This window comes from Chiloscyllium punctatum, chromosome 27, assembly GCF_047496795.1.
Source record: "Chiloscyllium punctatum isolate Juve2018m chromosome 27, sChiPun1.3, whole genome shotgun sequence".
NCBI classification, from domain to species: domain Eukaryota; kingdom Metazoa; phylum Chordata; class Chondrichthyes; order Orectolobiformes; family Hemiscylliidae; genus Chiloscyllium; species Chiloscyllium punctatum.
The window spans coordinates 20,091,906-20,163,994 of record NC_092765.1 but is presented as its reverse complement, the minus strand read 5'-3'; the positions used below and the strand labels follow the sequence as shown (position 1 = coordinate 20,163,994).

The following is a 72,089-nucleotide window of genomic DNA, read 5'->3' as shown; positions in this document are numbered from 1 at the left end:
GTCAGAGTATTGAGTACAGGAGTTGGGAGGTCATGTTGCGGCTGTGCAGGACATTGGTTAGGCCACTGTTGGAATATTGCATGCAATTCTGGTCTTCTTTCTATTGGAAAGATGTTGTGAAACTTGAAAGGGTTCAGAAAAGATTTACAAGGATGTTGCCAAGGTTGGAGGATTTTAGCTATAGGGAGAGGCTGAACAAGCTGGGACTGTTTTCCCTGGAGCGTTGGAGGCTGAGGAGTGACCTTATAGAGGTTTGTAAAATTATGAGGGGCATGGATAGGGTAAATAGGCAAAGTCTTTTCCCTGGGGTCGGGGAATCCAGAACTAGAGGGCATAGGTTTAGGGTGAGAGGGCAAAGATATAAAAGAGACCTACAGGCAACTTTTTCACACAGAGTTTGGTACGTGTATGGAATGAGCTGCCAGAGGATGTGGTGGAGGCTGGTACAATTACAACATTTAAGAGGCATTTGGATGGGTATTTGAATAGGAGTGTTTGGAGGGATATGGGCTAGGTGCTGGCAGGTGGGACTAGATTGGGTTGGGATATCTGGTCAGTATGGACGGGCTGGACCAAAGGGTCTGTTTCCATGCTGTACATCTCTATGACTCTATGATTCTAAGTTAGGTCCGATATTCTTCAGCTGCAACATTACTCCAGAATAAAATTTCAGAAATGTAAGGTCTGGGTCACTTGAACGTGAATGCCACGTGCCTGGTCTTCAGTAGGCAGTGGTTTTCCCAGTTCATCCAAGGTTTCTGGTTAGGTAACATAAAGATTGACCTCTTTTTCACGCAGTCCTCTAAGCACTTGCTAATGTTCCACATGTCAGCAAAAACCTGGATATTATGCAGGTCTTGCTACATTTGGACTTGGATTGCTTCAGTATCTGAGGAGTCACTAATGGTGCAAAATATTGAGCAATCACCAGTGAACATCTCCACTGCTGATCTTATGATGGGGCAAGTCATTAATGAAGCAGCTAAAGATGGTTGGGCCTTGGAAAATATCCTGAAGAGTTTCTGCAACGATGTCCTGAAGTTGAAATGACTGACCTCCAACAACCAGTTGGGTTTGGAGTGATAAGAGAAAGTGGGAAAAAGTATGCAGACAATAATAAGAGTGGTAGAATACCTTTAATGTAGCAAAAATCTCATCGAACACCTCATCCTGGTGATCACTTTCCAGACATATTTTATGTGAAAATTTGAGTTGAGGTTAATATTATAATACTTAGACATTATGTAATATTCCAAAGTTAACTTGAATTTTGAGAACTCCAAAAGTAATTACAAAAGTAATGATAATTTGTTTGGAATAAAGTAATTTCAAATGTTCAGATGTGTTACTGTAAGATAGAATAACCCAACTTAATGATTCTGTTTCATAAAGTTGCAACCGCATGAGACAAAATAACATGTTCCATCAAAAATAAATCCCTCATATAAAGTCCCAGTTAATACTTGAACATCTACACTTTTGTCATTTTTACTGTTGGCAAGTCATCATAATCTAAAAGAGCTGCCATATTCTGTAAGTTAATCTGATTCAAATAAAGCTTTTACGATAAAGCTTTCATAATATTTCATATGCAAATCTTGAAATCAAGCTTAAAATGTATTTAAAATGATCTTCACATCCACTTCTAAGTAACATGAAGACACGCTTCGCTTGGGAAGGGAAAATACCGTATGTCTTTAAACAACAAAGTAAATACTGATGAAATTTAGCAGGCACTGACATGCTGAACTAAATGCCTTGCATTTATATTGTACCTTTCACAAATTCAAGCTCTTCAAAGATGCTTTAAAGTTAATGAAGTATAAACAGAGTAGGAACCATAGAGTCCATTTTGTGTACAGTAAAATCCCACAAGAAATAATGTGATCATGACCAGATAATCTCTGTCATTTATCAATCAACATTTAAAAATCAGATCATAGGGCCGACTGCCTGCCCCTCTTCCACGGTTACGTTAGAACCCGGGTGTCCTTAGAGAAGGAGCACGCGGTGTCCACCAACACCCTGGAGTTGTTCAGGGAGAGGTGGGCACCGCAGGCAGTGGAGTGCATTATTTCTCCCTCCAACTCTATTTTGATTTAGTCCCTACCCTCCCCTTCACTGTTTTGATCACACAGCATTGCCCTGTGGTTTGAAGGGCAGTGCTTGTCACTGGCCACTCGGGTGTTTTCCTATCTTCCTGGTGGTGGAAATTGAATAAAGACTCGTGCACTTTGTGTCTTTCACTGTGTCTCACACCTGCACACACACACATTGGGTGTTGGGGAAAAAAATAAGCACTACCGCAGTTAGGCGGTAGTGTGGGGGGGGAAGAAAAAAAGAAAAAAAATCAACAAAAAAAAAGAAAAAGAATCAGTTCATTTAATCAGCATTGTATTGCTATTTGTAGGAGCTCACTGTGCACATATTGACTGCTCCGATACCTACAATATAGCATTGACCTTTACGGAGATAAGACTTTACGCTTTAAGATCTGGATATTTTCGTACCTTTTGGTTCTTCTTTTTATTTCTTCTATTGTGTACTTACCTTAAAATTTTTAATGTTTGCGATGACTCAAGGAATACCAGGTGTGAAACCCTACAAAGCCTGTGGAGAATCACCAATTAATCTCCTTATAGAGCTCCTTGACTATGAGTTCCCTTGGTAATTGGCAATGGCCTGCCCAGCTGGACCTCATCACACCCTTTATAAAGCAAACACAACTTTGGGCCTCTGGTGAGAAGTGAGGGCAGATCAGAGGACCTCCTCATGGGTCCACTTCTGGGCCTGATCAGGCTGACTATAAGTAAGTCGAAGCAGTAGGCTGTGGAGGTGGTCATATCTGCCAACTGTCTGTCCCTCTTCTGCAGTTACGTTCATACCTGGCTGTCCTTGGAGAGGAAGCATGCATTGTCTATCAATGTTCTTGATACTGTTAGAGAGAGATGGGCACTGTAGGAAATACAGGCTTAATTTCCACCTCCAATTCTATTTGGTTTAGCTTCTTCCCTCTCTGAGGTAAAAACAATGACTGCAGATGCTGGAAAGCAAATACTGGATTAGTGGTGCTGGAAGAGCACAGCAGTTCAGGCAGCATCCAACGAGCAGCGAAATCGACGTTTCGGGCAAATGCCCTTCATCAGGAAGCCCTTCATCCCTCTCTCCCTACCTTCCCTCACCTTTGACAGTTTGCATTGCCTGTAATGGGCATTGAATATGAATATATAGTTGGTTCCATGGGTGCCTTGCTCGTTGTGGTTCGTAGTTAGAAAAAACATCATGGTGAAAAAGCTATTTGGTGTAAGAGAACTTCTGGATATATTAAAAAAAAGAAAAAAGCAGATCCATCTTTCAATACAACTGTTTATTTTGTGGCATTATGGAGTCCATGGAACATGTCCATGTTGAGTGATTGCACCCCCATTTTTAGTTATTTGAAAATTTTTTTGTGTTTTTTGTTGCACTTCAGCCCTATGCTTCTGATCTTTGGGCACCCGATGTGGAGGGGTGTAGGCAGTTGGGTGGATCGCCTCACGTGTCTGCTGCTGGGCTTTTTTTAATTTCAAAATATACTTTATTCATGTAAATAAATCTTTGGTACTTGTACAATTTTCCATGTCGTTCATAGTTATATACATTGCATGTCTTAACATTACAAAGAACAAATTGAATTAATCAAATTCACAGTTATCCTATTAACAGTTACCTTTATTAACTATCCAGTCTCTTGGTATTTGGCTGTGGCTTCAGCAGAACCCACCTACTGAGTGGGTGCCCTGTTATATGAAAGCAAATGAAACTTCTTTAACCCCCAGTTTATGGGGTTACCATTGTCCATTTGACTGTCCTGTCTCTGGGGTGGCTGTCTACATCCCCAAGGTAAGCACGAACTGCTGGACCTTCGTTGGGCTAGGTAGCTATCCAGCTCCTCACTGGGGTCATTTACCCGTTCTGGTGTCATTGAGCCAAGGCAAGGGTCCTCACTGTCCAGTTCTGTGTCTGACAATGGGACTGTCAGAGGATCACAGCTCTCGGTTGCCTGTAGTTGTGGGGCAGTGGGTACCCACTGGTTCTCACTGGGTGGAGGGTGGACTTCGGGGGGTCCGTTGTTTCCTGGTTGGGAAGAAATGCCCTCCTCTTTACCGACGGCGCTCTGCTGGGCTTGGCCAGGCTGGCTATAAGCAGGTCCAAGCAGCAGGCTGTGGAGGTGGTCATATCTGCGGACCGTCTGTCCCTCTTTCCCAGTTACGTTCAAGTCAGGGTAAGCTTGGGAGCACACGATGTCCAACAATGCTCTTGTTGCTATGGAGGGGTTGGAACCATGGGGGATACAATATTTTATTTCCCTCTCCTAGTCCATTTTGATTTAGTCCCATTCCATTGTCCCTCCCTCTCCTTCACTTTTGATGTTTTGCATTGCCTGTAACAGACTTTGCATGTAAATATCCACTTGTCTGGGGCGGGTGTTTTGTTAATGGTGGTTGATATTTTAAAAACAAAATAAAAGTCACAATGATTTGGTGGTAGGAAAGCCGTTCGGTTGTGTGTGATTACAGTTTCAGAAAGATAAGAAAAGAAAAAAAGAGAAAATAAGTGAAAATAAAGTAGATCTATCCTCCTCCAGCTCCATTTTGATTTATCCCCCTCCTGCTCTCCCTCACCTTTGATAGTTTGCACTGTCTGCAATGGCAGTCTTATTACATTTATGCAAATGGCCAGGGAGACCCTGGGGGTGCAAGTACATGCAGATTTCACAGGGCCATTTATTGGCTCCATATAATTGACATGCATTCACAATAGACCAACATACACTGATTGCCTCTGTTGCCATGAAGAATTACATCACCAGAAAAAAACTCCACCAATGCTTGAGTACACATGGTATACCCAAGGTTCTTGTAACAGACAACAGTATCTATTTATCAGTGGATTTTCAGACCTTTATGAAGACAAACAAGATTAGGCGTATCTGCATGGGACCTTACTATCCATCCTCAAATAATCTGGTTGGGCAGGCAGTTCAGGTATTCAAAAATAGCATTAGAAAACAGACTACAGGTTCTTTAGAAACAAACCCTGTACTTTCCTCTTCAACTATAGTTCAACATTGCTTGCGGTGACAGGACTAGCCCTGGCGGAACTATTGATGGGCTGCCGCCTTTGGATTAGGCTTAACTTGATTTTCCCAAACTTGGGCATCAACTTTGAATTAAAACATGAAGCCCAAAGAAAGGGCCATGATAGGCATAGGCCAGATAGAGACTTTAAACCGGGAGATATGGTCCACGTGAGCAACTTTGTTGTTGGCTCTCCATGGTTTCCAGGAGTTATCTTTATAAAAAAGGACCAACATCGTACGGTTAAATCAGTGGAAAAAGACTGCAAAAAACACATCAGCCACTTCTGTCAGTGGAACTCTTCATAGGGGCAATTGTTTAATCAGAAACATCAGTATCGGCATCCAAGTGCCAATTTGTAGATGGGAAACTAACCCTGCAAGCCAATTCTGAGGATAATAAGGATTCAGACTTCGAGACAGAGACAGAGGCAATGAAGACTCAGTTGAAGGTCACCACTGAAGATAAGCCCCTGCAGTGGCTCTTTGATAGGTTCACAGAGCAGGTGTTCACCTGCTACTTATATTTATAACATGCCACCTGACCAGACCCGGGATGTGGGTAAGATTAGAGTGATGCTGGAAAAGCATAGCAGGTCAGGCAGTATCCGAGTAGCAGGAAAATCGACATTTTGGGCAAAAACCCTTCATCAAGATACCCATGGGGAATTACTAATTAATCTCCTTGTGTAGCTCATAGAGTATGAGTTTCTTTGGTAATAGTCAATGGGCCATCAAGCTGGAACTCATCACCTGAGACCATTATAAAGCGTAATAACATTGGTTATGGTAATTTGCACTCTCTTTTTAGGTATTTGAAAAATCTTTTTGTTTTGTTTTTGGTTGCACTTCAGTGCCACGCTCCTGATCTTTGAGCACCTTTGGGCGGCATGGTGGCTCAGTGATTAGTACTGCTGCCTCACAGCACCAGGGTCCCAGGTTCGATTCCAGCCTTAGGTGACTGTCTGTGTGGAGTTTGCACATTCTCCCCATGTCTGCATGGGTTTCCTCTGGGTGCTCCAGTTTCCTCCTACAGTCCAAAGATGTGCAGGTCAGGTGAATTGGCCATGCTAAATTGCCCATAGTGTTGGGTACATTAATCAGAGGGAAATGGGTCTGGGTGGGTTTCTCTTCGGAGGGTCAGTGTTGACTTGTTGGGCCGAAGGGCCTGTTTCCACACTGTAGAGAATCTAATCTAATCACCCAGTACAGAGGGGTGTGGGAATATTGGAGGGCATCCTCATTGATCTGCTCCTGGGCCAGGCCAGGCTGGCTATAAACAGGTTCAGGCAGCAGGCTGTGTGCCCCTCTTCTGTGGTTATGTTCGAGCCTGTGTGTGCTTGGAGAGGGAGCACATGGTGTCTAACAATGCTCTTGATGTCTTTTGAGAGAGGTGGGCACCACAGGAGATAGAGTGTTTTATTTCCCCCTCCAACTCCATTTTGATTTAGTTCCCAACCCATTCACTTTTTCTTTTAATGTTAGCATTGCCTTCAACAGGCTTTGCTTGTTCATATACAATTAGCTGCACAGGTGTTTTCCTGGTGGTGGAAAAAAAGTATAATAAAGCCTATTCACAATGGTGTCTTTTTCTAAAGAAAAGAGAATTAACATCCCTGAACAGATCGATTAGAAAAATGGGTTGAATAAAAATATTTTAAAATTTTTAAAGCAATCCCAAAGATGGAAGCATGGCTGAGCAGTCTAAAGTGCTGGATTAAGCTCCAGTCTTTGGAGGTTTGGGGTCAAATCCTACAGTTCCCAGTAGTGCTAGTGGTTTGTCACACTGGATCTTTCTAACATTCTTGTGGTCAGTGGTAGTATGCCTTCCTTTGAGCCAGGAGACCTGGTTTCAAGTCCAATCTGTTCCAGAAGCATGTAATAACATTGCTGAGCATATTGTTTAGAAAATAGGTTAAAAACAATCAATTAAAGTAGATCCAGCACGCCCATCAATGCCTTAGATGCTTTCTGATAGAGGAGGGCAATGCAGGTAATATAGTGCCTTATTTTCACCTTCAATTCCATTTTTACTTAGATGCTTTCCTCTCCTCCTACCTCCCCCTCACTTTTGATGGCTTGCATTACCCACAATGGACTTTGCATGTAAACACTTAATTGGTTACATGGGTAATTACTGACGGTAGTTAAAAAAAAGCAAAATGCAAAAAAAAGTCAGTGATTTTGGTAGTGGGAAAGTCACTCAGTTGTGCATAATAGCATTTCAGAGTACATAAAAAACAATAAAGCACACCCAAATTGTGTGATAACACTTGGATATATTAGAAAAAGACTCAATTGCTCCTGATGGATTTTGTTTGTAAATATTTATTGACTATACGGGTAATTACTAGTGGCAGTTGGTAGTTTACTAAAATGTGGTGATTTATTTTGCCTCATAGAGTTATAGAGTCAAACAGCACGGAAACAGTTTGATCCAACTGGTCCATGCCGAACATAATCCCAAACTAAACTAGTCCCATCTGCTTACTCCTGGTCCCTATCCCTCTGAACCTTTCCCATTTATGTACTTATCCAAATGTTTTAAACATTGTAATTGTATCCATACCTGTCACTTCCTCACACAAACCACATTCTCTGTGAAAAATTTGCCCCTCATGTCTTTTTAAAATCTCTCTCCTCTCACCTTAAAAATGTACCTTCTACTCTTGAAATCCCCCATCCCGGAGAATAGACAACTACTATTAACTCTATCAATACCTCTCATTATTTTCTGAACTTCTATCAGGTTATCTCTCAACCTCCTACATTTTGATGGTGAGAAAGTCACTCAGTTGTGATATGAGGGGCAAACATTTTAGGCAGAGGGTGGTTCGCATTTGGAATGAACTCCCTGAGGAAGTCGTGGATATGGATACAATTACAATGTTTAAAAGATATTTGGATAAGTACATGAATAGGAAAGGTTCAGGGGGATATGGGCCAGGAGCAGGCAGGTGGGACTAGTTTAGTTTGAGATTATGTTTGGCATGGACTAGTTGGACTGAAGGGTCTGTTTTTGTGCTATATGACTCTGTGATAGCACTTCTGGGTAATCAGAAAAAAAAATCAGATCCAGGGATTGATCCACTGTGTAAACTGTTCACAATGAGTATCAAATTACTTGCTTTCAAACTATTGAGCAATCATTGCAAACCATGGTCTTAAGACATATCTTTTCTCATTTCACAATAAAAAACAAAAATAAAGAAACAAAATCTTGACACCATTAAGCATGTTTCAGTGACCCCTGATGGAAAGGAAATTTGCATGGCCTTCTAGATTGGACTGGCTCAACAACCTCTTACATTTTTATAAGACCTTTAAAGTAGTAAAATGACTTCACAGAAGCATCATTTTACAAAGTTCAACATTGAGCAACATAAGGAGGTGTCAGGACAGAGGATCAAAAGCTTGGTCAGAAAGATAACTTTCAAAGAATATTATAAAGGAGAAGAGAGGTAGAGATGTTCCAGATCTTGGGGCTCCTAATGATGAACAATGGAAAGAAGGGATGGACAATAGGACAGAATTGGAGGGAGTCACAGATCACAGGGATGCAGGGTTGGAGGAGGCTATATGATTAAGGACAGGCAATTCAAATCCTTCAAAAATGAAGAATTTGAAAATGAGAATGTTAAAATCAGATGGTACTAGATGGGTTGCAAATGAAAGACAGAAAATGGAGGATGGTATATGCTAGGGTAGTAACAACAAAGTTATGGCAGGTGCCTGTGGGAATGTCAGCCAGAAAACATTGGACTAATTCAGTTTAACAAAGACATGGATGAGAATTTTATCTATCTATGTGCTAAAGTTGTGGCTGAGCTGAGTATAGACACAGATGACATGTTGCCGCCAGTTGATTTATCAGCCAGCATTTAACATCCAAGTTCACATGTGCCATGTGGCTCTTCAGACTGAGTACAAGTGAATTGGTTGTTCCTGTAAATCCAGCAAAAAGTTGTACTTTCAGGAAAGGGATGGAGGAAATAGGGGAAGAGAAAACAGGAAATAAATCTGCTATACCTTCCACCTCGAAACATTGCCATTATGATGTGGAGAAAAGACTTAGCATTGATAGTGACTAAAGGTCAGAGCCAACAGTAAAATACTTCATCATAACAAAGACAACTGCAATGCAACCACATAGTTTGTATAAATTTCAGGATAAAGGAAAATAGGAATAGGCCATTCAGACGCATGACCCTGATGTTCTAATCATGGCTGATCATCTACTACAACACCATTTTCCTGTGTTAACTCCATATCCCCTGATGTCATTAGTAACTAGAAATCTATCAGTCTCTACTTTGAACTTAATGACTAAGCCTCTCTGGTAAGGAATTCTAGAGATTTGCAACTGCTAAGTGAAGATAGTTTCCTTGACTCAGTCCTAAATGGCCTGCCCCTCATTCTGAGATTGCATCCATTGGTTCTAGACCCCACTGCCAGGTAACATCATTTCTGTATCAATCATTTCTAGCACTTCAGGAACTTTGTAAATTTCTATGCGACCACCTCTAATTCTTCTAAATTTCAGAGAATTAGCCTCCTCAATCTCTCAATATGCGACAATCCCTTCATCCCATAATTGATTGCACTTTCTCTAGCACAAATTTTCCTTCAGCAAGGGGACCAGAACTGCACGCAATGCTCCAGGTGTGGTCTCATTAACATTCTATACAAGTGAAGCACAACATTTTTGCTCCTGTGCTCAAATACTCTGACTAATAAGGCTAACATAAACATCTACCTTCTGAACAACTTGCTGCACCTGATGCTAGTTCTCAGTTATTTGATCAAGAATATCTAGGTCGCTTTGGATATCAACTCTTTCTAATCACCCACCGTTTAAGAAATGCTCTGCTCCTTCAATCAAAGTGGAACTAACTCATACTCATCTACATTGTACTCCATCTGCCATGCAATTGCCCGCTTACAGTCTTTCTAAATTCTTTCAAATCCTCTTTGCATCCTCCACACAACTAATTTTCATATCAAGTTTTGTCAACTGCAAACTATGCTAGAAAAATTATATTATGATTAGTATTGGTGTCCATTGATATAGGTTGTGAACAACTGGGATCCAAGCACTGATCCCTGAGATAAGCCACTGGTCTCTTCCTGCCTACCTACATGAGAATGTATTCTACTCTGTTTTTTGCCTGTTAATTAATCTTCAATCCCACGTGCTTTAATTTTGTATAGTAATCTCCTCTGTTAGACCATATTATAAGCCTTCAGTAAACCCAAATACACCACGTCTACTTGTTGTCAAATGTCAACACAGCTAGTAATCTCCTTAAGAAATGCTAAATGGTTTGTCAAACATAACTTCTCTTTGTAAATCCTTGTTGACTCTGTTCAATCTTATAATTATTTGCTGAATGTCCTGGACTAACATTCCTTCATAACAGATCCTAGCATTTTGCTGATTATTGATGGCAGGCTAACAGGTCTGTCATCCTTGGTTTTCCACCTTCCTCCTTTCTTAATAGGGTGTAACCTTTCAAACTGCAGATACCATTGCAGAATTTTTAGACTTCTGAAACATGATCACAAATGCATCCATTATCTTTGTTGCTAACTCCTTCAATATTCTACGATGAATATAAAAAGGTCCCAGGGATTTATCACACTTGTCCAATATTACTCTTTCTTGCTAATACTAATTTCTTTCAATTTCACAATCTCACTTGATTCTTGCATTTCAGTTATTTCAGGGAAAGCCCACATTTGTTTTTACTAATCATTTCCTTTTTTCATACCTATTGAAGCTTTTACAATCATTTTTATATTTCTTGCTAGTTTACACTCATATTTATTCTCTCTTTCTTTATCAATTACTATATTTAAAATAGCTTGTATCCTAGATGGTTCCTTAACATATTGCTCCAGAAAACCATTTTGAACAGATTCTGGGAATTCTCACTCCAAATCATTGGTGCTCATTAGATTTACCCAGTCTATATGTAGACTAAAAACATTCATGCTTACTGGATTTCCCTTGCTGTGTGCACCTCCAATTTCCTGTTTTTACTGTGCTGTACATTACCACTACTGTTTGGTGGCCTATAAGTCACTCCTACCAGTAATTGTGGCCCTTTGCTGCTTCTTAGGTTCACCCAAACAGATCATACATCCTTTTCTCGGACCAATGCAAAGATCCAACCCCTTATTATCACCAACACCCACCTCCTTTTCTTTTTTGCCCATCCTTGCCAAATGTCAATACCATTTCATATTCAGTTCGCAATCCTGTACACCCTACAGTCACATCTCTAATGGAAAATAAATCACATCCATTTAGTTCTGTTTATAGCTATCAATTCACTTACCTTGTCACCTTTGTGCATTCAGATTAGAGTGCCTTTAATTCTGCTTTTCTTAAGACTATTTGTAATATGACCCTGACCAATTCTCAGATTGGTTTCTACTGTTTTCCACTTTCGTTTATAGATTTTCTACTTCCCTTAACCAGCTTTTTCTTCTATTTAAATGACCTCTCAAGTTTCCATTTCCCTAACAAGCTGAGTGAAAGAAACTAAAAATAGCTTCTCCACAGCAGTGACATAACAGTGACAATACAACATCACAAAGCAGTTTCAACTGATCTTCTAGAACATTACAAACTGCAAAATTAATGTTCTGATTATAAATTATAACTGCAGAGAAAGTGACAGATAAAACACGTTCACAGCCTGGTATGGTTATGTATTAAGAAAATTGGGATAGAATTCAGCCTCTCTGTCTTCTTACACGATTTAATTAGATCATGACTTATCAGTACCTTAATTCTCAACTCCCTGTTTTGGTTCCACAGCCTATAATACCCTTAAATTGACAAAAATCAAGCTGTACAGCAACAGAACAGAGTGTTCCCGTGATGCACAGGCTGGTATCACATCCCCAACTGGTCTAAAAATCCAGTTCCAATTATTTTGCGAATGCAAATAATTATTTGAATAATTATTTTGTGAATGCAAATTCCCAGAGCCCAGGCAATCTCCTTATTTATTGAGTTTGAGGCAACTGGTCTGCCTTTAGTGTGTAGAGGGCACAATGGATCAGTGTTCATGCGATACCCGCTGTCAGTACCCAAATGCCCCTGCGAAAGCAAATGATCCTACCAACAGACTGAATTACAGGAGAAAATTAAATGATTCAGAATGATGCCCTGTGCAGAATCCAGTCCCTTCAAAACCACCAGTCTCAATACTGCAATCCACAAATTGGATTCTAACTCCAACCCCAAACTTCGAAACCCCACTAGCATTTTAGAACTAGACAAAGCTTCCCGAGCTTTATATAGGAGGAGCCCGGGTCTGAACAGGTGCCACAAAATATGTTGGATGAAGCTAAAACCTGAAAAACTTGCTATACTAATTGGTAATGTACAAGGATACATAATGTCCAGGATAGATGTCTTGAAGAGCTATAAAGTTGAGAAACGTTACATAGGGAGGGATGAAACTATTGGGGGATTTGAAAACAAGAATAATAATTTGAAAATTGGGTTTCTTAAGTGGTAGCTATTTTAGGTTACTGCACTTTAACACTGTGTTTTCAAGTTGCAATAAAGGCTTGAGTGAAACAATCAAAGCTGACACTCTGGTACTGTACTGAAGGAACACTGCATCATTGGAGGTAGCATCCTCTGGCTGAAGTTTTATACCACGACCCCATGGTACAATTTTGAAGAAGAATAGGAGAGTTATTCCTTGTGTCCTGACTAACTTTTAGCTCTCAGTCAACATTAAAAAATCAGATTATCTAGTTTTATCACATTGCTGTTTATGAGTGTTTACTGTAGACATATTGGCTGTTGTGTTCCTTACTTTACAATGGTGACCACATTTCAAAAGATGTTTCATTGACTGTCAAGTGCTCTGATACATACAATGGAATGAGAAACCTCACAAAGACTCCTCTCAATGCAAACAGACACTGACAATGTAGTGCAATATTGACTCCAATGTGCTAGTGCAGCCTTTAGATATTTGAGGAACAGAATGTACGAAGTCAGAGACCTCAAACCCAGCACAAATCTCATGATCTACAGACCAGCCAAGGTTGTCCTCACCCTCCTGTATGCATCAAAAACAGCATCAATTGCACATGCAAATCAATCTGCACTATGACCATTGCCTTGTGCAGCAGGCTCTCCTATCAAGATGACGGGTGCTTGCCACTTTGTTCCTAGACCAATTCAACTGTAACCATTAAATAGCTTCACTTTGATATAAATTGTGAATACAATTATGAAGAAGTTTGAAAAACTTTGTGCAGGGAATTTCTACATGACTTAGTTAGATTAATCAGTGTTATTGGGACTTAATCTCAGAGTCATGATTAAGAGCCCCATATTAGGTGATGAATTGTTTCCTTAATATAAAAGTAATTTAAGTAAATATTGAATGTTTAATACTTTCTTTATTAAGTGTTCTTCAACTAAACATCATTCTTTACAATTCTCCATATTTTGAGCAGATTAAATGAGATTCACAATTCCCACTGAATTTGCTGATGATACTTCTGTATCATTCATTGAATCATCTAAAGTATGATTTATAGAGGAAACAGCTGACAAATCATAGGCAGAGTGGATTGACGAATGTGCAAGCAGTTAGGGACTGGTTGGGCCTAAAAATAGGTAACTTGAACTTCATTGCAGACAGCTGCTATTCTGTCACTGACACTGCATCTGTGTATGTCTTTATAAATTTTACTGATAAACACACTTTATCATTCCAACTGTGTTGTAACAGGTAGATTCACAACAATGAAATCAGCTTGTCATATATAACAGATGGTACAATGGGATAAAAACATTTGAGTAAAAAAGGTATGGTTGAATTTAAAATATGGCTGGGCTGTGTGAAGATAAAATCCAATACCAGGGTCCTGTGCTTGAATAAGGGGGACTATGATAGAATGAGGAGAACCTGGTTAAAATAGATTGGAAATAGAGACTTTATGTTGCGACAGTTGGCGAGCAGTGGAGGAACTTCAAAGAAATTTTTAAAAGTGCTTCACAAAAGTAAATTCTGGTGAGAAGGAAGAAGGTTTGTTTTTCAGACTGGAGGCCTGTGACCAGTGGAGTGCCACAAGGATCGGTGCTGGGTTCTCTACTTTTTGTTATTTACATAAATGATTTGGATGTGAGCATAAGAGGTACAATTAGTAAGTTTTCGGATGACCCCAAAATTGGAGGAGTAGTGGACAGAGAAGAGGGTTACCTCAGATTACAACAGGATCTTGGCCCCAGATGGGCCAATGGGCCGAGAAGTGGTGGATAGAGTTTAATTCAGATAAATGTGAGGTGCTGCATTTTGGGAAAGCAAATCTTAGCAGGACTTATACACTTAATGGTAAGGTCGTAGGGAGTGTTGCTGAACAAAGAGATCTTGGAATGCAGGTTCATAGCTCCATGAAAGTGGAGTCGCAGGTAGATAGGATAGTGAAGAAGGCGTTTGGTATGCTTTCCTTTATTGGTCAGAGTATTGAGTACAGGAGTTGGGAGGTCATGTTGCAACTGTACAGGACATTGGTTAGGCCACTGTTGGAATATTGCATGCAATTCTGGTCTCCTTCCTATCATAAAGATGTTGTGAAACTTGAAAGGGTTCAGAAAAGATTTACAAGGATGTTGCCAGGGCTGGATGATTTGAACTATAAGGAGAGGCTGAACAGGCTGGAGCTGTTTTCCCTGGAGCATCAGAGGCTGAGGGGTGACCTGATAGAGGTTTACAAAATTATGAAGGGCATGGATAGGATAAATAGGCAAAATCTTTTCCCTGGAGTTGGGGAGCCCAGAACTAGAGGGCATAGGTTTAGGGTGAGAGGGGAAAGATATAAAAGGGACCTAAGGGGCAACTTTTACACGCAGAGGATAGTACTTGTATGGAACGAGCTGCCAGAGGAAGTGGTGGAAGCTAGTACAATTGCAATATTTAAAAGGCACTTGGATTGGTATATGGATAGGAAGGGTTTGGAGGGATATGGGCTGAGTGCTGGCAGGTGGGACTAGATTGAGTTGGGATATCTGGTCAGCATGGACAGGTTGGACCGAAGGGTCTATTTCCATGCTGTACATCTCTATGACTCTATGACTCTATGACTGTAAGAGGAGGGGTAATCTGCCATGGGTGTCCAAAGAAATAAGGCAAGCTATCAAATTGAAAGAGGAGGCATATAAAGTGGTCAAAAACAGCAGGAATCTCGAAGTTTGGGAAATTTTTAAAGGTCAACAGAAAGCCACAAAAAGAGCTGTAAAGAAGAGTAAGATAGTGTATGAGAAAAAATAATACAGAATGTAAAGGCAGATAGTAAAAGATCCTATAAATACATAAAACAAAGAAGAGTGGCTAAAGTAAATGTTGGTCCTTTAGAGGATGAGAATGGGCAGATAATTATGGGATATGATGAAATGGCTGAGACATTGAACAGGTGCTTTGCATCAGTCTTCACAGTGGAGGATATTAATAACATGCCAGTAAGTGACAAAGAGACGAAGGAAACAATTATTAATATGGAGGAGCTAGTGTTGGGTAAGCTAATGCAGCTAAGGATAGATAAGTCTCCTGGTCCTGATAGAATGCATCTTGGGGTACAAAAAGAGATGGCGGGAGAAATAGCAGGTGAACTGGCGGTAATGTTCCAAAATTCGCTGGACTCTAGGCAGTCCCAGCAAATTAGAAAATAGCAAATGTAATGCCACTGTTTAAAAAGGTAAGTAGACAAAAGATGGGGAATTATAGACCGGTGAGTTTAACCTCTGTAGTGGGGAAGATGCTTGAGTCTATTATCAAGGAAGAAATAGCAGCGCATCTCGAAAGAAATTGTCCCATTGTACAGACACAGCATGGGTTCATTAAGGGCAGGTCATGCTTCATAAATCTTTTGGAATTCTATGAAGACATTTCAAGCAAGGTGGACAACGGGGACCCAGTGGATGTGATGTATCTAGATTTCCAAAAGGCCTTTAACAAGGTATGCACATGAGGCTGCTACATAAGATAAGGATGCATGGTGTTAGGGGTAGAGTATTAGCCTGGATAGAGGATTGGCTGACTGACAGGAAGAAAAGAGTGCAGATAAAGGAGTGCTATGCTGGCTGGCAACCAGTGACCAGTGGTGTGCCTCAGGGATCAGTGTTTTGACCACAATTATTTACAATTTATATAGATGATTTGGAGTTGGGACCACGTGTACGGTGCCAACATTTGCTGATGACATTAAGATGAGTGGCAGAGCAAAGTGTGTAGAGGACTGTGAAACTTTGCAGAGGAACATAGATACTTTGAGTGAGTGGGCAAAGGTCTGGCAGAAGGAAAACAATGTTAGTAAATGTGAAGTCATATAATTAGGTAGGTGTAACTACAAAATTGATTATTACTTGAATGGTAAAAAGTTGCAGCATGCTGATTTGCAGAGGGACCTGGGTGTCCTTGTGCACGAATCACAGAAGGTTGGTCTGCAGGTACAACAAGTAATTAGGAAGGCAAATGGAATTTTGTCCTTCATTGCCAAAAGGTTTGAGTTTAAAAATAGAGAGGTAATGTTACAGCTGTACAAGGTGCTGGCGAGGCCACATCTGGAGTACTGTGTGTAGATTTGGTTTCCTTACTTGAGAAAGGATGTACTGGCACTGGAGGGGGTGCAGAGGAGGTTCACTAGATAGATTCCAGAGTTGAGGGGATTGGCTTATGAGAAGAGGCTGAGCAGACTGGGATTATATTAATTGGAATTCAGAAGAACGAGGGGGGAATCTTATGGAAACATAAAATTATGAAGGGAATCGATAAAATAGAAAAAGATAGGATGTTTCCATGAGTAGGTGAAACTAGGATAAGAGGACATGGCCTCAAGATTAGATGAAGCAGGTTTAGAACTGAACTGAGAAGGAGCTTCTTCACCATAAGGTTGTTAATCTATGGAATTCCTTGCCCAAGGAAGTAGTTGATGCTACTTCAGTAATCGCTTTTAAAGCTAAGTTAGATACTTTTTTTGAAAAATAAAGGAATTAAGGGATATGGTGAAAATGCAAATAAGTGTATCTGAGTGGTGGAGGAGGCTCGAAGGGCTGAATGGCCTATCCTGCTCCTAGTTCTTATGTTCTTATCTCTTCAGTGTAGCAGTATTTAATCTGTAAAGTCTATTTACAAACTGTAAGTCCACAACAATTAGCCAGAGGCTTCCCAAAGTGTTGGTTGTGACTCCAACTGGGTCGGTAAGCTGATATTTTGGTTTTACAAGTTCCAAGGCAGCATAGGGAGTCCCCTCACTATGCTCCCACACACCAATGGATGGCAATATTTTTTAAGACTCAAAATGAGGTCATAGTGGCAGAAATTTTAGGAGCATGGAGGATACTTACGCATTAATATTCAGCAACTCATGGTCTTTCTTGCATTCAGTTCATCCTAAAAAGATGAAAACAACGAAGACAGCACAGTTGTCTGTGCCTGAAATATACTCCAAACTCAAAAGCTAATAACAGACAACTTTCAAATTGATGGTAATGAAAAAGAATAATGGTTAATAGATTCTAACAAAAATAAAACTGAAAGGCATAAACTAACTATACAATGCTAGCCTATTGATTATATCAACAGTTTCAGCCCTGTCCCAATTGCTGTCCCTTTTGAGACATTTTTAATCAAACCCTTTAAGAAATGCTACGTCACACATCTGGAGCAGGTGGGACTTGAATCCAGGCCTCCTGGCCTAGAGATAGGGATACTACAACTGCAACACGACCACAGGAGCCTCTGCTCACCATTTACAAATATGTCTTTTTTTTCTTTTTCTATCCAACGATACTTTTGCACACTTCTCAATCTTTTCTTCCACCACCAAATCCCCTGAGTTACTATTCACTTTTTATATAATTTATCAGTTAACTGCCATCAGCTGTTTCCTGTACATTCTTAATTGAACAGGTTAGACCTAAGGGTCTGTTTCCGGGCTGTATGACTCTATGTGCCACATTAACACTTCCCTATTTTTCTTTAAATAATACTTAATATTCAAGCAATCCTTAAACTAATGAAAAGAGAAATAAACATTTTATGTTCTATCTCTTGCATTATAATACAAGCAGCCTTGAATATTCCATCATCATTCTTGAAAGAAAAATAGCATGTTTAGTTATGAAGCATAGAGTCATAGAGTCATAGAGATGTACAGCATGGAAACCGACCCTTTGATCCAATCCATCCATTTCGACCAGATATTCCAACTCAATCTAGTCCCACCTGCTAGCACCTGGCCTGTATCCCTCCAAACCCTTCCTATTCATATATCCATCCAAATGCCTCTTAAATGTTGCAATTGTACCAGCCTCCACCACTTCCTCTGGCAGTTCATTCCATACACGTACCAAACTCTGTGTGAAAAAGTTGCCCCTTAGGTCTCTTTTCTATCTTTCCCCTCTCACCCTAAACCTATGCCCTCTAATTCTGGACTCCCCAACCCCAGGGAAAAGACTTTGTCTATTTATCCTATCCATGCCCCTCATAATTTTGTAAACCTCTATAAGGTCACCCCTCAGCCTCCGACGCTCCAGGAAAAACAGCCCCAGCCGTTCAGCCTCTCCCTATAGCTCAAATCTTCCAACCCTGGCAACATCCTTGTAAATCTTTTCTGAACCCTTTCATGTTTCACAACATCTTTCCAATAGGAAGGAGACCAGAATTGCATGCAATATTCCAACAGTGGTCTAACCAATGTCCTGTACAGCCACAACATGATGTCCCAACTCCTGTACTCAATACTCTGACCAATAAAAGAAAGCATACCAAATGCCTTCTTCATTATCCTATCTACCTGCGACTCCACTTTCAAGGAGCTATGAACCTGCACTCCAAGGTCTCTTTGTTCAGCAACACTCCCTATGACCTTACCATTAAGTCCTGCTAAGATTTGCTTTCCCAAAATGCAGCACCTCGCATTTATCTGAATTAAACCCCATCTGCCACTTCTCAGCCCATTGGCCCATCTGGGGCCAAGAACCTGTTGTACTCTGAGGTAATCTTTTACATTACACCTCCAATTTTGGTGTCATCCGCAAATTTACTAACTGTACCTCTTATGCTCGTATCCAAATCATTTATGTAGATAACAAAAAGTAGAGAACCCAGCACCGATCCTTGTGGCACTCCACTGGTCACAGGCCTCCAGTCTAAAAAACAACCCTCCACCACCACCCTCTGTCTTCTAGCTTTGAACCAGTTCTGTATCCAAATGGCTAGTTCTCCCTGTATTCCATGAGATCTAACCTTGCTAACCAGTCTCCCATGAGGAACCTTGTCGAACGCCTTACTGAAGTCCATATAGATCACATCTACTGCTTTGCCCTCATCAATCCTCTTTGTTAATTCCTCAAAAAACTCAATCAAGTTTTTGAGACATGATTTCCCACGCACAAAGCCATGTTGACTATCCCTAATCAGTCCTTGCCTTTCCAAATACATGTACATCCTGTCCCTCAGGATTCCCTCCAACAACTTGCCCAACACCGAGGTCAGGCTCACTGGTCTATAGTTCCCTGGCTTGTCCTTACCACCCTTCTTAAACAGTGGCACCATGTTTGCCAACCTCCAGTCTTCCAGCACCTCACCTGTGACTATCGATAATACAAATATCTCAGCAAGAGGCCCAGCAATCACTTCTCTAGCTTCCCACAGAGTTCTAGAGTACACCTGATCAGGTCCTGAGGATTTATCCACCTTTACGCATTTCAAGACATCCAGCACTTCTTCCTCTGTAATATGGACGTTTTGCAAGATGTCACCATCTATTTCCCAACAGTCTATATCTTCCATATCCTTTTCCACATAAATACTGATGCAAAATACTCGTTTAGTATCTCCCCAATTTTGTGTGGCTCCATACAGAGGCCGCCTTGCTGATATTTGAGGGGCCCTATTCTCTCCCTAGTTACCTATTTGTCCTTAAAGTATTTGTAAAAACTCTTTGGATTCTCCTTAACTCAATTTGCCAAAGCTATCTCATGTCCCCGTTTTGCCCTCCTGAATTCCCTCTTAAGTATACTGCTACTAAGGATTCACTCGATCTATCCTGTCTGTACCTGACATATGCTTCCTTCTTTTTCTTAACCAAACCCTCAATTTCTTTAGTCATCCAGCATTCCCTATACCTACCAGTCTTTCCTTTCACCCTAACAGGAATATACTTTCTCTGGATTCTAGTTAACACATTTGTGAAGGCTTCGCATTTTCCAGCTATCCTTCTATCTGCGAACATCTGCGCCCAATCAGCTTTTGAAAGCAATCCAAACAAAAAATAATTTTCTGTGTTCTTATAACACAGACTTCCTTCTTTGAGGACATCTGGTATTTTCTTAGGGCAGAAATTTCTTCTTCTAAAAGCATCTGAGAATTAGTAACGAGTTTACCCATTGTACTTAGAAATCATTTTCTTTCAATATTCCTTGCATGCTAGCAAGGTCAATTCTCAAACTTGGTTCTGTAACACAATTTGCTGAATGAACATTGCCCCAAAGAAAATTATTACTCACCTACTCTTACATTAGCAATTAAGGATTTTTTAGAATTCCTTGATTAGTAGGAGGGAAGGTTTAATTCAATTGAAATTTTTACAAAAAGGAAACAAGAGAGCAGAGATACAGGAGAGAAAAGAGGTGAATGTTGTCAAAAGTATGACAGGAAAGTGTAGAAAATATATCCAAAAGAGTGCAGCAGAATAGAACCAGAGGAGGTAAGAGTCGTAAAAAGTTAAAGCTTCAAGCCGTTTATCTAAACGCACACAACATTTGTATCAATTTGTACATGAGTTGCCTGTACAAAAAGAAATAAATTATTATGACTTGTTGTCGATTAAAGAGATGTGGTTACCTGCTGACTAAGACTGAGAACTCAATATTCAAGGGTATTTGATGTTGTGGAAGAATAGGCAAAAAGAAAGAAGTGTTGGGGTAACTTTGTTAATAAAGGAGTCATGAGTGGTGAGTAGTGATGGAGACGTAGTAGATTGCAATGTGGAATTAGTTTGAATGGAAATAAGGAAGAGAAAGGGAAAGAAATCACAAGTGAGGTCCATGTATGGTTCACAAAGTGCCGTATAATTGTAGAAAAATGTGTAAATCAGCAAATAATAGAGTCATGTCAGAAGCCCACCTTCATTATCATGTGTCATTTTAATCTGTATATTGACTGGACAAATCAGGTTCTTGAGGTTGATATGAAAGACGAATTTCTAGAGAGCATCAGGGATTGCTTTTAGAGCAGTATGTTGCAGAACCTATACAGGAACAGATTAATCTAGATATGGTAATGTGTAATGAGGTAGGATTAGTAAGAGACATCATGATTAAGAATCCTCTAGTGGGTAGCAATGTCAACATGTTAGAATTTCAAAATAAGTTTGAGGGAGAGCAACTTGGGTCTCAAACCAGTAAATTCAACTTGAATAAGGGGAAATATAGTGGTATGAAGGAAAGTTATCTAAAGCGGGAAAATAGTCTATGGGAAAAATCTAGATGAGCAGTAATAGACATTTAAGCAGGTATTTCATAACACACAGCCGAAATTTATTCTGGTCAAGAAGAAAGTCTTGATGAAACGATCACCTATCTATACCAAACGCCATCACGGAAGGCATTAAATCAAAAACTAAAGCATATAAAATGACAGAAACTAGTGGTCGGTAAGAGGTTTAAAAGCTAATAAAGCATGATTATTAAAAGCTAATAAATCAGGAGAAAATTGATTGTGTAAGCAAATTGGCAAGAAATATAAACACAAACAACAAGAGCTTCTACAGTATATGAAAAGAAAGAGTGGCCAAAGTAAATAAGGGACCCTTACAGGATGCAACAAAGGAATTAATGAGAGGAAATGACAGATAATTTAAATGAATATTTTGTATCAGTCTTCACAATGAAGGACATTATAAACATCCCAATGATATTAGATAACCAAGGTGCTAATGAGAGGATAAATCTTGTAGTAGTTTCCATCAGATGGGACAAAGTATTTTATAAATTAATGGGACTAAAGGCATCAAGTTGCCAGGCCTGCATTCAAAGATTTTAAAAGAAGTGGCTGCAGAGAGAGTGAAGGCATTGGCTGAACTATTCCAGAACTCACTGGATTCTGGGAGGATTCCAACACTCAAGAAAGGAGGGAAACAGAAAGCATGAAACTATGGGCCAGGGAGCCTAACACCTGTTGTTGGGAAAATGTTTCCATTGTTAAGGAAGAAATAGCAGAACATTTAGAAAGGTTTAACACAATTAAACAGAGTCAACATGATTTTGTGAAAGGGAAATCATGCAAATCTGCATAATATAACAAGCAGAGTTGATAAAGGTGAACCAGTAGATATAGAACATTTGGATTTCCAGATGGTACTTGACAAAGTGCCACATAAAAGGTTATTGCACAAGAAATGAATACATGGCATTGGGGTTAATTTATTAACATAGGTCGAGGATTGATGACACAGAAGATAGAGAGTCAAATTAATGGGTTTTTTTTACTATGGAAAGTCTTAACCTGTGGAGTGACACAAGTCACTCCTGAATTGTCTGTGTGGAGCTTTCACATTCTCCCTGTGTCTGCATGGGTTTCCTCTGGGTGCTCCAGTTTCCTCCCACAGTCCAAAGATGTGCAGGTCAGGTGAATTGGCCATGCTAAATTGCCCATAGTGTTAGATGCATTGGTTAGAGTGAAATGGGTCTGGGTGGTTACTCTTCAGAGGGTCGGTGTGGATTGGTTGGGCCGAAGGGCCTGTTTCCACACTGTAGGGAATCTAATTTAAAGTCTCAGTCTTAAAATCTCAATTATTTAGTATACATATTAATGACTTTGAGGAGTGGGAAAATGGAATGTATTCAAGTTTACTGATGATACAAAAACAGATAGTTTGGCATGTTGAGGTAAGGACATAAGGGATCTGTGGGAGTGGGGTAAGAGGTTGCATTATAGATAGATTGAGTGAGTGGGTAAAATCTTGGCAGATGGAATCAAAGGTAAGAAAGTGTGAGGTCATGCACTTTGCTAAGAAAAATTAAAAGGCAGACTATCATTTAAATAATTACAAAAGGTTACCCTTGAATATTGAGTTCTCAGTCTTGGTCACCATATAACCACATCTCTTTAATAGCCAACAAGTCATAGTAATTTATTTCTATTTGTACGGCAACTCATGTATCTTGATACAAATGTTGTGTGCATTTAGATAAACGGCTTGAAGCTTTAATTTTTTACGACTCTTACCTCTTCTGGTTCTAATTTCTGCTGCACTCTTCTGCATATATTTTCTACACTTTCCTGTCATACTTTTAACATTTGTCTGGTACAGCAAGTACTTAAGAAGTTAAATGGTATTTTAGCCTTTATTGCTTAGGGTTGGTATTTAAAAATAGAGACAACATGTTACAATTGTGCAGGATGTTGGTGAGGCTGCTGAGGGTGCTGTATACAATTTTCATCCCTGTATTTAAGAAAGGATGTACAAGCATTAGATACAGTTTAAAAGAGATATACCAAGCTGCTTCCTGAGATGAACGAATTGTGTTATCAAGAACAGCTGAATAGGTTACATCTTTATTGATTATAATTTAGAAGACGGAGGGGTATTCTTATTAAAATATATAAGATTCTGAAGGCACGTGAGAGGACAAACATTAGGAAGGTTTTTCCATTAATGATGGGAAATCTTAAACTAGGGGACATAGCTACAGAATAAGGGGACACTCATTTAAAACTGAAATTCAGAGGGTAGTATTGTCTGGAATTCTCTATCTCAGAGAGATATGGAGACAAGATTGTTGAAAGTATTTAAAGAGGAGATAAATAGATTTTTGAAATATCAAGGAGTTGAGATTGATCCTGAACTGGCATGGAAGAGGATTTGAGGTCCGACTAGATCAGCTATGATCTTGTTGAATGGTAGGGCAAGCTTTGGGGACCAAATGGCCTATCCCTGCCTCCATATCTTATGTTTCCTTTTTACAAGATTTCATTCAAAATATTAGCCACCCGTTATCTCTTGTTCAGCTAGTGCCGGCAGCCACGATACTTTTAACTACCCTTTTCCTTTATTTTCTTAGTTTCCCAGGCTAATGGGCAATATTGTTATGGACCAGGCCAGACTCCCTCAAAATATTTCAAGAAGGTAGCGTAGACCTAACCTTTTTTTATTTTAAAAGCAGATGTGAAGTGGATATTCCAGGTGTGATGCAGCTGGTCAAACCACTCGGCTTTAAGTAAAACAGAATTTATTTAATCACTGCAGTTGAAGCACGCATGAAAGAAAACAGAACTTAGAATAACTTAACAATTTAAAAACTCAACCGACTTGATACCACAACTTAAATAAGGAGCTGTCCTAATTCCTATAACATCCCATGAACACACCCCTTGGTAAAAGGCAAATTCAAACACAGGTTCTTACAGGCAGCAGGAAACAAATTCCAAAGAGATTTCAAAGAGAAAGCCAGTCAGGAACCATCTGCTGAAGCTTGGAACCTTTCTGCACTGGAAGCAGCTTCTCTGCTAAAATTAAACCAAACTAGAAAAAACCCAAACTGGGAGAACTGGTCACTTTCCTGCCATTGTTAAACTAGGCTCTTTCCAAGAAATTTCAGCACCTCTGCCTTTCTGACCTCTCCTAAAAAAAGTTCAAGGACAAAATAACCACATTCCAACCTTCTAGACGACCCAAGGCTGAAAAACTGACTGTCTCTGAATTTAATTTACTCAATCTTTTATTTGCTCTCAGAATCTTCCCACAACAAAAAAATCATCAATGCGCATCACAAAGATGCTTGCTAGTTTCTCCTTGTGATACCAGTGAAAGATGGCTGGGTCTATGTTTAACTGAACACAATTCACTTTCAGCATGATTGACTTAAATGAGAAATAACACACCCTATTCGACCCCATGACTCATGCTTAATTTCCATAGTTCCTCTTCTATGTTGCCAGCTTCCTTAGGTGGCTTCAAAAAAAACTTCCCTTTGAAATGTTTCCCTTGCAAAAATGTAGCTTTTGCTACATTTAATTTACTTTCCTAGGAATACTTCTCTAAAATACCGAAGAAAAGTTAAAGGTTTACTTTTCCTGCAGCAGGGCAATCAACTTTAATATTTTGGTCTCCATGTCTTTCTTTGAAACTCTGAACCACTAATGTATCATTAGCCTTACACATCCCACAGGAAGCTTTTTTTTCTGAACAATCCAACTGGATGATAAAACTAATTGACCCCTATCTAACATCTCAGCACATAGACCAAATTCTTTCTGACTTCCTAACATTTTTTTGTTTAGCATCCTTTATCCACTTAATTTTCAACATATTTACAAAAACTTCTTGCTCATAAGGACTTCTTCTTGTTTAACTATGACCTCTACTCAGTTTCTCATCTCAGTCTGGATAGCCATTATCATTTTATCTCCTCCTATGATCTAAGTTCCTTTCACAAGCTTCTGATCTTTCACTCAAGATCCACTTTTATTTATTCAGTCATGGCACTTGGGTGTTGCTGGCAGGCCAACATATATTGCTCAACCCTTGTTGACCTTAAGAAAGTGTGGTGAGTTGCCTTCTTGAACTGCCTCAGTCCACATGCTGTAAGATGACCCATAATGCCCTTAAGCAGGGAATTCTATGATTTTGAACCAGACACAGTAAAGGAACTACAACACATTTCCAAGTCAAGCTGAGGTGAGTGGATTCGAGGGAAGTTTGCAGGTGGTGGTATTCCCATGTATGTGCTGCCTTTGCCTTTCTAGATGGAGGTAGTTGTAGGTTTGGGAGGTGCTGTCCAAGGATCTTTGGTGAATTTCTGCAGCATGTCTTGTAATTACTACACACTGCTGCTAATGAGTGTCACAGTGGAGGGAATAAATGCTTGTGGATAGTGCCAATCAAGTGGCTATTTTGACCTGGATGGTGTCAAGTTTCTTGAATGTAGTTGGACCTGAACCTATCCAGGCAAGTGGGGAGTATTCCATCATTCTTTTAACTTGTGCCTTGTAGATGGTGGACAGGCTATGGGGAGTCAGGAGGTGTATTACTTGCCACTGTATTACCTGTTTTTGTGGCCACTATGTTTAAATGGTGAGTCCACTTGAGGTTCTTGTCAATGGTAACCCCCAGGATATTGACAATCAGGGATTCAGTGATGGCAACACCATTGAATGTCAAGAGGTAGTAGTCAGATGTTGGAGATGGTCATTGCCTGGCGTTGTGGTATGAATGTTATTTACCACTTATTGGCTCAAGCCTGGATATTGTCCAGATCTTGTTGCACTTGAACATTAACTGCTTCAGTAGCTGAGAAGTTGTGAATGGTGCTGAGCATTGTGTAATGGGGGCACGGTGGCTCAGTGCTTAACACGGCTGCCTCACAATGCCAAGAATTCAGATTCGATTCCAGCCTCAGGCAACTATCTGTGTGGAGTTTGCACATGCTCCCTGCGTTTGTAAGGGTTTCCTCCAGGTGCTCCGGTTTCCTCCCACAATCCAAAAATGTGGATGTTAGGTGAATTGGCCATGCTAAATTGCCCATAGTGTTCAGAGATGTGTAGGTTGGGTGCATTAGTCAGGGGTAAATATAGGGTAGGGGAATGTGTCTGATTGGGTTACTCTTTGGGCCTCTGCTCTTTGTAGTTTTTATAAATGACTTGGATGAGGAGGTTGAGGGGTGGGTTAGTAAATTTGCAGATGGCACAAAGGCTGGAGGTGCTGCTGATAGTTTCAAGGGCTACTGCAGGCTGCAACGCAACACAGACAGGATGCAGAGCTGGGCTGGGAAATGGCAGGTGGAGTTCAACCTGGATAAATGTGAAGTGATGCATTTTGGAAGGTTGAACTGGAATGCTGAATAAATGATTAAAGACAGGATTCTTGGCAGTGTGGAGGAACAGAGGGATCTTGGTGTGCAAGTACATAGATCCTTCAAAGTTGCCACCCAATTGGTTAGGGTTGTTAAGAAAGCATACGGTGTTTTGGCATTCATTAACAGGGGGATCGAGATTAAGAGCTGTGAGGTTTTGCTACAGCTCTACAAGACCACACTTGGAATATTGTGTCCAGTCCTGGTCGCCCTAGTACAGGAAAGATACAGAGGCTTTGGAGTGGGTGCAAAGAAGGTTTACCAGGATGCTGCCTGGACTAGAGGTTGAATAAGCTCGGACTTTTCTCTCTGGAGAGAAGGAGGAAGAAAGGTAACCTGATTGAGGTATACAAGAGGAATGGATAGGGGCAATAGCCAGAGACTTTCCCCAGGGCAGGATTGATTGGTACAGGGGGTCATAGTTTTAAGATATAAGGAGAAAGGTATAGAGGGGATGTCAGAGGAAGGTTCTTTATGCAGAGAGTTGTGAATGCATGGAATGTGTTGCCAGCGGTGGTGGTGGAAGCAGAGTCATTCGGGCCATTTATGCGACTGCTGGACATGCACATGAAGCGCAGTGAGCTGAGGGGTGTGTAGGTTAAGTTATTTTATTTTACATTAAGATTAACCCTCAGCACAACATCGTGGGCCAAAAGGTCTGTTCTGTGCTGTAATTTTCTATGTTCTATCTATCACTACCTATAACCTTCCATAAACTTTTATACTCTTGCTGGCCTTCTCTATTATAATATACCATGTTCCCTGAATTAAAATGTATTTCTGATGGCGTTATATGATGCCACAAGGCTCAGTAAATTTTGTTTGAATCCTCAGTCTTAATGAATACCTTTCTGTCAGTATATATGTATGGTTTGATTAAAACCATATTCTAGATATTCCTGAGATTCATTTGTCTGTTACAGTCCCCTCCCCTTCCCTGTTCACTATCATAGCTGCCAGAAGTGTCTCGATCTTCGCTTCTTGTAGGTGTAATTGTTTCATATTGATTCTTGCAGCCACATCAGAATGGTCATAATATTTGATAAAAGCTGAATCCTCCTTTTTTTTATGCTATTGCTAAATGTCCCATTTGAGCCCTGAAGGTTGCTGGAGTGAGTTTTCCAAGACCTTTTTAAGGTTTCTGACAGCAGTTCCAGCTTTTCTTACTCCAGTTAACATTAGGAGTTTATCCATGTTCAATGCTCTACATAGGTTATTTGTTTTCAATCTTTGATAGAGTCTGTTAATTTTTATTATACATTTTCCAATGGAATGACCATTTATCATAAATTTATCATAATCTGACAATGCCTTATGTGCAGTTTTTAGATCATCTTGCTCATAAATTCATCCATAAATTTCAATAGATTTGAACAATTCTTGGTCAATGCTGCATTGTTGAGCCTTTAACCCTGTAAATATTTTACACCACATCCTGCATACAGTAGGAGGTGATAGTGCCACTCCAGATCTTGCCTTATCCTTGGTAAAAACATAAACCATATATGCATATCCATGTCATTTTTCATTGATTGTAATGTTCAGCTTCACAGAAGATTGGTGGCAAATCATATCCTGAGACTTTACACTTGGCTTCAGTCATTTTTGTCCACAGTAACTCCCAATTAAATCTCTTCCCTGAAAGGAATATTAGCTTCCAATCTCTACATTTAAGCAAATATCTTCTGCTACCCTTGTTCATATATTCTAATAAAAATACACTAAAATACATGGACATTGTTTCTGCAGAGTTTATTGACTTATACCAGTGCAATAATTCTCTCTCCCTCTCCCAGCAGTTTCCCTTTTTATACTCAACAGCCATCACTTGTTACCTTTGAACCTTCGTTACTTGCGATATTAACATAATCCAGCCTGATATAAACCTAATTATTTCTTTTATATGTAACTGTTAAAGAAGCTGTGTTAATATGTCTATTATCTTCCACCTGTTGGGTTACAGTCCTTTCTGTAAAACTGCAATTTCAGCAAGTAATTCTTTGGTATTCTGCCACATTGATAAAATAATACTGTTACTTGTTGATACCATTGTACACTAATAAGATTTGCCTTGAAGTATGATCTACTGTACTGTTCAACAACATCTGTTATGATCTGTAACTTTGTGGCATTTTGCAGCTTTGTATGATTATTGACTTGTAAAGAAATAATGACCTTGCATTTACATTGCTGCTTTCACAATCTTGGTACGTTTAAACTGTTTTAAAGCTAAGAAAGTAGTTTTGAACCTTGATCCCTACAGTGTTACAAAGAAACTGCTTAGTTATTGCTTTATATCGGTAGTTCCTCCTCCAAACAGGTGTCATATGGTTAAATACACTTCCTGGTGGCCAAGAATGCAGATACATCTATGCCCAAACCAATCAGTTGATCAGTGAAAGCCCATGCACAATACATGTACATGCTCAAAGATAATCCAGTCACCATTTTTTTGTAGACCTTCCAGACTAGCCCATTGGAGAGAAAATTGCTCAGTTGCCTATCATTTATTGGACTGAAAAGATTTGAAATTCTTGGATTCCCTGATCACTGGGTTGGGAAGATCAGTCGCTCACCACCTGGATTGGTGCTATCTCATATGTGATGCTAAATCAAATCTTGTTTTACGGACCTGATTGTAAATTCTACACAAAGTCACTGATGGAACAGTAAAATAAGGCATTAGTTTTGAAATGTTCTTGCTTGACCTGTTGTTACCTGATTCTCCTCAAATTTTGAAATAAAGATGTATTGGTTTACAATCTTTGATGCATTCCCCCAGCACTTGTGATGGATATGTTTATGGAAAAGTGGTTTCCTACTTATGCAAGGTAGGAACTATAAAGGGGAAAAACGATCTCAGTAATCAAAATGAATATTCCTTCATTGTATCAATATTTAAATTATAAGGCCAATTTACAAATGATAAGCCCACACTGATTGGAAGGATTTCAAGCACAGAAAAAGAAATTAACGTTTAACAACTTATTATTTCTCTTACGTTCAGCTCTCCCTGATGGTTGCAAATTGGTAAGTAGCATAGATATCTCTGCCCAAAATATATGGACATCTTAAGTCCAACAACTTTGAAATTAATAATGCAAATGAATAATGGCTAATTATTTTATGGTTGATGTAAGCAGGAACTCATTATAGACAAATACGTAGGTTGTAAGTGGTGAGGCCTTTCGCATCTTTTACTTACAGTGCTTATGAAATTAATGTTAATTTTGCTTTGAGCAAAACCTCAGAGGTTCACAGGCTATGTCCTGTGACTCTTCACACTAGACCAATGCAAGACGATATCAAGTTCCGAGCATCACCAGTGTTGGGTACTTTAAAATTAATCATACAAAGTCAGGCTGAGATTAATAAATTTGTGTCTTCCTGCTAAATATGGTTAGATGTGTAAGTGCATAGGAGTAAATTAAAAGCATGTCAGTCAATCACATTCATACCTCCAACTCTAGGGCTGGTTCATTTGTTTAACCAGCTGTTTATTATTCTCTGGACTTTTATCACATATGAACAACACAAATGTACTTAGTAAATATCACTTAACTTAGAGACATAGCGCCATACATTATATAGCACAAAAACAGACTCTTCTGTACAACTGGTCCACACCGACCAGTATCCTAAACTGATCTGGTCTAATTTGCCAATATTTGGCTCATATCCCTCTAAACCCTCCCTATTCGTGTACCCATCAGATGCCTTTTAAATGTTGTAATTGTATTCACCTCTATCAAGTCCTCTGGCAACCAGTTCCCTACACTCACCACCCTCTGTGTGAAAATGTTACCCCTCAGGCCCCTTTTATATCTTTCCTCTCTCACCCCAAATCTATGCCCTTTAGTTCTGGACTCCCCCACCCCAGGAAAAAGACGTTGTCTATTTATCCTATCCATGCTCCTCATGATTTTGTAAACCTCTATAAGGTCACCCTTCAGCCTCCGACGCTCCAGGGAAAAAAGGCCCAGCCCATTCAGCCTCTCACTGTAGCTCAAATCCTCCAATCCCAGCAACACCCTTGTAAGTCTTTTCTGAACCCTTTCAAGTTTAACAACACCTTTCCTATCGCAAAAACTGTGTGGACTGGGCCTATATTCCAGGGAGTTTAGAATAATGGGAGTTTATCTGAGTGAAATGTAATTTTATTGAGGATTCTGGGAGTGATTCCCTTGTCTGGGGATTCCCAAACAGAGGGGGTTCCAGTCCTAGGATTTGGGTTCTCTAGATATTTATCAGAAATTGACGCATACATCTTTCACATTCTCTCTGTCAGTCCCTTATACAACAGTTTTTACCTACTCAATGGAATAAAAAAGATTGCAAGGAAGTTTATAAAAAAGCAGACACTGGAATATGCCCTCTAAATTTACTGAAGGTTTTATTAATATGTTGCACAGTACTTTTAAACAGAGTGTATATTGATATTTACTGCACCAGGAAACAATACATTTCTCTATAGGACAACATGGATTCAGCTATACCATCCAGCGAAACATTCACCCCTCCTTTCTTCCAATGTTCAACTACCTGCTGGGTACAATTCCACATACATTGCTTCAGAGATCACAAAGCCTCAACCATGAAGGGCATTGCATCCGATGCTGTCCATATTCAATATTTATACACTGATTATCTGAGGCAAAACCTCTATTCCACGTAAACAAGAGTTTTAGAGGCCAAAGTTAGTACCACTATTTCTTTTGAAGCAACCAAACACAGATTAGACAGCAAATCTAGAATCATTACAATCTTCACGACACAAAATACTCTCACTCACCTTGTACTATATTCTATAGTTACACGTGCATCTATACTAATTTATATATGCATACATTGTGCAAAAAAGCATATAAAATATTTTCATTTGTTCAGCATATAACAAACATTTCCAACATAAAATGAATTACTTCAAAATGCAGTGACTTTAGTATGTATGCAAACACATTAACCATTTTCCATGCAGTTAGGTGTCTTAATAGCATAATGGGAAGAACAAGTCCTTGTTCTATCTTGCACTAGATGACAGAAGAAACACTAAAATTAGTAGTATTCCCAGCTCCTCTTCAAATTGCAATATCTGTCCTCACATCCTGCTATATGTGGCCTGGGATTCTGCATCAAAATCCAAAGCAAGGCACCTTCAACAATGCAGCACTCCTTGGGGAATCAGCCTGGATTATATTATCAAGATCTTGGGTGCGTCTTCTGATTTAAGAGCTAGTGTTCCACAATTTACCATGAATTATGCTGAGAAGGTATACTGCAAGGACTCACCAGAGTACAAAATCTTATTCATATTGAAACATCACAATAATTGTAATTTAGTTCAAAATTAAATAAATTGTTCAGTATCACTGTACTTTCATATTGAATGTGCAGTATTTACAATTGGGAGTGATTCTCAAGCAGCTTCATCCATTTTTCAGTTAGGATTATGACTCTGAAAGAACAGAAAATGCATTCAGTTTTACAAGTTGTACATGGAAGGAATGTGATAGCAACCGATCACAGGGTTTCTCCACTTATCGTCAGCTTTATGAACAGGAATATATCACAATTAGGGCCACCAACTTCCCAGGATTATGAAGAGATCTCCAGTAATTGATCAGTAGGTTCCTGCACATTGTTGCAAGCAATCCTTGAGAATAATCACAGGGACATTAAAAGAAAGTGCTCCCCACCTTCAATTTTGACCACTTTAGTCAATGAGTTATAAAAATTTTAAGAGATGAGGAAGAATGCTTCCCAGAGTGGGAAACAATGTTAGACTGTTAGGTAACCAATGGAGGAAGTAAAAGTGTGGGGTCATTAAAGGTAGGAGGCCATGGGATGAAATTTCCAAGAATTACATCCAATTATAGTTGGCAACCCAAGAGGACATAGTACAAACAAATCACTTCCTATTCCCACCTACAGTACCCTGAATATATAACGATTGCCAACTCCATCCAAAGCAATGCTTAAACTGTTACACAGTGAGTGCAAGTTTTCACTGCAACACATAGGGTCATTCATGCAAGAAACCCACTCAACACCCAGTCATGTATTGTGCCTCTATGTTCCAAGCTGCTGAAAACTATATACATTTCCCTGAGATCTTAACCTTTCCTCAAGCAAACATCAGGCAGCTGACAGATGGCAAGATACATGTTTACAGCTAGGCAGGAGTTCTGCTGCAACACAACTCGTGATGTGTCTTTCTATACTGACCATTTTTTCTCCGCTGATAATTTCCCAGATATGCCAGTTTCCAAGCAACTTATTACAAACTGACAAATATAACGTATCACACATTGAAGAAAAGGATTAGCTTAGAGGTTGACCCATGAAAGGAACAGATGTTGTCCAGGAAAATTTTGATAGCGAGATCAACTTTAGAAATGTCAGCATCAGGATGATACGCAGAAATGAGACAGCGCGATGTTGGCACCGGCCCTAGACAAGTAATCCAAGGGTAAATGCCCTGAGAACACAGATACAAATCCTATCATAGCAGAAATTATCTGATCATAGAGATTAAATTCTGTGAATTGTGAAGATAACATCAGTAATGATGAACTTGGCAATTATCATTCATGATTATAAAAACTCATCAGTTTCATTGATGTCTGGTTAGGGAAGGAAATCTACCATCCTTAGTTAGTCTATACAACATGTTATTCCAGACCCACAGAAATGCAATTGATCTTAATTGTTTCCAAAATGATGGTGTTTCTTCCCCCACCCCTCTCCACTGGCGCAGGAATTATTTAAATTGGCTACCCCCAGCCTTGCAATGAGCAATCAATTTGTATTCCTCTCTGCTCTGGGAAACATCCCTGGTAATAGGAATTCATCAAAGAGCTGACTCAACATGACTTGTACTATTTTAGATTAGATTACATTACAGTGTGGAAACAGGCACTTCGGCCCAACAAGTCCACACTGACCCGCCACCCACCCATACCCCTACATTTACCCCTTACCTAACACTACGGGCAATTCACATGACCTGCACATCTTTGGACTGTGGGACTAAACCGGAGCACCTGGAGGAAACCCACACAGACACGGGAAGAACATGCAAACTCGACACAGTCAGTCGCCTGAGGTGGGAATTGAACCCCGGTCTCTGGTGCTGTGAGGCAGCAGTGCTAACCACTGTGCCACCGTGCCACCACCTTGACCTCCATGCACATAATCACACGACACTGAAAATTCACACCTTTGTCCTTTTGAAACAAGAAGCATCAGCAAAATGACCACCTCCCCATGACATTCAATGGAGTCATAATTGTCAAATTCTTCACCTGAGAGATATATTGACCAGAAACAACTGGACCAGCTACATAAATGTTATGCTAATTGGGCAGTGTTAGAAAATGGGGTCCACTTTAAAACTATGACCTCTTAGTGTTCCATACTTAAAGTTTCCTGTATAGCATGAGATTTCATTTAGACATGTTACCGTAGCAACTAGTCTTCTACAAATGTAAACATCACCATATAATGTGTACAGTGATTTTGAAAATAATGAGATTTTGTTCATGGAGGAAATGAAAATTGAGTTTTAAATGGAAGTGCACAAGGGGACAATGATCATCCTAACAAGATGAATAATTATCCCATGGACATAAAGATAACTAATCAGTATTTCAACCTTGATAAAAGCTAATATGTTTCACGTAGGAAAAGAATAGAGAAGGTTATGGGCCTTCCAACATAAAATGAATTATATCAAAATGCAGTGACTTAAGCTAAAATGAATGAGTATAACAGACAGATAGTAGCTCTATGTGGTCAACAATGAAAAGTTGCTTGCATCTGTGAGCTACCACCGACAGGTCAGAGAAGAAGATAGCCTCTGAAAGGGAATGATGCTTCTTGTGGCCTTTCTGGAACATTTGTTCTAGCATGGACAAAGAATCATTGGAATAGGAATATGCTAGATTTAGGAAAGTCTCTGATATCTGAGGAAAGTGTTTTGACACAGTTATCTGAATAAATTACTCAGTGAAGCAGGGATGAAGGAACCTTGACTATAGTTCAGCGGGGAGTGTGTTGCATGGTAAGTATAAGTTACTTACTGTTTAAAGTATATGTTTTTTACAAAAAAGAAAATAGCTTTTAGTCAGTCATACTTTTAGTCATTTGTAACAGTAAAGGTTTTAAAACATGAAATCTTCCTGTGTCATTTTTTCAACTAGCAGCTGGAAGTTCTAATCATTATTGGCCTCTACAGAGAATTTGACAGAGGACAATAAATTTCATCTTTGACGGGGAATGTGGTAGTGATGTCTCCATGCATCTACTGCCCTTGTTCTATTAATGGTGAATATAAGCGAATAAACTTACTTCACGTGTGCAGTTTTGTTATCTGATACCTTCAACACTGAGCTGAACCTTCTTCATCGAAATGTTTGTCTGGGATTGGTGGGGGCTCTTCAATCTCCACTTCATCTTGAACTTCAAACTTTTCTCGAACTTGTGATTGGTTCGCCTTATTCCGTTGTTTAATTATTTTTGCATAAATTGGTGCTGATGTCAACCCTTCTACTGCCTCCTTGTTCTTGTTGCTGCACTCATCCATCTGTTTTGAATCTGCCGAGGACACTGTCTCACATGGTGTCATGTACTCCAGGTTCTGTGGCTCAGGATTCTCCTGCTTTGATGCCCATTCGTTCACTTGGATGTCTTTCACAACTTCATACAGATTATCATCCGAGCTTTCCTCAATCTGTATGATACTAGTCAAAGGAATACTTGGGATACGTCGGAGGTTTACGCTGTCCACTTTTTCTGTCTGCTGGTCTGCGGGCACAAAGGTCAGTATTTGGTCATTAGTCATTTATATAATACAGTAATGGTTACATGCAAGTTATGAAAATGGTCACCAAGCTTAGTTGTTCCTTTGATGGTATGAATTATTTCCCTGATCTTTGGAGTCAGCACATGCAAATCCATCTGAGGAACATTAGGGAGCCATCCTAGGTACCAACGACTCAGCCAAATGTTGTCTATCTCATATGCTGCAGGCAAGGATGCCCTGAGGTATGGTACATTGGTGAAACCAAGCAGAGGCTACGGCATCAGATGAATGGGCACCGCACAACAATCAACAGACGGGAGTGTTCCCTCCCAGTTGAAGAACTCTTCAGCAGTCCGGGACATTCGACCTCGGACCTTCGGATGACCATCCTCCAAGGCGGACTTCGGGACAGGCAGCAGCAAAATGTGGACGAGCAGAGGCTGATAGCTAAGTTCGGTACCCATAGGGAGGGCCTCAACTGGGAACTTGGGTACAGGTAACCACCATTGCACTACACACACACATACAGACACTCCCGCACACACACACAGGCACTCCTACATACACACGCGCGGACTCCCACAGACACACACATGCACCCTTACAGACTTAGACCCCTTTACACTCACACATATACACTCTCTCTCATAGACACTCATAACCATCCCCACCCGCCCACACACGCACACAGATATATCCCATATGCGTTTGTGGGGTGAATTTGTACTTGCAGAGTTACATTGTACTTTGCTCAAAAACGACATGAATCCATGCAAGATTCTGTCAATTCATTTTTTAGATTAGAATTAGTCTAAACAGTATGGTACAGACAGCAGCACACAGGGGGCTAACACCTTCAATACATTATTTGGGCTGACTCCAATTGTTAAAGTTCACTTAAGAATGTAACTTTTTAAAAATGGTTTTACAATTTACATATGAAAGAAGTGAAACTAACACGGTCATTCTAGCAAATGAGAGACTTAAACAATCAAGGTATTTTTCAATGTATAATTTCAGTTACATCACAGTGCAAACGTTTGCTATATGTTCTGTGTCTTACAATCGTGTACTTCACAACCACCTGATGAAGGAGCAGCACTCTGAAAGCTAGTGCTTCCAATTAAACCTGTTGGACTATAACCTGGCGTTGTGTGATTTTTAACTTTGTACACCCCAGTCCAACACCGGCATATCCAAATCATGCCTTTAATTTCAGAATATATCAGGAAAGTATTTGGGATCAAGATGTAATATCCTCAAGAATTTCTTACAATAGCAGAAGACCTGAATCAAGCTGAAACTGTGTTTTTGGCCACTGCATCTCAGGAAAGATATGTTTGCCTTGGAGGCAGTAAAGAATAGATCTTTTGGAAGTGCTAAATGGATTAACATGCAAGGTGAAGGGCTTGAGCATCAAAGATTAAATGGAAATCCAACAAAGTTAGTTAAGGTGTGTGAAGTATTTGATAGATTACATAGTGAGAAACAAAACAGGAGGACTTAAATTAGATAGAGTCTTTCAGGCCATGTCAGGAAGCACTTTTTTCAAATATAGGGTATGGGAATTTGTAATTTTAAAAAATGGAAATATGAAACTCTTTCATTTAAAAAATTGAATACAATAGCATACAGGGGATATGGAAGTCAATTGAAAATTTACAGACTAAAATTTAGGAGTTTTATTAGGTACAGTGACCAGAAAACTATGGGTCATGCTACAGATAGAACAGGTTTATGCTAGTCCCTATACCCCGCGTGAACCATTTGAATTACCTCTGCTGCCATTGTTCCTTGATCCCTCTTGTATTTAAGGCCAGTCTCAATGCATACTGTAACTGTCCACTTCAATCACTGGATGCAGCAGGGCGTTCCACATTCTCACCAATCCAGGTGTCAAGAAATTCCTCCAAAATTATTTTTCATCTGTCGGTTTCTATTGTTACATGATCTAATCAAATAGTACAGCAGGTTTAATGGATTGACTAGCATATTCCTGTTATTGAGAATCAAGTTTAATATAAGAAGGCACAGAGACAAAGCCTTGAAGGCCACATGTTACAATGTAACTTTATCTTCAGTGGAACATTTGTAACAACGAGGAAAGATTGAACAGCTTCATTACCAAAAAGATGAGATCTATTGGAGGTCTTCAAAATTACAAATTGTTCAATGATGAACGGATAAGGCTTGAAAAAAATGAGAGAGGTATAGTCCTTGGAGGCAAATGGGAATTTGTTACATTGGGAGAATTTTTACAGGTGAACAAGTTAACCAGTATAGTATATTAGGCTTCAGATGGAAGGATCCAGAACAGTATTAAGAGAAACACCCATACTGGAAGAAATATGCAGTATTAAATTTGGATGTTCTAGTGTTTGGTTAAAACCCTGAAGGAATTATTTAAAGCTGAGAAAATATAACCTCAGTTGTACAAGTACTCAAGGAAGAGCCTATAGATGCACAAGACCTGGAATTGGAGCATCAGTTAAGTCAAGCCCAATAAAGCTGAGAGCAAAAGGATTCCTCTCTGTTGTGACTACTGCAAAGGGAGTTAAGGTTACAGAATTGTATTTCACCATGTGTTTCAAAATTTTAAAATTTGTGTTAAATGTAATTAGTATATCTTCATTTCTTTTATACAATCAATTTCTATTTTATTGTTAAAACTAAATCTGCAGCATTGTGTGCTTGTGTTTCAGGGAAACATTACCTTGTTAATTAGAAATAGAACAAAATATGATAAATCAGGACAGATTTCATTCTGACATCTGATATGTTCAGTAAAAAGATCAGCTGAGATTGTAACAATAGAAACCGACAGATGAAAAATAATTTTGGAGGAATTTCTTGACACCTGGATTGGTGAGAATGTGGAACGTCCTGCTACATCCAGTGATCGAAGTGGACAGTTACAGTATGCATTGAGACTGGCCTTAAATACAAGAGGAAAGAGGAATCAAGGAACAATGGCAGCAGAGGTAATTCAAATGGTTCATGCGGGGTATAGGGACTAGCATAAACCTGTTCTATCTGTAGCATGACCCATAGTTTTCTGGTCACTTGTTACTTCAGTTCTGTGCACTGTGTAAGTGCAGAAGTCCCACTCCCACTCTGACCTCTCTATCCTGTAACGATTCTGCTTCTATCATTTTCATCTCATCCAGATTCATCTTCTGTTTCCCTACCATCCCCACCTTTGCTTTGCACTAATATTGCTTTTAATTTTTTTCTACAGTAGATTTTCCCTTTGTGCTCTCTCTCCTCCCCATTTTCTCCACCTCCAGGCTTGTATGGTATCTGTTACATCTCGAACATGTTCCAGTTCTGCTGAAAGGACATTGACCTGAATTGTTGACAGCTTCTCTCTCCACACAAGCTGCCAGGCCTGATTATTGTTTCCAGTATTTCCAGGTTTGTCATTTTACACTTTCAGCACAAAGAATGTTTTTCTTTTAAAGTAATTAATTAAATGGAAAGTAATTTGGGACCTCTTGCACTTGTGAAAGGGGCTATATAAATGTACATTCTGTCTTTCTTCATTTAGTAACTATAGTCACTGACACTCAGTTGGTGTTCTGCAAGGGCCACTCACCTCATGACATTATTCCAGTCTTCTTTCAAATATAGAAAAGGACTGAAATCCAGAGGTAGGGTAAGTGTGACTATCCTTGACATCAAGGCCACATTTGACCAAGTGTAGCATCAAGGAGCCCAAGCAAAATTAGAGTTAATGGAAATCAGAGGAAAAACTCTCTTTTTTGATTAGAGCCATACCTGGCACAGAGAAAAGTAGTTGTGGCTGTTGAAGGTCAGTCAGTTCAGCTCCAGGACATCTCTGCGGGAGTTCTTCAGGGTAATGTCTTAGGCCCAACTATCTTCAGCTGCTTCATCAATGAACTTCCCTCTAACTTTAAGGTCAGAAGTGGGGACATTCACCAAAGATTGTACAATGCTTAGTACCATTCATGACTCCTCAAATACTGAAGTAATCCATATCCAAATACAACAATATTAGGACCATATCCAGCTTTGGGCAAAGTGGCAAGTAACATTCATGCCATACAAATGCCAGGAGATAGCCATTTCACAACAGAGGATCTGACCATCACACCTTGACTTCACTTGTATTACTCTTACTGAAACCTAACTATCAACATTATTAACTAGGCGCTGAACTGAAATAGCCATGTAAGGGCTGTGGTTAGAAGAGCAGCATAGAGGTTAAGGGTCCTACATTGAGTAATTCACCTCCTGACTCCCGAACGCTTGGTCACTATCTATAAGGCATAACTCAGGAGTGTGATGGAATAGTCCCCACTTATCTGGGTGAATGCAGGTCCAACAACACTCAAGAAGCTTGACACCATCCATGACAGAGCAACTTGCTTGATTGGCACCATTTCAACTGCTCTACCACTCAGTAGCAGCGGGTGTATGCCATCTACAAACAGCCTGCAGAAATTCATGAAGCCTCCTTAGACAGCAATTTCCAAATCCACAATCACTTTAACAAGGGCAACAGATACATAGGAACTCTACCTCTTACAACTTCCCCCTCAAATCACTCACTATCCTGATTTCAAAGCATTCCATCATTCCTTCAGTGTGACTGTGTCAAAATCCTGGAATTTCCTCCCTAACAGCATTGAAGGGTACCTACAGCAGTTCAAGAACGCAGCTCACCGCAACCTTTTTGAGGACATATAGGATGGACAACAAATGCTGCACCCCCCCCCCCCCCCCCCCCAGCAATGCCCACACTCTATTAATGAATTTTTAAACATTAAGCCTGCCAGCAGAGGGCACAATACCTAAAGCTTATACAAAAGCAGTTTTCCTAATCGGATGTTAAACTAAGATTAAAAAGAATATCTAAAATGCACCATTGGTCTCCCTTTTCAGTCTACTGCACTTCAGAATCTTCATTCAAAATGCAAGTCACTCTATTTTTATTATCAGAGATGTTATTACACACCTCTCGCAGTCTAGGGTAAAGACTGCACTGTAAGAGGGTCACAAACTGGATCTGAATGAGAAATGAAAATGTTTGGATACTAACCTGTAATTGACAGCAGTGGTATTTGAACTAATGGCTTCCATAGAGACTAGAACCTGAATCCATCACCTTAGACCTCTTGGCCACACTACCATTACAAGGCTCTCTTTAGCTACAATTATTAAGAGACATCACCTATTTAAAATACTATTGCCATTACATACCAGTTGATGGTGTCATTCTATTTGCCTTTGTACCTTTTGAATCATCTTTGGCTTGAACTGGGACATTATGATTCTTCTGCAGAATAAATAGAGTGATACACAGGATGTAAGTGTTAGGTTGGGTTTTGTCTGTCAATGATCAACACCAATGTACATCTAACACATTATTTGCTGTCAGATCAGAATTGCTGATTCCTCCACCAATGCAGTGATTGCTAAAAGCTCCAATCATTACTTCATTCACAAAATCTTTAAAGCATTTTTATGTTTTGAGCCTATGACCAGCGCCTGTTGTTCTCAATTCAAAAAAGGCAAATAACTAACAGTTTACATCATTGGAATAGGCCTATAGACCTCACTTCATACATTCAGTACATTCCTCTTAAGAATCACTGAGTTAGAAGCTTGAGAAGTCAAATCCCACTCTTTCACCAACACCAGTCTCTGGGACACTCAATACTCCTACTCCAATAATGATTCCTAAGTCCCTTCACTAATTCCATTCCCCATCACCAGTTGCTGGGACAGTCCATCTCCACCCAGCATTGATATCAGAATGCAGACTGAAATTTCAAAATCTGCTAAGAATATGATGCTTGTACATGTAACAGATAGTGAGGATGATTCCAAGTAATTACAACAAAACATAGATGGGCTGGCAAATATGATGGGTAGACCATAATACAAAGTAGATGTATTTTGGCTGTAGGAATAAGGTGAGGGAATATGGACTTAGCAAAATTCTACATGGTGTGCAGGAGCAGAGACATCTGATCGTTCAAATGCATAGGTTTTAAAAATGTGGCAACACACGCTGACTGAATAATTTGCAAAGCATATACTCTATGTAATGTTCTAGTTAGGCCACAACAAGAGTATTATGTGTAGTTCTGATACCACACTGAAGAGAATGTAAGGGTGCTCGAAAGGTGCAGAGGAAATTACAAGAATAGTTCCCGAGATAAAGGAATTAATGACAAGGTTAGATTGGAGAAGCTGAGTTAAGGAAATTGATAAATTTGATAGAGCTGTAGATGTTTCTGTCAGGTTTAGATAAGCTGGATAGAAAACAAAATGTTTCCAGTTGTTGATGAATCAAGGGCTAGGGACTGATTATAACAATGCTTCTCAAATGGTTTCACACTGTGACCCAACTTCAAGGTCTGAAAATTGTCATGACCCCAAAGGGGTTTGAGATGGAACAGTGGAACTGAGAGAATGGGTGGCGTGAAGGTGAAGTGGGAGAGCTTGTGAGGGGATGGGGGAAGATGGGTATCCAGAATGAGGGAACCTCTATGGTGAACATTGCTGCCTCCAAGCTTTTGATCCCAAAATCTTAGTCTGCAATCACATTGGGGTCCCCAACTTGGGAAGCCTTGAATTAAAGGTATGTAGGTGTGAGGAAGAACTGCTTTACTCAGCATACGGTAATATCCTGGAACTCACTGCTTATAGGCGTAGTGGAAACAGGGACAATCAATAATTTAAAAAAGGAAATTGGATGAACACTTGAAGGGAATAACCTTGTACTGCCACAGGGATAGATGAAGGCAATGGGACTTTCAGGAATATCCAAAGACAGTCAGTGTGGACATAATGAGCTAAACGGCCTCCTTCAGCTCTTCTCTATTGAAGAAATTTTCATGGAATTGGGAAGACTATGCAGATGTCTCCATTTCTGACAGAGCCACTATTTGCTCACAGGGGAAGGGAAAAGGGTGCAATTTTAGTGTTGAGTTCAAACAGACCCCATTTTGATTGCTACAATTGCCCTGAGCACAGTGCAGAAGTCACAAATCAATGGGGTAGATGTAAGCATTCTTGGAGAGCAGATAATGTACGTTTAAGTCTCAGTACCTTAAGATTTTAAAATCCCCCACTCTTGAAACACGCTGAAGTAGTCCATGTGAGTGTTAAGAAAAAAACCTCTGCTGAACCATCTGGTAATGATTTAAAAAACTGGTCATGCTCCTTCAGTAGATTATCTTTTCTTTTTTAAAATCAACCATAATTTTCACCTCATCCAAAGGTCAGAATTGAACTTGGACATTCTTGACCAGATAAAGGGATAAATCATTGCTCACAAGAACCCCCTCAACAGATCTGGGTTGACACTTCACAGCAGCATTAATTATACTATTATAAATGTCAGTCTCAGTTGCAAAAGCTACAATTATTTGAATGAGTATTTTGAGATCACAGTTTGATTTGAAGTTTAAAGAGGCTATTAAGGGATATGTCTGATGTTGTCTATACAGAAGTTTGTATTTTTGAAGTAATTGACCACTGAAAATGTAAAAGTTTTTAATGAGTTTTATGAATAGGAATTTTTTTTCATTATCCATTGTGTATGAATGAGAGCTACATTAAACAATTTTTCTCCACGTGCCTCCCGAAATCTGCCCAGAGTGGATATTGGGTGATGTGGCATGGAGGTGGATAGAAAGTACAAGTTGTCACGGAGGGGCTGTGGGAGATGAATGAAGAGTGGCTGTGAAAAGTGAGGGCTAGAAGGTCTAACATTTCGAAAACAACTGACACAAACTGGCCATTTAGGATCAAAGTTGGGCCTGCACCAACTCCCTGATGTGAAACTTTCTCTAAACTGAGGTGAGACTGCCATGTTGGGAAATTATTTGACCTGTCCTATCTACCTCAGTAACAAAAGTCCTGTCCGATGACTATAGACACTTAAACATGAGGGAGTGCTGCACTATCGGACAAAATGTGGCCAGGCCTGTCTTGAGTGAGTTTGAAAGATTAAATCTACCATACACCACTAGCCAAAGGTGAGTGCAGAGCTTTCCTTGGTCTCCCAGCCAATAACTTATCTCTCAACTGCAAGTGATCTGGTCTGAGGGGTGACTTCATAGAGGCTTATAAAACCATGAGGGGTATGGATAGGGTGAATAGCAATGGTCTTTTTTCTATGGTGGAGAAGTCCAAAACAAGAGGGCATAGGCTTAAAGTGAGAGAGAATGTACTTAAAAAGGACCCGAGGAGTAACTTTTTCATGCAGAGAGTGGTGCGTGAATGGAATGAGCTGCTAATGGAAGTGTTGGAGGCTAGTACATAAAAGACATCTGGATGGGTATATGAATAGGAAGGGTTTAGAGGGATTTGAGCCAAATGCTGGCAAATAGGTCTAGGTCAGATCGGGATGTCTGGTCTTTGCGGACATGTTGACCCAAAGGGTCTGTTTTCTGTGCCGTATGATTCTATGACTCTATGACTTCCTTTCTGTTGTGGGACCCTGCTATGTACAAATTGGCTGCTGGGTTTACTGCAGACCCCTGGAAGCTACTTTGTTGAATATGGAGGAATTTGGGCCCTGCTAAGTTTGTGAAAAATGCTCTACAAAAGCTGAATCAAAAGGTGACTGGAATTGCACAAGGCATGTATTCACAAAGTGTGCCTTACTCACCATAAACACCACCTTTTGTTGCCCTGCGAAACTGTTAGCTCCTTTTCTTATTCTCCAATAAACTCTAGTGAACAAAGAAGAATGTTAGAGTTTTAATATAAAGCAACCATTATCCTGCAATTTTCAGCAGCCCATTACATTGTCCGTGACTTAACTCACTGTTAAAGTCATCAAATTCTGTCAAGATCTACAAGCGCAACTGATTTTTTTGCATCAAGACCCAAGTTCAGGAGCCTCCCTAAACCTATCCTAATCTGCAGAACACGCTTGCCAGCAAATCGTTGGGAGAAAATAATGAATTACATTATGGGGGCATTATGAATTAATTTGTATTTATCAAGTTACAATATATATTGGAGGTGGAATGCAAAACTGTCTGATAGTGGGTGTCATCCAACTGATAGTACTTTGTTTCCTAAATGGCTGTATGAAGTGTGAAGATTATGAGAATAGATGTGTGGAGTAAGCAATGGCAGTGTGTGTGGGGGGATGGGCCAGTTGAAGGTGGCAGAGATCATATAATAAAATCTCTGGGAGCACGCCCAAACAGCTTTGGAAACTGTGTACATGGTATGATGCACTGGGGAATGATGGGAGACAGTCAGCCAGACAACAAACCCACCTTATGGGTTGATATGAATGGAAACAAGAAATGTCTCTGCACACCTCTCAATACTCAAATATCCATTTACAGCTTATTTTCTTTCCTTTCTGCTATCACCCTAATGATCTCATATCCATTGAGGGAGGAGAGTTGCTCTCTGTAGGAAATGCTACACACACAGAAGCACCCTTGCCCCTGAGGCAGAATGTTCTGCGTTTGAGTTCAGGTCCAAAAATTTCCAATGGCACAAAATTTTTACACTCTAGTGTAATGCGGAGGCTATATTAAGCTATTAATATTGACAGTCAATTACTTATAAAAATATGTCAGTGATGACTATTGTTTGGGGATTGAGAGCTCTTCTAAAATGTCAGTGGGTACTGCAGGAGTCAGAGCAGATAATCACTCTTCAGGTTTAAATTTTAAGTTTTATAAATTTCATTTCTGATTTGATATTTGTTACAATTACCTTTTAAAAAACTTCCACAATTTAATTTGGTTTAATTGAGTTTCCAAATATATAGAGAGTGTCATGTCCTTAGAGAACATTGTGGGCGGCACGGTGGCACAGTGGTTAGCACTGCTGCCTCACAGCACCAGAGACCTGGTTCAATTCCTGCCTCGGGGGACTCTCTGTGTGGAGTTTGCACACTCTCCCAGTGTCTGCGTGGGTCTGCTCTGGTTTCCTCCCACAATCAAAAAATGTGCAGGTTAGGTGAATTGGCCATGCTAAATTGCCTGTAGTGTTAGGTGAAGGGGTAAATATAGGGGAATGGGTCTGGGTGGGTTGCATTTTGGTGGGTCAGTGTGCACTTGTTGGGCCGAAGGGCCTGTTTCCACACTGTAAGTAATCTAAGCTAAACATGCTGGGAGAACTGGTTGACATCTGGTCTCACTCAAACAATGCTGGCCACAAGGGCTGGGCATCATTACTTGACAGCAAGTTGACTAAACTGGCCTCCTAAGTGGACATAAATGATCACATGACACTATTTTGCAGAAGAGGAGTGAAGTTCTCCCTTATATTTTGGGTCAATATTTGTCCCCAGACAAACCGATCTATAAAGACCAGATCATCTGGTCAGTAAGAGATGGCTGTGTACTAATTGCCAATGCCCTTCCCACGTCAGAGGACTTGCACAGCAAAAGTACTTCATAGGCCATAAAACGCACATGTCTAAAGCTCCTTAAAGGCATTATATACAATGGTCTTTCTTCCTCATTTCTTTTACATGTGAATGTTCATCCTTACATAAGTGAGTCTAAAAGATGAGCTTGGTAAATTTAGGATTCCATAATTTGCTTAAATCTACTTCTACCTTTGAGATATATATTATTGGAGGCTATTTCAATAAGTAACATCACGATACCCAATCTTTCCCTTCACTTTCAAAAATGTGACATTACCTCAGTCAAAACAGATATTTTTGCAAAATTTAATTATGTGGACTATCGCCCAAAAATATTCCATGATCCTACCTCCTACAGAAAGCGCAGGGGATCACAAGCATGATGAGTAACAGAAGGATAGCAATGGATGTGACCAAGACCAACTGAGGAAAGTGCAACGCCCCAGAGCCAACTTGCAGATTTTGAGGGCCTGAAGCCATGAAGAATCCTAGCAGCAGTGTCGTCCGATCATGTGAGACCCTGAGAGAAACCAAAGCACCAACCCAAAAGTTAACATTCCAAGCAACCAAATAGCATTATCAGCTCCAAATCCCCCAAAATCCCAAGGATGTCCACTGCTCGGAATTGCCTATCTACTTGTCTCAAAAGTACATTAGCTCCATGTCAGAAGTTGAGTTTTTTGTGGCAATTGACTCCTCAAAACCTAGTCACCACCTGGTCCAAGTCAGGAGTGTAATTGGATAGTCTTCACTTACCTGGATGAGTACAGCTGCACCAAGATTCAAGTGATTGAAATGTTAGCTCTAGAACATAGAACACAGAACATCGAATATTACAGTGCAGTACAGGCCCTTTGGCCCTTGATGTTGCACCAATCTGTGAAACCAATCTGAAGCCCATCTAACCTATACTATTCCAATTTCATCCATATGTTTATCCAATGACCATTTAAATGCCCTTAAAGTTGGCAAGTTTCCTACTGTTGCAAGCAATGCGTTCCACACCCCTTCTACTCCCTGAGTAGAGAAACTACTTCTGATATCTGTCCTATATCTATCACCCCTCAATTTAAAGCAATGTCCCCGCATGTGAGCCATCACCATCTGAGGAAAAAGACTCTCACTGTTCACCCTATCTAACCCTCTGATTATCTTGTATGTCTCAGTTAAGTCACTTCTCAACCTTCTTCTCTCTAATGAAAACAGCCTCAAGTCCCTCAGCCTTTCCTCATAAGACCTTCCCTCCATACCAGGCAACTTCCTAATAAATCTCCTCTGAGTCATTTCCAAAGCATCCATATCCTTCCTATAATGTGGTGACTAGAACGGTACACAGCACTCCAAGTGTGGCCACACCAGAGTTTTCTACAACTGCAGCATGACCTCGTGGCTCCAAAACTCAATCCCTCTACCAATAAAAGTGAACACACCATATGCTTTCTTCACAACATTATCAACCTGGATGGCAACTTTCACGGATTGATGTACATGGACACCCAGATCTCTCTACTCATCCACACTACCAAGAATCTTACCATTAGTACTCTTTATTCCTGTGGCTCTTCCTGAAGTGAATCACCTCACACATTTCTGCATTAAACTCCATTTGCTAACTCTCAGCCCAGCTCTGCAGCTTATCTATGTCCCTCTGTAACCTGAAACATCCTTCAGCACTATCCACAACTCCACTAACCTTAGTGTCATCTGCAAATTTACTAACCCATCCTTCTGCACCCTCATCTAGGTCATTTATAAAAGTGACAAACAGCAATGACCCCAAAACAGATCATTGCGGTACACCACTAGTAACTGAACACCACGATGAACATTTCCCATCAACATCCCTATCCTCGGTCTTCTTTCAGCTAGTCAATGTCTGTTCCAAACCACTAAATCACCCTCCGTATGTTGTGCAATAGCCTACTGTGGAGAATCTTATCAAATGCCTTACTGAAATCCATATATACCACATCAACTGTGTTACCTTCATCCACCTGTTTGGTCACCATCTCAAAGAAATCAATAAGGTTTGTGAGACATGATGTACCCTTCACAAAACCATGTTGACTATCCCTAATCAATTTATTCTTCTCTAGATAATTATAAGTCCTAAATCTTATAACGCTTTACTCATAACTGAAGTAAGGCTCACTGGTCTATAATTACTAGGGTTGTCTCTACTAGTCTTCTTGAACAAGGGGACAACATTTGCTATTGTCCAGTCTTCTGGCAGTATTTCTCTAGACAATGACAACATAAAGATCAAAGCCAAGGCTCTGCAATCTCCTCCCTGGATTCGCAGAGAATCCTATGATAAATCCCATCCATCTCAGGGGACTTATCTATTTTCATACTTTCCAGAATTGCTAACCCTACCTCCTCCTTGCAAACGTCAATCCCGTCTAGTCTAGTAGCTTGTATCTCGGTATTCTCCTTGGCAACATTGTCTTTTTCCAGTTTGATGAAAAATATTCACTTAGCGTTTCCCCTATCTCCTCAAACGCCATGCACAACTTCCCACTACTATCCTTGATTGGCCCTAATCTTTTATTCGTGATATACCTATAGAATATACCTCTGCTTTCTTCCCACAGATGCTGCCAGTCTTGCTGAGTATCTCCAGCACTTCTTACTTTTGTAAAAGAAAAATGGTGAGGGTTTCCTCAGCTTTCTTTGGAAGAAGGGAACTCAAAAGACTCTCCACCCTCTGAGAGAAACAATGTTTCCAAATTTCTGTTTTAAATGGCCGACACCTTATTTTTAAATAAAGACTCCTGGTTCTCGATGTTGTAACTGTACTGGAACCATTTGGCTATGGGGTGCAGCTAGTACTGGAGCATAAGTTTTCAGTACTATTGCTGAAATGTTGTCAGGGTCCATAACCTTTGCAGTATTCGGTGTCTGCAGCCATTCTTTGATCCCACACGGAGGCAAATAAATGAATTGAAGACTGGTATCTGTGATGCTGAAGACATCAGGAGGAGGCTGAGATGGATCAACCATTCAGCACTTCTGGCTGAAGATGAATGCAAATACTTCAGCCTTGTCTTTTGCACTGATGTGCTGGGCTCCTCCATCATTGAGGACGGGGTGATTTGCAAACTTACCACCTTCTATCAGTTGTTTAATTGTCTAGAATCATTCATGACTGTTTGCAGCAGGACTACAGAGTTTAAATCTGACCTGTTGTTGTTGGATTGCTTAGCCCAATCTATTTAGCGCTGATTCTACTGTTCAGTATGTACACAGTCCTATGTTGTAGTTCTTTACTGTTGATATTTCATCTTCAGCTATACCTGGTGCTGCTCCTGACATACACTCTTCACTGAACTATGGTTGATCTTCTGGCCCGATGGTAATAGTTGAATGGGGGATATGGCAAGTGATGAGATTACAAATTAAGAGTGCAACTCTGCTGTTGCTGATGGCCCACAACACCTCATGGGTGTTCAGGTTTGAATGCTAGATCTATTCAAAGTCTTTTCCATTTAGCAAGTTGACAGTCCTACACAATATGACGGAGGGAATCTTCAATGAGCATAAAGGACTCAGCATGACTTCAGAAAGATGGTGTGGTGGTCACACCTACTAGTAATGCAACAGACAGATGCATCTGTTATAGGTAAGTTGCTGAGGATGAAGTCAAGTGGATTTTTCCCTCTTGTTGGTTCTCTCATCACCTACTATGGACCCAGTCTAGTAGCTTTGTCTGTTAAGACTTGGCCAGCTCAGTCAGTAAGCTGCTACCAAGATGTACCTATGCCAAGGTATGATCTCCAAATTCAAAATGGATGAGTACTGATTCATCAACCAAAGGCAGCTGATAGCTGGTAATCATAAGGATATTTCTTTTCCTGTATTTGACCTGATTCCATGAAACTTCATGGGATCTGGAGTCAACTTTGGGGTCTCCCAGCTAAATTCCTTTCTGGCCATATACCAGTATCACCACCTCTGGTCAGTATTTTCTACCGTGAGGTAGGACATATGAATGGTAATGATGGCATTGGGACATTCGCTTTAAGTATGATTCCAAAGAATATGGCTATGTCAGAGTGTTGCTTAAATAATCTGTGGGAGAGTGCTCCCAGTTTTGGCATCAGCGCCCAGATCGGACTTTTTTCATTGGAAAAAAGAAGGAAGAGAGGGGACCTAATTGAGGTGTACAAGATAATGAGAGGCATAGATAGAGTTGATAGCCAGAGACTTTTCCCCAGGGCAGAAATTGTTAATACGAGGGGTCATAGTTTTAAGCTGTTTGGCGGAAAGTATAGAGGGGATGTCAGAGGCGGGTTCTTTATGCAGAGAGTTGTGGGAGCATGGAACGCATTGCCAGCAGCAGTTGTGGAAGCGAGGTCATTGGGGATATTTAAGAGACTGCTGGATATGCATATGGTCATAGAAATTTGAGGGTTCGTACATTAGATTTACCTTACATGAGGATCAATGGTTGGCACAACATCGTGGGCTGAAGGGCCTGTTCTGTGCTGTGCTGTACTGTTCTTTGTTCTCTGTTCTCTGTTAATAAGGAGGACTTTATAGGGTCAATACAGCTGGGTTGGCCATTGTCAATTTTGGGTGACTTATTTCAATTCATTGCACAGGACATTAAGAGTCAACTGCTTTTAGATTAGATTAGATTATTTACAGTGTGGAAACAGGCCCTTCCACCCAACAAGTCCACACCACCCCACCGAAGCGCAACTCACCCATACCCCTACATTTACCCCTTACCTAACACTACAGGAAATTTAGCATGGCTAATTCACCTGACCTGCACATCTTTGGACTGTGGGAGGAAACCCACGCAGACAAGGGGAGAACGTGCAAACTCCACACACTCCACCGGAGGCGGGAATTGAACCCAGATCTCTGGCACTGTGAGGCAGCAGTGCTAACCACAAAAAGAAGTGACTGGTGGTGATTTAACCTGAGGGCCACCAGACCTCAGATGAGGTTGAGAAGGAGAGTCCTTTATGGTAACCTCAAAGCAGTGTTGGGAATTGAACCCATGCTGTTGGCATCGCACTGCTCTGCAAACCAATAATCCAACCAACTGAGCTAAACCAATTCCCTTTGCTGTTCAACTAGAGTCACAGGTGGACCAAACCAATTTAGACATTAGTGGGCCAGGTGGGTAATCATTTACAGCATAATGATTACATAGCCATCATGAGGCTAGCTTTTAATTTACAGCAATGATTACATAGCCATCATGAGGCTAGCTTTTAATGCCAGTTTTTTTAAAATTCAAATTTCAACACCTGTCATGGTGGGATTCGAACCCATGTCCCAGAGCATTACCTGGAGTTCTGGTCTACTAGCCCAGTGACATTTCAAGTACTGCTTCCATCATGACACTGCCTCCTTCAATTAAGCTGAAGCCAGCTGCAAAAAAACAGTAAATGTAATTAAGTGCCTATTTTGGAATAAGAAGCAATTAAAATCGCCCAAGAATTGTAAACCTCCAGTGATCCTGCACTTTCAGCCACTCCCCACACCCACTCTGCATAAATAAGAGGAATCCTTGTAAAGAGAGAATTGTCAATACACTGCTTCAGAACCTGAGGCAAAACCAATATCAAGGTAATGAGAAGCATGGCCAAACTCACTTTCATGTCCCCAAACATACATATATTGTGGATTATTGCAGTCTACTGTATCTCTCCTGAAACACACAGACAAACACAATAGTTTTGAACAATCTTCAACAAATGTCTTATGGAAATATATTGTGTTTGCCCAGATTCTTCTCTTTCTAAAGTAGGTAGTCCTATGTTCTAGAGAGCTTTGGCAATTTCTCAAACATAACACATACAAAAAAAAATCACAAACCGAGATAATTTAGTTCCTTTCTTCACTCCTCTAAAGACATGGATACTTGGTTTCTAAGGAGACTTTGTAAATAAGCAGAGTTCAAACAATGATCCTAATAAAATTATTAAACAGTCATATCAATTTGACTTTATTAGTTTAAGGGATAATTACACTTATCATATCAGAGAAACTAGAACTTTAATTAGAGTCCTAGCAACTTTGAAATGACCATTGATCCCACTCTTCTGTATCAGAACCAAAGACACATAAAACCCACACAAGACGTTAGTCCATCCCTCATTTTACTTTTCCAGCATGACAACCCTTTCTTTTCTCTCCCTCCCAGGGGTCTGTTAATTGATTATTCTGGGCAGGAGAAAATGTTACTCCAAACTGAGATGGGAACAAGTGTGTTAGATTAATCAAAAAGGCACAATTAATTCAATGAGCAGACAGACTCAAACAATTGCATACCTATAACAAATACAGAAATTGCTGGAAAAACTCAGCAGGTCTGGCACCATCTGTGGAGAGAAAGCAGAGTTAATGTTTTGGGTCCAGTGACTCTTCTTCAGAACTGATTGTAGCTACGAAAAGGTGGTATTTATGCTGAAGACATAGGGGTGAGGTGGGGTCGGGTAGTAAATAATAGGTGGAGATTGAGACCAGACACAGAGAACAGCAGTTGAGCTAAGGAATGAATAACAGTGACCCAGGGAAAATGAAAAGCTGTCAATGGGGACCATTAGAGGGTAAAAATGGGTTGGTTGTGATTAAAGCAGCCTATCAGCATACCCATGTAGTATTCAGAGTCCAAGTGACTGTGACAACATGTACTTTCTACGTGTATGTAATAGTCTGGAGCGAAATGGATAATTATGGTAGACACTCTAACTTTACTTTTATGACTGACCAAAAGTGTCTACTGTTCTTACTGTCTCCAATTAGTGTGTGCTGGAAAGATACATAGGGTTATACTCAAGGCATTATGAACACACATGAATGAATCTTCTTTGACTTTTATGTCCTGCAATGGGACTTGAACCAGAGCTGCTAGCTCAGAGGCAGTAATGCTACTCCCTGTGCCTTGGACTTCACATGCCTGTGTATATTCTTTTAAATAAAAGGGATCACAATCTTCAAAACACTTGTTTGGTAAATCTTTCCTCATTCACTCCCGCCTGACTAAACAAAAATCCACTGATCTCAGTTTGAAATTTTCTGTTTACCCTCAGCTTGGACAAAGCAGCCCACTTAATCAGCACCCCAAACATCACCTTAAACCTTCAATCCCTCCACTGCCAACCACAATGCCAGCCTTGTGTACCATGTTTAAGATCTGCTGCTGTGTCAATAATACCTCTAACATCCAGAAAGACAAAGACTACACATGCATTGGTACAGCGCCTTGAAAGTTCCCTCTAGATCACGTACAAATTTGGAAATATGCTGCTGTTCCTTTATCATTGCTGGGTCAGGATATTGGAGATCTCTACCTAACAGCACTATTGGTGTAGATTTCTTTAGATTAGATTAGATTCCCTACAATGCGGAAACAGGCCCTTTTCCCCAACCAGTCCACACCAACTGCACCTAACACTATGGGCAATTTAGCATGGCTAATTCACCTGACCTGCACATCTTTGGACTGTGAGAGGAAACTGGAGCACCCAGAGGAAACCCACGCAGACACAAGGAGAATTTGCAAACTCCACACAGACATTCGCCCAAGGCTGGAATCGAACCTGGGACCCTGGTGCTGTGAGGCAGCAGTGCTAACTACTGAGCCACTGTGCCATCCCAATGCAAAGGATTAATGGTCTGTATTGAATAACTCATGAAGCATTAAACAAATGCAGAAGTCAGGAATGTGATGGAATACTGGATAAGTGCGGTTCCGACAACTCTTAAGACATTTGACCACACCCGGACAAATCAGCCCACTTGACTGGCATCACATTTACAGGCATTCACCAACAGTCAATAGCAGCAATGTGTATGACCGACAAGATACACACAGAAATTCATCTTATATAGCACCTTCCAAACCCATGGCCATTCCATTTAGGAGGACAATTAGATTACTCCATTAACCTGCCTTTTTTCCAAAACAATTGATCTTCTTACCCAGCAAAACCTAGTCTTGACTACTGCGCTTAATCTGAGGATCTATTGATTGTCGAATGTGTGCAGTCTACGAATCTTATACTTCTGAAAATCCAGCCATTACATCAACTCTGAAGGCACTCTCATTCTGACCGACTTCAATAATGGTCAAAAAGTATGGTGCTGGAAAAGCACAGCGGTCAGGCAACATCTGAGGGGCAGGAGATGTTTCATGCACAAGCCTTCATCAGGAAGGTGGGGGGGGGGGGGGTGGAAGGATGCTGAGAGATAAATAGGAGGGGGAGGGTGGGGCTGGGGGGGAAAGGGAGGTGGGTAGGCGATAGGTAGATGCGGGTGGGAGGGTGATGGTTATAGGTTGGATCGGAGGGTTGAGTGGATTGGGGGTGAAGGAAGATGGACAGGTGGGACAGTTCAAGAGGGTGGGACCAAGTTGGAGGGTTGGATCTGGGAATAGGTGAGGAGAGGGGAGAAGAAGAAACTGGTGAAGTGGACATTGATGTTGTGTGGCTGGAGGGTCCCGAAACGGAAGATGAGGCATTCTTTCTCCAGGTGTCGAGTGGCTAGGAATTGGTGGTGGAGGAGGCTCAGGACTGGTATGTCCTTGGCGGAGTGGGGGAGTGAGTTCAAGTGGGGACCTGCAAAGGACCCACTCACTCTCCCTGACTTCAATAATAGCAAAGTGGACATAAATGCACATCTCTGGCAAACCAGTCTCAAACGCTATATCAGTCACCTGGGTGAAGTACTTGTGGGCAGCAGACTATGTGATCCTGTAGATACCATGAATCAATCCCTGGAAGGAGGTGACATATTTCAGGACTGCGGTGACTTCCATTACCATTGGAAATGCATGACCACTTGGTCCATTGGAGAGGAGCTCTGGCAGGCTGCACATTTCTGCAATAATCTGCCAAGAGATTCTGAGGTTCTTCAGTCATGTCCAAAATGGTGACCTTCTGCCTGTATGTCCTGTGCTATTGGAGCTCTGTGTTATTCCCCATTGTGCTCAGGAGCAGCAGGTGTCTTCCGATACAAAATATTTTTTGATGTTTAAACCCTCTGCACACACCAATAATTGTTGCCATCCTTGGTATCCAATCAGTCCTATTCTATCACTCTTACACCATATCCAAGCTCTCCTTTACCTTCCAATATTTGTCCAATAGTTTTGAAAGTTCTTGGTACTTCCATCATCATTTCAGACTGTGCATTCCAAAGCAAAGCAACTTTCTGTATTAAAAAAAATCCTCATTTCTTTCTCTTGCTCTTTTGTCAATTACCTGAAGTCAATTTCTTCTCTTTCAGAAACTGGCTGACGCACAATACACAGGCTGTGTAATCTGAGTAAAATGTGCCATGTTTACCGACATAACAAATACTGTGCTCCCAAAATAATAAGCCACTATGATGCGCTGACACCCATATGTTAAGCAATAGGAGGAGTAGGTCACATTGTCCCTGGACACTGCTCTGCCATTGAATAAGATCATTGTTGATAATAGCCTCAACTCCACTTCCATTTACATGATACCTTGCAAGCACAGCTTGTTCAGGAGGTAAGGAGATGCTTCTTGAACCGTTTTCAAAGAACAAAGAGGTTTCGTTTTGAACTCAGATTTTGTTTTAAGAAATGAGAGTGATAAGTTGGGCAATTTGTTCTTAGCAAGCATCCTTCCAACTAAAAAGACACTGAGTCTTTCCCTTCAATTCAACCAGATGAAACAAGCATTTTCTCCCAGCAGGTAACCGTTCAAAATATCCTCAGCAGGCCTCTCCAGCAAAGCAAGTAGTTACTACCATTCATATGAGATCCAGGAAGATTTCAAAAAAATCCTATGTCAACAGTGAACTTCGAATGGCTTCTTTTAAAGAAACCACTCCAGGTATGTAGCAATACACAGTATTCTAAGGGATGAACTTTAGGATGGATGAGAATGGTATACTGCTTGCACACCCTAAAGAAATGTCAATCCCAAACTGACTGACATTAAACAAGGCTACCCAACTGCAATAAGTCTTAAGGAAGGGAGTGTGGGACTTATGCTTCAGAGCAGGTGGGTGTAGATAGGTGTTTCTTCCAAATGCTGAGTGTAGAACCAGAGACGTAATCTCAGGATAAGAGGGAGGCCATTAAATACTGAGATGAGGAGGATTTCTTTTCTCTCAAAGTCTGGTTAGTCTTTGGAAGTCCAACAATCTATGGAAATTCAATCCTGAAGCATGTTCAAGGCAGCAATAGATAGATTCCTGGGATAGGATATAGAGGTATTGCAGGAAAGTGGTGTTGAGGTACATGTTCAAACATGGTCAAACTGAATGGAGGACCGGGCTTGATGGGCTGAATGGTCTACCCCTGTTTCTGTGTTCCTAATATTTTTCTGTTTCATCTACTCACCAGGGATATCAGTGGAAACAATTACAAAGCTGTCTTCAATCGCTGTCTGTAAATATTTCTACTTTCTTTAAATATTTAACAACCCCAATAAAAAAAATCATCTATTCTAAAGAAGAGTCGGACTAATATGTTGATAAGAAATAAAATATTGGTAGCTGACTAATATTATTGCTCATGAGATCTCAATAGTCCTATTCACCTGGTGCACGCAGGTGAACTTTAAACTATTTGTGCGCATTGTTAAAATAATGACAAATGCAGAGATTGTGAAACAGTCTTTTGATTTTCCTGGCTATTATGTCTCTTTTGTTGCTGGACAATGATGAATGCTTATGAAGAAATGTACATACTTACAGTGACATACATGTATTTGTGTTCTGGAAAAAGTAAAAAAAATTGAAGTGAACAGATTTACAGGGCCTCGGGGGAAGAGCAGGAGTTTGTGGAACTTATTGGTTAGCAGTTTCAAAGAGTCAAAATGGGCTCAATGGGCTAATGGTCCTCCTCCTGGGTTCTGTAATTCTAAGAGTGTCATATACCATATGCTTGTTAAAGCCTCAGAGAAATATCTTCAATAAAAAGATTCAAAGTAGAAAATGTTAAACATTTTTAAGATAGAACACTGTCACACTGGTCACTTTGGAGGTGATGCAATAATTGCTTTGATACAATGCTTTGATGCAATGATAAACCATCCTGGAAGGATGATACTTACATGCCCAAAAACTGGAACCAAACATTTTCAAGGATATTCTCCATCAATAGGTTAACATCAACAGCCTGGCAGGCACAAAATGTTAAGAAGCCTCACAGCCAGCTAACATTTCAGGGCATTGAAACACACCAGCTCTATTACACAGCTTGATGGACAAAAGCTTAGAGAGCACAGAACTATACAATTCAGACAGAAAAGTTTTGCACTTCTGTAACTCCATCCAGAGGACGTCCAAAAGCATTTCACAATCAAGGAATTTCCATTTGAACTGTACTGTTGTTATGGAGGAAATACGGTAGATAATTTTCCCACAAGAATGTAATAACTGACAGGGGTGTTGGTTGAAGAATGAATCTTGCCAGGACATCACAAGAATTTTCCTGCTCCTTTTTTCACATAAATGGTTGATATATTCTATGTTCACTTGAACAGTCAGAGATGGGTTTGGTTTAATGTCTTGTCCAATGAATCCTCTTACCACAATGCAACATCCATGATCCTTTCAACTATGATACCAACACTGCCTCTCTAGTAGGGCAGCATTCCCTCAATACTGCCCCTCTAACAATACAGCACACCCTCAGTACTGCCCCTCTAACAGTGCAGACTCCCTCAGTTCTGCCCTTCTAACAATACAGCACACCCTCAGTACTGCCCCTCTAACAGTGCAGACTCCCTCAGTTCTGCCCTTCTAACAATACAGCACACCCTCAGTACTGCCCTTCTAACAGCAAAGCACACCGTCAGTGCTGCCCCTCTGACAGTGCAGACTCCCTCAGTACTGCTCCTCTAACAATACAGCACACCCTCAGTACTGCCTGTCTGACAATGGAATGATTCTTCAGTACGGCCCCTTTGACAATGCAGCGATCCCTCAATACTTCCTTTCTGACAATGGAGCGCTCACTCATCACTACCCATCTGACACTGCAGTGCTCCCACAGTACTACCCCTCTGACAGTGCAGCATTCCCTCAATGCTGTCCCTCTAACAATGCAGCACTCTCTCAGTACTGCCCCCTGACAATACAGCGCTCCCTCAGTATTATCCCTCTGACAATACAGCGCTCCCTCAGTATTGCCCCTCTGACAATGCAGATCTCTCTCAGTACTGCCCTCTGACAATGCAGCACTTCCTCAGTGCTGCCCCTCTGACAATGCAGCGGTCCCTCGGTACTGCCCCTCTGACTATACAGCACTCCCTCAGTACTGCCCCTCTGACAATGCAGCGCACTCTCAGTACTGTCACTCTGACAATACAGCATTCCCTCTGTACTGCCCCTCTGACTATACAGCGCTCACTTAGTACTGTCCCTCTGACAATGCAGCGCTCCCTCAGTACTGTCACTCTGACAATGCAACGCTTCCTCAATATTGCCCCTCTGACTATACAGCACTCCCTCAGTACTGCCCCTCTGACAATGCAGTGCTTTCTCAGTACTGCCCCTCTGACAATGTAGTGCTCCCTTAGGTACTGTCACTCTGACAATGCAGCGCTACCTCAGTACTGCCCCTCTGATTATACAGCACTCCCTCAGTACGCCCCTCTGACATTGCAACGCTAACTCAGTGCTGAACCTCTAACAGTACTGTACTCCTTCAGCACTTTCCCTTTTACAGCACTCCCTTAGTACTTTCCCTCCGACAGGTCAACGCTCCCTCAATACTTTCCCTCTGACAGCACAGCACTCCCTAAATACCATCCCTCTGATAGCACAGTATTCTCTCAGTACTGACACTCTGATAGCACAGCACTCCTTCAGTACTGCCCCTCTAACATTGCAATATTTCCATGATGCTGTTCCTCTGACAGTTCAGTATTTTCTCCAGACTGCCTTCTGGAAGTGCAGTACTTCTTTGCTATTGCCTCTCCAGCAGTGCAGAGATACTGTTGCACATGCCCTCAAAAAGTTCTGTGAGACTCCAGTACTAACTTTTTCACAGTGGAGTACTGCCTCAGTATCAGTACTCCAAGTAGTGCTTCTTAAGTAATCTCTCAACACTCCATCTGATGGTCCAGCACTCCACCAGTACTTGCCCTGTGACAGTCCAGCACTCCTTCAGTACTGCCCCTCTGACAATGCAGCGCTCCCTCAGTACTGCCCCTCTGACAATGCAGTGCTCCCTCAGTACTGCCTCTCTGAAAATGCAGCGCTCCCTCAGTACTGCCCCTCTGACAATGCAGTGCTCCCTCAGTACTGCCTCTCTGAAAATGCAGCGCTCCCTCAGTACTGCCCCTCTGACAATGCAGTGCTCCCTCAGTACTGCCTCTCTGACAGTCCAGCGCTCCCTCAGGTCTGCCCCTCTGACAGTCCAGCACTCCTTCAGTATCGCCTAACAAACAATGGAACACTCCTTGAACACTGAATATTTGAAGGTGCAGCACTCTCCTTGTACTGCACACTCAAAGGTGCAGCACTCTCCTTGTACTGCACATTTAAAGGTGCAGCACTCTCCTTGTACTGCACATTTAAAGGTGCAGCACTCTCCTTGTACTGCACATTTAAAGGAGCAGCACTCTCCTTGTACTGCACACATAAAGGTGCAGCACTCTCCTTGTACTGCACATTTAAAGGAGCAGCACTCTCCTTGTACTGCACACATAAAGATGCAGCACTCTCCTTGTACTGCACATTTAAAGGTGCAGCACTCTCCTTGTACTGCACATTTAAAGGAGCAGCACTCTCCTTGTGCTGCACATTTAAAGGTGCAGCACTCTCCTTGTACTGACACTCTGATATCACAGCATTCCTTCACATTTAACTGCACATTTAACAGTGTGGCCCTCTTCAGTACCATTCTTCCAAATCTGCAGTGGAACGTCCATAGTTCAATCATGCATTTCTGTCAAGTAACCTTGTCTCTATGTGTGCTATATAACGTTCTTATCCCTGTGCCAAATACTATCAGCCTCTGTGTAAAGCTGTCTGGAAATTAGGTGAGGACAGGATAGAGCTCAAGATAATTCCAACTGTTAAATTCCTTCACAGTTCTGTGGTGAAATAGAGCACTATGGTGACTCAGGGACCCAGGTTCAATTCCAGCCTTGGGTGACTGTCTGTGTGGAGTTTGCACATTCTCCCCATGACTATGTGGATTTCTGCTGGGTGCTGTCATTTTCTCCTATAGTCCAAAGATAGGCAGGTTGGGTGAATTGGCCATGGGAAATGTAGAGTTATAGGGATACAGTTGGATGCTCTTCAGAGGGTTGGTGCAAAAGATGCATGGGACAAATGGTCTCTTTTTGCATTGTACGGATTCTATGACCTGGGGTGTTTGGTTTTCAATGAGAATTACTTGGACCTGAACAGGAATCAGTAATTTCAGAACACAGGACCAAAGTGACAATTTAACCTTTTAAATCTTCTCACCCAAACACTGCACACTTGTACACTCTGCTGACTCATACCCTCCATTCACTCACACTTGCAGCTGGAAAAGGAATTAAACTAAGAGTTATAAATTGAAGTGATCCAGTTCATACAAAACTTTGAGCAGGTAGTGATGCTGAAAATCCAAGAATTTGCTGAGATCAAGTGTTTGCCAGGAGTCTGTAGTGGTCTATGAAGTGCCAAAGAACTAACACGATGACTCTTCAGTTGTCTTTCATTCCATGTACAATAATAATTTGCACTCACCTTGATATCTGCTCTCTCTTCTCTGTAACACAACAGTCTTCTCCTCTGCAGACTCCCAGTCACAGCCAAGCAGCTGCTCAACAGCTCAGAATCAGAGGGATGATTTATTGTAGATCTAGGAGGAACCGTTTATCTATTGTCGTTAATGCATCTTTTGTCATCAATTCAGACCAAGGAGAAGTTCATTTAATAATAATTAATGTTCTACTTCTCATGTCCTTTCAAACTTGAGAGAATACGTACAACACCAGCTTGAATGGAGACAACTAAAGCAACAAGGAAGAGGAACTTTCTGTTGCTATTTATAGGGAGTGACTGTACACAAAGGTAAAGTCGTGTTTCAGGATACTTTGTACTGAAAGACTGCTGAGTTTCACAGAGATGTATGTGTGGGTGAGGCACTTAGCTATTCTGGCACAGAGCTATGTTAAACATTGATTTCAAGATGTTGTATAAAAATAATCAACTGCACAAACTAGTTCACAGACACAACCATTGGATTACAGGCTTATCTAGGAATGTAGTTTGTCAATAAACCTTTGAACCAATTGAAACTAATTTGAAAAAAGACATTTATGTCCAGCATACAGTTTAAAATAAAGCAGCAATGGCATCTGTTTAGTCTAATTTTATTTTGTGTTTGATTTTGACTGGCCTGTTTCTAGCAAAAGGAATAGGCCATTTAGCCATCTGCACTATCAACACCCTTCCTCCCCCAGCACTTCACCCTTCCACCAATGTATAAGTGCTGACCCCCCCACACTTCAGCTCTGATGGACAGTCGTGCAGACTCAAACATTATCTTGCTGTCTCTCCATGGTTGCTGCCTGACCTGTTGTAATTTCCAGCATTTTTTATTTCCAGGTCATTTAGCCCCTCAATGCTGTTCCATTATTCAAATAGAACACAGAAGGAAAGAAAGGTTTATGGCACAGAAAGACAGCTGACTGAAGAACAGCTATCTGGTCTAAACTCACCACCTCTGCTCTTGGTCCCTAGTCCTGCAGGCAATTGAAGCTGAAGTGTATATCCAATTGTTTTCTTACATGTGATGAAGATTTCTGTCTATACCAGTCTTCCAAACATTGAGCTCCAGACTCCATCACTGAAATGGAGTCCAGTATCCCATCACCAAGTCACCCTTGATTTACACATGCATGTAACATGGACTCTGACTAGCTAGTTCAGAGCCAGTCTCTAGAGAAGTGAGAATCTCTGAGACTCCTGTTTATTATTTTTAGTGAGACACAGTGAAAGACACAAGGTGTACGAATTTTTATTCAGTTTCCACTGCCAGGAAGAAAAGAAACACCCAAGCGGCCAGTGACAAGCAGTGCCCTTCACATCAAAGGGCAATGCTGTGTGATCAAACAATGAAGGGAAGGGGAGGGATTAAATCAAAATAGAGTTGGAGGGGGAAATAATGAGCTCCACTCCCTGCGGCGCCCACCTCTCTCTGAACAACTCCAGGGTGTTGGTGGACACCGCGTGCTCCTTCTCCAGAGACACCCGGGCTCTAACATAGCTGCAGAAGAGGGGCAGGCAGTCGGCCCTAACAACCCCATCCACGGCCCGCTGCCTGGACCTGTTTATGGCCAGTTTGGCCAGGCCCAGGAGCAGATCCACGAGGAAGTCCTCAGACCTGCCCTCCCCCCTCCATACCGGGTGCTTGAAGATCAGGAGCATGGGAGACTCCTGTTTTTTTTTGAAGGGGAGAAACTTCCTGTTTATTTTTTTTTTTCTTTTTTATATTTAACCCCCACACTACCGCCTAAGTGCGGTAGTGCTTATTTTTATTCCCCAGCACCCATAGTGTGTGTGCGTGCAGGTGTGAGACACAGTGAAAAGACACAAAGTGCACGAATCTTTATTCAATTTCCACCACCAGGAAGATAGGAAAGACACCCGAGTGGCCAGTGACAAGCACTGCCCTTCAAACCACAGGGCAATGCTGTGTGAGCAAAACAGTGAAGGGGAGGGTAGGGACTAAATCAAAATAGAGTTGGAGGGGGAAATAATGAGCTCCACTCCCTGCGGCGCCCACCTCTCTCTGAACAACTCCAGGGTGTTGGTGGACACCACGTGCTCCTTCTCCAGAGACACCCGGGCTCTGACATAGCTGCAGAAGAGGGGCAGGCAGTCGGCCCTAACAACCCCATCCACGGCCCGCTGCCTGGACCTGTTTATGGCCAGTTTGTCCAGGCCCAGGAGCAGATCCACGAGGAAGTCCTCAGACCTGCCCTCCCCCCTCCATACCGGGTGCTTGAAGATCAGGAGCGTGGGAGACTCCTGTTTATATCTGTCAGGAAGAGCTCCCTGATAAGTCCAGGTTAACAGCCCCAATCAGGGAACTCCTACAGCACAGCACTCCCTCAGTACTGCCCCTCTCACTGCACTGTGCTTCCTCAGTACTGACCCTCTGACAATGCAGTATTTCCTCGCCGATGTTCCTCTGAAAGTTCAGTATTTTCTCCAGACTGTCTTCTGGCAGTGCAGGACTTCTTTGGCATTGTCTCTCCAACAGTGCAGAGATACCATTGCACATGCTCCAACCACTATTTTGGATAATTTTAGTATAACCATCCTGCTGTTAAACTCCATGCATTGGACAATAAGGAAACTGTCCCATATACTTTCTTGACCAGCTTATCGTCCTGATCTGCAATCTTCAAGGATCCACTGACATTTACTCCCATGCCCTGTGATTGTTCCAAACCTTTCAAAATCCCATCATTGATTGTCTACTCCCTTGTCTTGTTTGTTCTCAAACCTTTCCCGTTTCAATTTCATCTTCTTATACCAGCCTGTATTCCTGTATTCTACAGCTTTTTTCCATTCTATCAATCACAGCTAATTTTCAAATTGTTTGCAAACGTCTGAATCATGTTCCCAGTTTTATACCTAATTCATTGAATAATAATCAAACTGCATGCAACACCAGAGCTGAGCTCTGCAGAACCCCAATGAAAACAGCCCTCTCAACACAAAAACATAATTTGGCCACAACCCTTTGTTTCCTGACACTAAGCCTTCCTCGTTCTGGCAGGTTTTTTTCTTCTATTGTTCACAATAGCCAAAGTGCAGGCTAGATTCAACAAGCCTGTGCTTGCAAAACTCAATACAACATGTCTACTGTTACAATGTGACGCTGTGATTTAGCAGCAATTGTAGAATAATCATAAGTATGCTAGTAGCAACACCAACAATCAATTTAAGATAATCAAATGAGCTGTAATGTTCATTTACATTTATGAGAATTGACTGAAAGAGCATAGCTATTCTCCGCACACAAAAGGATTGTCTTCAAGTCATGCACCTTTACCAAAAAACTTAGGCAGCCTGGAGTTCCTCATTGCTTAGTCCATGACAACAGGTCAACTCAAGTTCACCTGCCAATAATTCAGCACTTATTATGATCATCTGAAATAATGAGTATAAGATAAAACACTTCAGCAAGATGACTCTCTTTCCAGCAATGATCTAATTAAACAATGGAATAGATTCAATGGTCTGAATGGCCAAGCATAAGAACCTGGCAGTCAATAGTTGTCAAAATATATGAAAATAAAATTACGTGACCTATTCTTAACAACTATTCTGGTGGCTAGTTCATTTTCACATCAATGTCATCTGTTATGAAGAATTATTGCCCAGATACCTTCCTAGATAAATCTCTAATCTCATGACAGTGTTTATAGATTTTTGGTTTAAATACATCCTCTCTAACATCATAAAGTCAATGGGTGGAATTTTCCCAAGCCCCGAACAATATAGGCTATGGTGAGAACTTAGGGAAAATCAAATGAAATGTCCAGGAAGGCCCTTCTTGATATCAAGACCAAAATGTCATCTTTTCCAAACAAGTCCTGGTTGTCAGGAACAGATTTTCACTAATGAGTGATGAGAGGCTTTGTAACTGGTATTATCATTCATTATCACCCACGTTATTACTTAATTTCACCTTATTAATATACTCTCTCCCAATGTCCCACCTGCAGGATAGAAACTGGCTGCTGACAGTTCCCAAAATTAAAGTCAGATCAGGTAACTGTAGACTCCAGGTTACCGCCTACTCCTCTGGAAATCCATCTTGACACCGATATTTCAGGGCACACTTCATGGACAGTGACCACACGTACCACATGTTTACAGATATTAGTTAAAAATCACACAACACCAGGTTATAGTCCAACAGGCTTATTTGGAATTCTAACTTTCAGAGTGCTCTGAAAGCAAGTGCTTCCAAATAAACCTGTCGGACTATAACCTGGTGTTGTGTTATTTATAACTTTGTCCACCCCAGTTCAACACCGGCACTTCCTCATCACACATCTGTCATGTTCTGCCTCCCCACATCATGATGGCATATCTCTGATCATTGAGACACTGTGTCTGCATTTGAATGCTGCACTTTGGAGTACATAACAGCTCTTAGGGAATACTGCTGCAAGGACACTGCACATGCAATGACAGGCACCCAGGCTATGCATTGGACCAGGCTGCATCTCAGGACTATCTGCACACTCTCATTTTTTGAGTACTCTCTCATTTTGTGAGTACCTGGGTGCTCACAGTATCCCTGCATTGCCTTACCTTTTTGTACCTCACTTCCTGAAACTGAACTTAAAGGCTCACAGTAATATAATGTAGAATAATTGCTTTGTTGCTCAGTGTTGACACATAGACAAACATCTTGTCATGCTACTAAGGGGTTATCAGTGCAAGGCAATGGAAATGTTGCTGAATACAGCACCGTGCTATGTCAATTTCACACTTTCACCAGGTGCTGGCTGTGTCCACAGTATGTGCTTTAAGTAACTGTCCATGTCTCAAGGTCTAAGATGAAAAGATAACGATCTCTCCCTCAATGTCAGTAAAACTGTAGAGCTGATCATCACGTTCAGGAATTGAGGAGATGGTCATGCCCCTATCGTCATCAATGGAGCTGAGGTGGAGATGTTGCTTGGGGTGATGATCACCAATAATCTGTCCTGAACCACCCACGTTGATATGACGGTCAAGAAGGCACAATAACACCTCTTCTTCCCCAGGAGGCTAAGGAAATTCAGCATGTCCATAAGGACCCTCACCAACGTTTACAGATGCACCATAGAAAACATCTTACCTGGATGCATCAAGGCTTAATACAGCAATTGCTCTGCCCAGGACTGTAAGAAACTAAGGAAATTGGGGTCACAGCCCAGAGCATCACACATCCAACCTTCCATCCATTGACTCCATCTATACTTCTTGTTTCAATGAAAAGGCAGCCAACATCATCAAGGACCCCTCTTACCCCGGTTATAATCTCTTCAAACCTCTTTCATCAGGCAGAAGATACAAAAGCTTAAACACACATGCCAACAGGTTCAAGAACAGCATCTTCCCCACTGTTATTATACTGCTGAATGGACCTCTCATATTTCAAATCTAATGTTGATCTTGTTTTTGTTCACCTTCTTTGCAACTGTAACTTTGTATTCCTCACTCTGTTCAATCATCCCATGATCTTTGTGACTTTGTATGTTATGATCTGCCTGTACTGCACACAAAACAAAACTTTTCACTGTACCTAGGTACATGTGACAATAATAAACCAAATCAAATCAGATCAAATAAGGGGGCAGTCCTTAGTCAAGTCCAGGGAGATACCCTTCAGGCAGATATAATAAGCCTCCAGTATCAGTCCAGAGACTAGGGCACAGTCGGCCAACTGCTTACAGCAATAAGGGTCAGGGGTCTGTACTTCTACAGTCTGAGGTGTCAGTCACAATTTTTTCTTTGGATCTAAAGCAACCAGTCCAGAGAGTGGTGGGAACACAGTCAGAGAGCAGTACAGATTTCAGTAAGGGGTGAGGCACTCATCTTTCATGGCGATCTGGCTCAGTCACTTAAAGGGGTGAGCAACAATCAGTCCTGGAGGTCTCTACAATGAGGATTATCAATGCTCACTGTGGATGGACAATGGCTGGAAATCTGAATTGTGAGGATTGGAGGCAGAATCCTGGGATCCAATAATGAAAGGGACAGCTCAATAAATAAGGGGGGGAGAGGATAGAACATTAAAGGGAAATGGGCAATGTGGATGGGGAGGATCCATTGACAGTCAGCACCACCCTAGCTTTCATGACGTGACAGTGCACTGCCTGATCTGGATTTTTACTCGATCTGCCTGGGGCCTTAAGTATGGTGGCAAGGGTAAACGAGGAGATGATGAATTACGTAGACAGGTTGGATGGGGACTTCAGGCAGTTCAAAGATAATGGAGTTGATATGAAAAGGTGTTACCAAGAAAGGAATGTTTACATTTGGGGATTCATCAAAGTAAGAAGCTGAGCTAGTTGTGAAGGGATTGTTGCTCCTTTCTATCATACTGTAAAAGCACAAACGTGTAATAGAGATGAAAATGGTTGACCCACACCCAGAGTGGGCAGAGTAAATGTTTCCTTCTGTGAGGGAGGGGGCTTCCAGTGTCAATGATGCAAAGACATTCAAAGGGCAACAGCATTATCTACACACTCATGCACTCAAGCTGAAACACTTGTGAGAAATATGATAACCTTTGGCATTAATTTCCTGTGTGTGATTCATATCCTTGCCCAAGCACTTTTGCCCATATCAGACAACACGACAAATCAATCCCACTAATGGCTGTGATGAAAAACAATATTTGGCTACTGGTCAGATTGACTTTATTTGCTCAATTAGTAATCACCTGCAATTTACACAAAACCTATTCAGTGTACACAGTTCAAACACTGGACATTGAACATCATGAAGCACTAACTAAGACTGTGTACCTTCAATGTTATAGCTGCAGCTATAACATTAACATAAACAACTGATGAAATAGTGAATGTATATTTACAAATGTGAGGTCGTATTTATAGTGACGTGTCACTGTGCCACATTTACATTTTGAGAGGGTCTCCATTTCTTCCCTCCCGCTTTGTCCCAGTACAGTCCCGAGATCCGCAGTTAGGATGGAGGGAGCCTGCCCTGCAGTGGAGCCCATTAGCCTTGGAGGTCTGGTCAGGTTACCACAGTGGTGTTTGCGCCTAAAGCGCCCCAGGCATGCTGAGCATATTCTGCCCAGAGGCAGGGGCACCCTCCTCAGCTTGAACCTCCACAGAACTGACAGCAGCGGACAGGGTGACCTCTAGAATGTCCTGAGAGAAAACTTCTGATGGGGGGGGGGGGGGGGGGGGCTGTGGGGTTGGGGCAGTGCGGCGTGCATTGTATGTGGTCCTTTCTCTGGATGGGTGGGTCTTTGCACCACCCTGTCTCCTGGAGGGGAAGGGGCACCCAGCGCGAGGTCAAACTCCTTCATGCCTCCCCTGTTGTAATGCAGTTGGTACTGAAGTGATGGAGAGCACAAATCCAACAAACTCTGAGAGTAGTGAACCTGGCTCTCCATGACGGCTGCCAACCTGGATCCCAATCAGGTTTCTGCAGTTCTGCAGTCTTTGCATCAGGTTACCCCAGTGCTTGCTTGTGCATTTTAATGAAATCCTGAATTGGCATCACCATAGGCTCGTCTCCTGCCTGGGGCTGGTCCTGTGTCAATCCTCCACGTGCCAATGACCTAGGGTGCCTCCCTCTCGCCAGCTGCAGGTGGATGGCAGTGAACTGCTCACCAGCAGGTGCTCCTGATTGACCATGGACATGCCACTGGTACCTGCAGGAGACAAAAGAGAAAAAGTGTCTTGACCAAGCATGATTTGGAGATGCCAGTGTTGGACTGGGGTGTACAAAGTTAAAAATCACACCACATCAGGTTATAGTCCAACACCTGATGAAGGAGCAGCGCTCCGAAAGCTAGTGCTTCCAATTAAACCTGTTGGACTATAACCTGGTGTTGTGTGTTTTTAACACTTGACCAAGCAGTAGAGATTGTGCCATGATACTAACACATTCACAGCAGGGCAACAATGAAGAATGCTTCTTACTTGGCTGCATTGACATATTCACTTCAGTGGTCGCATTCTTCACTAGAGGTGGCCAAGGTCCTCTCCTTGTAGTGGGTGAATTGGGGAGGAGGAGGGAAAGTGAGTGGGGAAGACTTTAAATGCTTTAATCAGTGGTCGAGCATGAGCCTTAGTGGGAGGTGGGTGTCATAGTAGAGGTACAGTGAGTGTGAGAAAGTAGCGAGATCATCATAGAACCATAGAATCCTGATGGTATGGATACAGGCCATTTGACCCAACTAGTCCATGCCAACCCTCTGAAGAGTGTCCCACCCAGACCCATTCCCCAGCCTTATTACTCTACGTTTACACCTGACTCATGCATCCCTGAACACTGGGATTAGCATGGCCAACTCACCTAACCTGCACATCTTTGGACTGTGTGTGGTACTTACCTGAGAAGGTCCCTGATCTTCTTTTTGGCATTGCTAGCATTGGTGGACCATGAAGAGATGGCAGTGACCTTGGTGGAAATCGTCAACCAGGCCAGTAGAGACTTGTGGCATTCCCCCTCTGCACACCCTGTCTCCTGGTCCCTGCCCACAAAGAGTGGGACTATTTCCCCTTGGTGAAAGTAAGGACTGCAGATGCTGGAGATCAGAGCCAAGATTAGAATGGTGCTGGAAAAGCACAGCAGGTCAGGCAGCATCCGAGGAGCAGGAAAATTGACATTTCAGGCAGGAGCCTTTCATTCCTTTTGCCTGAAACATTGATCTCCCTGCTCCTCAGACACTGCCTGACCTGCTGTGCTTTTCCAGCACCACTGTAATCTTCACTATTTCCCCTTGTCTGCCATTTCCAGGCTGAATGTCCCCAACCATGAGGAACAGTTCCGGACTGCCATCACTTGACCAGGAGTACAACAGCCTTTTAGATATGGCACCACTGCCAGGGATCCTGAGATATCTTGGCAGCAGTGAATACATCTATCAACAGCAAGTGGAAGAATCCAGCTAACACCATATAGAGGGGTTATCATAGAGGAGTGGTACATGGGTAAAGAGGCGAGTTTGGGATAATCATGTGAGAAACTCTCTGTGAAACTCAACCAAAATGACACTAGTAAGATTCAGCCCAATTTTTTGAGACAGTTTGTTGTCAGTTAGTAGCTAAGTGGCCCATCCACACGCATCTCTGTTAAACCTAACATCATGATAGTAAAATATGTAGGTTAGTTCGATCTTAGAGTAAGAAAAAAGGTTGGCACAACATTAAGGGCCGAAGGGCCTGTCCTGTGCTGTACTGTTCTATGCTCTATCCCATTAAGTGTAAAGTACTCAATCTTTTGATCGAGTTGTTCACTATAAATAACAACAAAATAATCCTTTCCATGTTGATTTTTTTCTCTCTAAACGAGTGATGTTTTACATGTTCTTTCAAGTTTGAAAGGAAATGAGAAGTAAAACATTAATTCTTGTTAAGTAAACTTCTCCCTGATCTGACAAAAGCTGCATTAACAACAACAGAGCAGCACTTCCTCACAGCTCTGCAATAAATCATCCCCCATATTTTGGTTTTGTCTGGTTGTTTATCTCTGGCTGGATGTTAGCAGAGGAGGACAGTGTTGTTGCTCTACACAGTGAGAAGGCAGTTTGCTTGTAGACATCAAGGTAGGTGCAAATTATTACAGTACTATACACAAAATGAAAACAAACTCAAGTCACCGTAACAACCTTTAGACACTTTGTAGACAGTTTACTTAAGATTATTGTCGAAGAGTGTGGTGCTAGAAAAGCACAGCTGGTCAGGCAGCATCCGAGAAGCTGGAGAATTGACACTTCAAGCATTAGCTTTTTTTTAACATAGAACAATACAGCGCAGAACAGGCCCTTCGGCCCTCAATGTTGTGTTGATCTGTGAACTATTCTCAGCTCGTCCTCCTACACTATGTCATCATCATCCATATGCTTATCCAAGGATTGTTTAAATCTTCCTAATGTGGCTGAGTTAGCTACATTGGCAGGTAGGACATTCCACGCCCTTACCACTCTCTGAGTAAGGAACCTGCATCTGACATCTGTCTTAAATCTATCACCCTGCAAATTGTAGTTATGCCCCCCCTTTGTACAAGCTAACAGCATCATCCTAGGAAAAAGACTATCACTGTCTACCCTATCTAATCGTCTGATCACCTTGTATATCTCTATCCAATCCCCGCTTAGCCTTCTTCTTTCCAATGAGAACAGACCCAAGTCTCTCAGCCTTTTCTCATAAGATCTTCCCTCCAGACCAGGCAACATCCTGGTAAATCTGCTCTGCACCTTTTCCAATGCTTCCACATGCTTTCCAAAATATGGGGACCAGAACTGTACACAATGTTCCAAGTGTGGCCACACTAGCGCTTTGTATAGTTGCAGCATGATATTGCGGCTCCAGAACTCAATTGCTCTACCAATGAAACCTAACAGACCGTATGCCTTCTTAACGGCATTATCAACCTGGGTGGCAACTTTTAGGGATCTATGTACATGGACTTCAAGATCCCTCTGCACATTCATACTACCAAGAATCTTTCCATTGACCTAGTATTCTGCCTTCCTGTTATTCTTCCCAACGTGCATCACCTCACATCGGCAAAGTTATTCTGGGTAGGAGTGAAAGGAACAGGGTGGTCATTATGGGAGACTTTAACTTTCCCAACATTGATTGGAAATGCTATAACTCTAGTACATCGGATGGATCAGTTTTTGTCCAATGTGTACAGGAAAGTTTCCTGACACAGTATGTCAAAGGGCCGACAAGAGGGGTGGACACGCTGGATCTGGTGCTTGATAATGAAGCAGGCCAAGTGTTTGATGTAGTTGCAGGTGAGCACTTTGGAGACAGTGACCATAATTCAATTACATTTAGTTTAGCGATGGAAAGGGATAGGTACATGTCACAGGTCAAGAGTTATTGATGGGCAAGGGCAAATATAATGCGATTAGGCAAGAAATAGGATGCATAGAATGGGGAAGCAAAATACAGGGGACGCAGACAATGAAAATGTGCATCACCTCACATTTAGCTGCATTGAACTCCATTTGCCACCTCTCAGCCCAATTCTGCAGTTTATCCAAGTCCCCTGCAACCTGTAACATTCTTCCAAACTGTCCACTACTCCACTGACTTTAGTGTTATCTGCAAATTTAGTAATCCATCCACCTATGCCTGCGTCTAAGTCATTTATAAAAATGACAAACAGCAGTAGTCCCAAAACAGATTCTTGTGGCACACCACTAGTAACCCGGGTT

At 41.2% G+C, this 72,089-nt stretch overlaps 1 protein-coding gene across 2 annotated transcripts; it reads right to left on the bottom strand.

The window, feature by feature from the left end:
• Nucleotides 1–31,355: 31,355 nt before the first annotated feature.
• Nucleotides 31,356–61,224, bottom strand: LOC140453518 (uncharacterized). 2 transcript variants are annotated; one of them, XM_072548262.1, is made up of 7 exons: nt 60,890–61,224; nt 51,503–51,586; nt 46,548–46,718; nt 44,465–44,528; nt 41,041–41,116; nt 35,364–35,819; nt 31,356–32,469 (listed from the first exon to the last, which is right to left on the bottom strand). In XM_072548262.1, exons 3-6 carry the CDS (start codon nt 46,676–46,678, stop codon nt 35,395–35,397), a joined length of 696 nt encoding a protein of 231 aa, XP_072404363.1. In that variant the 5' UTR covers nt 46,679–46,718; nt 51,503–51,586; nt 60,890–61,224; the 3' UTR covers nt 31,356–32,469; nt 35,364–35,394. The 2 variants fall into 2 exon arrangements, with proteins under 2 accessions (XP_072404363.1, XP_072404364.1); XM_072548263.1 differs by having other exon boundaries at nt 41,074–41,116.
• Between the last annotated feature and the right edge of the window lie 10,865 nt (nt 61,225–72,089).

Excerpts from the sequence above, each read along its gene's own strand:
- LOC140453518 (XM_072548262.1), bottom strand. The coding sequence starts at position 46,678 with ATGGCTTCAGGCCCTCAAAATCTGCAAGTTGGCTCTGGGGCGTTGCAC. Across the intron at positions 44,529-46,547 it reads CCCTGCGCTTTCTGTAGGAG|AGTTTATTGGAGAATAAGAA; the intron begins GTAGGATCATGG and ends TTTGTTCACTAG. Across the intron at positions 35,820-41,040 it reads TAGAATGACACCATCAACTG|ACCAGCAGACAGAAAAAGTG; the intron begins GTATGTAATGGC and ends TTGTGCCCGCAG.